Source organism: Phaseolus vulgaris, chromosome 11, assembly GCF_000499845.2.
Source record: "Phaseolus vulgaris cultivar G19833 chromosome 11, P. vulgaris v2.0, whole genome shotgun sequence".
Lineage (NCBI taxonomy): Eukaryota > Viridiplantae > Streptophyta > Magnoliopsida > Fabales > Fabaceae > Phaseolus > Phaseolus vulgaris.
The window spans coordinates 38,911,633-38,982,763 of record NC_023749.2 but is presented as its reverse complement, the minus strand read 5'-3'; the positions used below and the strand labels follow the sequence as shown (position 1 = coordinate 38,982,763).

At 48.4% G+C, this 71,131-nt stretch overlaps 2 protein-coding genes across 2 annotated transcripts; one reads left to right on the top strand and one right to left on the bottom strand.

The window, feature by feature from the left end:
* The first annotated feature begins 25,492 nt into the window (after positions 1-25,492).
* On the top strand, positions 25,493-26,797 carry LOC137807098 (uncharacterized). The gene has a single exon (XM_068607557.1). The coding sequence runs from the start codon at positions 25,493-25,495 to the stop codon at positions 26,795-26,797; it is 1,305 nt and encodes a 434-aa protein (XP_068463658.1).
* Positions 26,798-26,908: 111 nt separating this feature from the next.
* On the bottom strand, positions 26,909-38,992 carry LOC137807091 (uncharacterized). Its single transcript, XM_068607546.1, has 3 exons — positions 38,728-38,992; positions 37,192-38,282; positions 26,909-26,953 (listed from the first exon to the last, which is right to left on the bottom strand). Exons 1-3 carry the CDS (start codon positions 38,990-38,992, stop codon positions 26,909-26,911), a joined length of 1,401 nt encoding a protein of 466 aa, XP_068463647.1.
* Positions 38,993-71,131: the final 32,139 nt, after the last annotated feature.

The window sequence follows — 71,131 nt, the reverse complement described above, 5'->3', positions numbered from 1 at the left end:
AAAAGGTGCTATGAGAATAGCCTGAAAAATAAAAGATCAGTGAGCTATGTTACAACCACCCCGCCTCCCGGTGTGAAGCCCAGACCGCCGGTAACAGAGGAGGCCGCCGGAAGGGATGTAGAGATGATAGACGCAGAGTTGGGAGAGAGGAATGCTGGTCTGGAGGAGGAAGAGGCGCGGAATCGCCCCGAGGAAGCGAGGGAACTGGGAATCGCCAAGGCGGTGATCGCCAGAGAATCCAGGCCCAAACCTGTCGAGCAGTGGCTCGAGAAGGAGATCGGAGGGAAAGTTTTCAAGCTCGGAAGATCTCTGGAGGTCGATCTCCAGGACCAGATCGCCAAGGTGATTGAGCGGCATCTGGACGCGTTTGCTTGGTCCGCTTCGGACATGCCCGGGATCGATCCCGACTTCTTGTGCCATCATCTGGCGATGGACAACATGGTGAGACCGGTGCGACAAAGGAGAAGGAAATTCAACGAGGAAAGGAGGCAGGCGATCAGGGACGAAACACAGAAACTCCTCGCTGCAGGCCACATCAGGGAAGTCCAGTACCCTGAATGGTTGGCAAATGTCGTACTGGTGAAGAAGAGTAACGGGAAATGGCGCATGTGCGTCGATTTCACCGATCTGAACAAAGCTTGCCCGAAGGATTCGTATCCTTTACCAAGCATTGATGCCCTGGTTGATAGTGCTGCAGGGTGCAAGCTGCTGAGTTTCCTGGATGCCTTCTCGGGCTATAATCAGATCAAGATGCATCCCATGGATGAAGAAAAAACAGCCTTCATGACGGAGAGGTCGTGCTACTGCTATAAGGTGATGCCGTTTGGGCTGAAGAACGCGGGGGCCACGTACCAGAGGTTGATGGATCGAGTACTTGCACCGATGCTGGGAAGGAACGTGCAAGCCTACGTCGATGACATGGTCGTGACCTCGCAGGAGAAAAGCAAGCACGTTGCAGACTTGGAAGAATTGTTCACGACGATCGCCAAGTTCAAGTTAAAGCTCAACCCGGAGAAATGCATTTTCGGCGTGGAGGCTGGAAAGTTCTTGGGTTTTCTTTTAACTGAAAGGGGAATAGAGGCTAACCCGGACAAGTGTGCCGCCATCTTGGCGATGAGAAGCCCGGCTACAGTGAAAGAAGTCCAGCAGCTGACTGGTCGGATGGCAGCCCTATCTCGCTTCGTGTCCGCAAGCGGAGAAAAGGGACATCCCTATTTCCAATGTCTGCGGCGCAATAACAAGTTCGCTTGGACGAAAGAATGCGAGGAAGCTTTTGTCAAGCTAAAAGAGTATCTGGCGAGCCCGCCGGTTCTGTGCAAACCACTGGCGGGTACCCCTCTCAGGTTGTATTTCGCTGTAACTGAGAGGGCAGTGAGCGCGGTGCTCGTCCAGGATCAAGATCAGGCTCAGAAGCCTATTTATTTCGTGAGCAAAGTGTTGCAGGGCCCAGAAACGAGATATCAGGCCCTGGAGAAGGCTGCGCTGGCTGTGGTGTTTTCGGCGAGGAGGTTGCGCCACTACTTCCACAGTTTCACAATACTGGTGATGACTGATCTGCCCATCCAGAAGGTCTTGAAGAAACCTGACGTTGCAGGAAGAATGGTGAAGTGGGCAGTAGAGTTGTCAGAATTTGACATTAAATACGAGCCTGGAGGCCCGATCAAGGGGCAAATCTTCGCAGATTTTGTGGTCGAGCTCTCATCAGAGGCGACGCGGGTTGAAGGTGACGATTTCCGTTGGGTACTCTCGGTGGATGGATCGTCGAACCAGCAGGGTAGCGGTGCTGGAGTCATTTTGGAGGGACCCAACGACGTGCTGATCGAACAATCTTTGAGGTTTGCCTTTAAAGCCAGCAACAATCAAGCAGAGTATGAGGCGCTGATCGCCGGGATTTTGCTAGCCAAGGAAATGGGAGCTAGGGTGCTGATGGCTAAGAGTGATTCGCTGCTAGTCACCGGGCAAGTAACAGGCGAGTTCCAGGCTAAAGATCCACAAATGGCGGCTTACTTGGCGTATGTACAGGAATTGAAGAGTTCCTTTGCCTCTTTTGAAGTAGTGCATGTGCCCCGAGAGCAGAATGCCCGAGCTGACTTGCTGGCTAAGCTCGCCAGCTCAGGCAAGGGGGGTAGGCAGAGGACGGTGATTCAAGAAACTCTGAAGACGCCGAGGGCATTTGTAGCAGATCACCTGGTCCTTCAGATAAGCAAGTCGACGGAAAGAGCAGCGAGAAGCCACAAGTCTTTGACGCAAGAAACTCTGAGATCGCCGAGAGTTAGAGCTTGTCGAGGAGAGAAGGTGGACGTGATGCAGGTCTGCGCCGCCCATGAGCCAGACACTTGGATAACACAGTACAAGCGGTGCTTGGCAGATGGCCTCCTCCCGCTAGATCCAACAGAAGCTAGGAAGGTAAAGAAAAATTCCAGCAAGTATACGTTGATTGATGGCGATCTGTACAGGTTTGGGTTCACTCACCCACTCCTGGAATGTATACACGGCGAGAAGTGCACGAGAGTTATGGCAGAGCTCCACGAAGGTATATGTGGAAGCCACGTCGGGGGTCGAGCTCTGGCCGCGAGGACTCTCCGAGCAGGCTACTATTGGCCATCTATGAGAGAAGATTGTAAGAAATATGCCCAGTACTGCAAACAATGCCAGCAGCACGCCGATTGGCACAAGGCACCTCCCGAGGAGTTGAAGTCGATCTACAGCCCTTGGCCGTTTCATACTTGGGGAATCGACATCCTGGGACCTTTCCCACTGGCGATCAGGCAAATGAAGTACTAGGTGGTGGCGATTGAGTACTTCACCAAATGGATTGAAGCAGAACCAGTGGCCCAGATCACCGCGCACAAGATCGAAGGCTTTGTATGGAAGAACATCGTGTGCCGGTTTGGAGTGCCTAAGCGCCTGGTGTCAGATAATGGGACGCAGTTTGCAAGCCACCTGTTGAAGAAGCTTTGCGAAGGGGTGGGAATTCAACAAGTGTTTGCATCCGTCGAGCACCCTCAAACAAATGGCCAGGTGCAATCAGCTAATCGGGTGTTGTTGAGAGGTTTGAAGAGAAGGCTCGAGAAAGCCAAGGGAAGTTGGGCTGAAGAGGTACCCCGGATAGTTTGGGCGTACCACACCACCAAGCAGTCAGGAACCCACGAGACCCCGTTTAGTTTGGTCTACGGGTGTGACGCCATGATTCCAGTAGAGATCCAGGAGAGCTCGCCGAGATTCCAGAACTTTGTAGAGGAAGACTCGAATGAAGAGAGAAGGCTGAACCTGGATCTGCTGGATGAGGTCAGGGAAGAAGCGAGGCTGAAGGCTGAGGCGGTGAAGAGGAGGATCGAGCGAAGATACAACTCAAAGGTGGTGCCAAGGCAGTTTAGAGAAGGCGATCTGGTGATGAGGAAGGCCCACCAGTACGAGATGGAGAATAAACTATCACCCAAGTGGACTGGACCGTTCAGAATAACCAAGGCGCTCGAGAACGGAGCCTACCGCTTAGAGACGCTGGAGGGAGGGGCGATTCCTCGCACCTGGAACGCCACACACCTGAAGTTGTACTATAGTTAAGAGCTTTGTAAGTAAAGACAAACACAATGTTATATTACAATGTCTCTGTTAAAACAGTTTGAAGGGGGCGCTCTTTTTTCCCTAAGGAGGGTTTTTAATGAGGCCACCCAATAAAAGAAGAGTTTTCGAAGTATAAGGTGTTTTCAGATTGCATGTGTGCTATTTTCAAAAGTTTTGAAGAAAGACCTTGTCATTTGTACATGATTTAAGGCAAGAAAAGATATGTCGCGTGTTTTCTAAAAGGATTTAAGCCCTCATCGTTTTTCGGCGATTAGAGGCACCAGTTAAGTTTTAAAGTCCTCATCGTTTTTCGGCGATTAGAGGCACCAGTTAAGTTTTAAGTCCTCATCGTCTTTCGGCGATCGGAGGCACCAGATGAAAGACCTCCTCGCCGTCGAGCGAGTGCAGGCGAGAAAGAGGAAAAGTCCTCCATGTTTCTGGGAGCGAGAAGATGTAACTCCCGGGGCAACGTAGAGGCAAGTTCAAGACCTCCTCGCCGTCGAGCGAGTGAAGGCGAAAAAGAGGAAAAGTCCTCCGTGTTTCTGGGAGCGAGAAGATGTAACTCCCGGGGCAACGTAGAGGCAAGTTAAAGACCTCCTCGCCGTCGAGCGGGTGCAGGCGAGAAAGGTCCTCAGTGCATCCAGGGGGGAGGAGATGTACACCCTGGGCAAGTTGAGGCACCAGATAAAGTCCTTATCGCCGTTGTGCGAGCTAAGGCCATTTAAAGACCTCCTCGCCGTCGTGCGAGTGCAGGCGAGAAAGGTCCTCAGTGCATCCAGGGGGGAGGAGATGTACACCCTGGGCAAGTTGAGGCACCAGATAAAGACCTTCTCGCCGATGAGCGAGTTCAGGCGAGTTAAAGACCTTCTCGCTTATGTGCGAGTATAGGTAAGATAAAACCCTTCTCGTCTTGAACGAGTTCAGGTATGGCGAAGAGGGTGGAAGAAGCTTGAAAGGTGGCTAAGGTAGGTTCGAAGAGAACGCCTAGCCAGCCGGTCTTTAGCTCTGAAGTTCGGGGGGGGGGGGTAAAGGAAGATCCCAAAGGGCATTTCTGCCCCAGATAAAGAAATGACTGCCAAAGCATGAGGCTAGGAAAAGCTGGTGTTACCACGAGGTCGTGGCGATCGCGAAAAGTTCAAACACGGCGAGAAGGTTGAAAGACTTGTTTGATATAGCAGGTCGAGCGGGACGTTGTTTGAGCCAATGATTGAGTTACAGTTCGTTGCTTGGAAGCTTTTCTTATGATCAGGTTAGTGCCTCAAGAGTACAAGTTGTTTAAAGCGATTATTGCTTAAGTCTGAATCGGCTTGAAGCAGTTACGCCAAAGATCGTGTTTGCAAAATCGCTAAGTTAAACTCGGCAAAGTTAAACATACAAAGAAGGTGAAAGCGCTTAAAAGGAGTCAGAAGAAAGAATATCCAAGTTTCGCGATTGAAATAAGTAACTGTTCAAAACATATGTGCACGAGTTTTGTTACAAGATATATATAAGCAGAATTATAAAGTAGCAGATGAGGTGGAGTTGGTTGAGTCTTCGGCGGGAACGACCTTTCCATCTACTACTTCGTTGTTTATCGACACCATGCTGAGGTCGAGATCGGGGAATAGGCATGCGAATTGTTCCCGAGCGGCTTCAAATCCAGCAACCAGAATCTGAGCGGAGCTTAGCTTAAGTTCTTCAATTTGCCTTTGAAATTCTTCAACCTGTTGCTTGAGCTCCTTGTTCTGCTGCTCCAGCTCTTCGACCTGTTTTCGGAGTTGTTCGTTGGTCTCTTGAGCATGAAGAAGGTCATCAGCAACCTTCTTGGATTCCGCTTGAGCTTGGGTCAACTCGGCAGCCATCTTTCCTTTCTCCTTGATCGCCTCGGTGAGATCAGCCATGGCGTCATCCCTTGCTTTTTCTACTTGCCCAAGTAGTTTTTCGCGGTCAATCGACCTTTGCTCCAGTTTTTGTACCTTATCGGCACTAGCCTGAATGTGAGCCTCCAGGTTGCTCACCTTGGTGCGCAAAGGCACGATTTTGCTTTCTAGCTCAACTTTCTCTTGGGCAAGGTCATGAATTTTGCGGCGAAGGTCGGTGGCCTCTTGACGCGCCAATCTGAGCGTCACATTGGCAGATAACTTCTCCACCTCGAGCCTCATGGTGCAGTTGTCGGTCCTGAGGTTGAAGAGTTCATCTTGAAGCCTCCTGGTGGAGCTCTCCACAGCCCTCGTTATGATCGATGGGATATCCTCTGCTATGTTTTTCAGTTTAGCAGTCAGAGGTTCCCACATCCTCGTGACCTCGAGGGAAAGGTTTGCGGCTTGGAGAGGCGCCAGGGGGGCTTGTTGAGGGTTCTCGTCGCCACCTTCCTTAGCAATGTTTTCGGTGGTTGCTTCCTGGCGTGGCGACGCAATCGGGGATTCGGTGATTAGGATTGGAGAGGTGTGAGCGACCTCATCCCCGATTGGAACGATTCCTGCAGCTGAAGTGTTGGAAGGGGGGCCCCCTCCTGCTGATATATGTGGTGTAGAGGCGCTCGGGGGGTCCTCCAAGAAATTTGCCTCTGGGGCCTCAGTTGCAGGTGGCGCAGTGGCCAATGGAACTGCTTGGACTGGTGGTGAAGGGGCTTGTGGTGTTGGCGATGAGGGAGGAGGAGCAGGCGTTGATGGGGGTGGTGAGGTTGGAAGAGGGGGTTGAGCAGGTGGAGAAGATGGTGCCACCCTCTTCCTTTTCGTGACAAGGCCATCCTCTGTGACCTCGTCGTCCTCTTCTTCTTCTTGGACGACTTGGGGGGCTTTCCGCTTAGGCCTCTTAAGGACCAGCTTCTTGCGTTAGGTGGGCTCCTTGGGCGGTGATCGCCCATGAATGATGGCCTTCCCGACCGCCGAGTTGGGCACCGTCTGGGAACCGGTCGCCAACCCGTGGTTTCGGGCGAGCGCCTTTAAGTCGGCGAGCATGTTCTTACCCAACATGGTATCTGCATGAAACGAAAGTGCATGAGTTAGCTCAAAGGAGAAAAGGATAAGTGTGTGAGGCAATGAGACAGCAAAAACAGGCATATGCAAAAAAGATAAAACCAAAGTCTTGTGCGTGTCGCACAAGACGCCCAGAAACAGCATCAGAAGCAATATCAAAGACAAGAATGTAGCGTCCTAACCTATTTGGAATTCCAGCTGGTCCTCAAAGAACTCGAAGGAGATCAGGGTGGGGGTCAGGAATGTTATGTTGGCATCTGCCACCCTCTTCCAGAATAGGCAGAGGTCTCGGTCCAAAGCTCCCATGCTATCAGGACTTCTGGGCCTCCTGAAGCAGCTCTTGGACTCTTTTTTCCCCTTGTCCACCCAGTACAAGGGGAAGCCGTCGAGAAGGGAAGTGTCTTTATCATTTGCGCGTACTTGGATGAACTTCCCCTTCCAATCCTTGTACGACTGCTGGAAGATGGTGAAAATGGATCTCCCAGCAATAGCATTCAGGCTGACCCACAGGCGGTCTCCTGGGTGCTTGGCCTCAAACAGGAACAAAAACACGTCCACTGACGCGGGTAACCCCAGGTGGGCGCACGTTATTTCGAAGGCTCGGACAAGCGCCCAGCTGTTGGGGTGAAGCTGGGCGGCAGCGATGTTGAGCTCGGTTAAGAGTTCCCTCTCAAATCGAGTGAGAGGGAACCTGAGCCTGACCTTCTTGAAGAAAGTGGTGTAGACGAAGCAGAAGGGCCCGTCGGCGCTCACTTTGTCATCGGCACACACTGGCAGAGCGGCGGGGCAAGGCAGCACCATCATTCTCTCGTCGTGCTCCTTGTGAAACGATTGGTGGGCCTCGTCCCCATTGGTCAACCGCAGAACCGCTCCCGCAGTGTTCACCGACGAGGTCTCCTTTAGAAGGGTCGGGTTAGCCCATGGGTATAAAGTCTTGAAGTCTGGCAGAGGGATGGGGGCTCCTCCAGCGTTAGATGGAGTTGCCTGAGCCAGGGCAGTTTGGGAAGATGCAGGCCTCACAGCCTGCGAAGAGGGAGCACCACGAACTTGTGTTGAGTCGTGTGCTTGTGAAGGAGGGTTTCGCGCTGATGGAGGGGGGTTCGGGGTAATCTTGGTGCGAGTCATGGTAGCAACTGCAAAGGAAGAAGAAAGAGAAAAAAAAAAAAAATCAGGAGGGTTACAAAGGCTGACTCGATCATAGAAGGAAGATGAAAGACGAACGAATGTGAGTTCGTTGCGATGATCGACAAAGCCCTAAGTTACGCAGAAGGAGGAATGGAAAAACAGCCCACAACGTATGCACCAGACAGTTACAGGATGATGCAAATCGGTGAAAATGCAAGGAAACCCAGCAGATGAAGGAAAGTAGTTACCTTTCGATGATCAGGAGAACGTTGAAGGGAGGTGGTGATCTAGAGCGTCGAGGAACGTCGAGAGCTTTCGCAGAGGGAAATGAGAGCGTATGCAAGTGTGAAGAAGGTGATGGAACAGTAGGAGCGTAAGGGGTTTAAGGGTTTTCGAAATAAGTTTTGGAAGCGCTAACGGCAGATGAAGAGAGCCGTTGATGAAGCCACGTGTCGAGCGATTGGTGAAGGGTTTGGTGGAGCGTCAGAGCAGCAGAAAGTACGATCGCTTGGAATTCTGCGTCAGTGCCACGTAGATCAGTGTTGACGAGGGCTCTTTCAGTCTTTTCGCTAGACAAGTCTTCGCTTAAGACTGGGGGGCTTGTGTACCGCCCTGGTGGACGGGTGTGATGATGTGGCATCCTGCTACAGTGTAGGCGTGTTGACAAGGCGCCAGGTTGGCAGATAGGAAGGAAGTCGGGAGGCACGTGTGGTCGCCGATTGTTAAGTTGGCGTGTTCCGATTTCCAGTTTACCAAAATAGGCGATCGCCAGGTTGAAGATGAAGTCGCCAGATGTAGACTCAGGCGACCAAGCAGTTGGAGATCGCCAGAATAAGCATATCGCCGAAGACGAAGGAGAAGCAGATTATGAAGGCGGCCGGCGAGACCACAGGGAAGGTGTATGGAGGCCCTAACTCGCCAGTTTCAGTAGAGATCGCACTCCTAAGTTAGCTATGCACTGGGCAGTACCATGCATAAATAACTTAGCCAAAATAAGAGTAGAAGCAGCGCCAAGTCAGGGAGCCTCCAGATGATGGCACGTGTACAGTTGGATGCGAGCCACGTGTCCAAGTCTGTAACTGCCAGGAGAGAGAAAACCACCAGGTATATAAGAGTTCTTAACAGACTTTCTGAGGTACGCACGTTCAGTTCATACACTTTACGCTTGCGAGTGAGAGAGGATTTTCACGGTTCTCGTTCTTAGTATTTGGTGATACCGTCACTGACTTGAGCGTCGGAGTGCGATCGGCCGCAGCGGCGCCGTATCGTTTTCTTTGCAGGTTCTTGAGATAGATCCAGAGGAGGAACGGAGGTGAGAAGCGGCGCGCGCAACGATCCTTTGACGAGGCATTCTCCAGCGCTCCGGTCAACAGGCAGGATCAGCGTGCGACGTGGCAAAAAACGTAAGCATGCAAAATAAGTCGAACAACATTTAACGTGAAGGAAAAGTAAACCAGCGTTAAGGTTACAAACGGAGTTTATGACAAGTGCTAGATGAAATATATAACCCTACGCACACATCCTAATGTTGTACGAGAAGCGAGAAACATATCGCTCATCAGTGGCCCCCAGAGTTTGAGCAATATGACGAAGAAGCCTCGTCTCCGAACTGCAAAGCCCGAGTCAGAAGCGTCCTCTGATGATCGTTTATCTTTGAACCTACGTGAAAGAAAGGAGTAAAGTTTAGTAAGAGACATACGTGAAAGAAAGTATTTCCAAGCAAAATCATACAAGAGATCCAACAAGAAGTGGGAAGGTCATAAGAAAAGCCTCACACACATATATATCTTTCCAGAAGCTCGGCATTATACTCCAAGCTTATTAAAGCAGCCGCATCAAATCCTCCAACACTCGCCAGGATCTTGCAAGCTTCCTGATCCCTTGAAGACAGTTTCTTAAGGGATTTAGATGTCAAGGCCCTGGCGTCCTTTGTCCAGTACAAAGGAAAGCCGTCCAGAGCAGAAGGCACCAAGTTGGAACAGCATACCTTAAAGAACCTGCCTTTCCACCCTGTGAAGGCTTGCTGGAAAGGAGTCAAAAGAATCCTACCAGGGACATTGCTAAGAGTTACCCAAAGATTGTTTCTCTGCCTCTTCACCTCAAAGAAGTGAAGAAAAATGTCCACAGAAGGTGCACATCCAAGGAAGCCAAACAAAATGTCAAAGGCCTTCACGAAGGCCCAACTGTTAGGGTACAGTTGGGCTGGAGCGGTGTTCATCTTCGTTAACAGCTCCCTCTCGAACCTGGAAAAGGGAAGGCGTACGCCGACGCACTTAAAAACTACTTGGTAAAAATAGAAAAAGGGGACCCCATTATTGGATCGTTCATCCCCGCACACCAGCTCCCCCGTGGAACAAGGGAGCACGACGATGTCATCATCGTGCCTCTTTGCGAAGGCACGACGGTCATAGAAACACGCTTCCCCCACGTGTTCCCTCAGGGCCCTGGTAGAAAGCAAGCAAGAATACTCGTCAAGGAGTTCACTCGAAGCCCAGGGATAAAGATCCTTGTGACTCACTCGGGAGGAAGAAGGGTTGGTGGACATTTTAGTATATGCTGGCAGTGAGGAAACTGGAGGTCAAGGGTAACGCAATAGAAGGAAAGGCCGCAAAAAAAGAACGTGGAACAAGGAGTTCTTGGGAAGAAGATGAATAGTGCAAGGAAGATGCGAAAGAAGTAGAATCAGTAAGTTGAGATGCGGGGTTTTCAAAGATTCAAGCATCACGATTGAAGTGGTAAAGGGCGTTAAAGCAAGCGCCTTATGATTGGGCCACGTGTCGCGAGGTAAGAGTACGAATTAAAGAGCATCTGTCTCACTCAGAGAATATCACATCGTCATAGTCCTCGAGGGTACGTTGCGCTGGCGATGCAGAAATGTCACGTCAATCGATCGGAGGATGACACGTCATCAAAACGCCGCGAGGGCAGCGGGGGGCAAGCTTTAGTCTTTTCGCTGAAAGCAAGTTATCAGCTCAAGACTGGGGGGCTTGTGTACCGACCAGGTCATCGGGTGTGATGACGTGGACAAGAGAAAGGTAGGTTGTCAAAGAGTCAACATAGTCGCCGTATGCATAGTCGGTTATCGTCGAGACGTGTCACTATCCGAGAGAAAGACATCGCCTAAGCGGACGTCGCCTAAGTAAGACATCGCCTGAGTAAGACATCGCCCGAAGAGTCAACCCGCATGACGTAAGCATTTCACAGAAAGGGGGGCCCACATGATGGGATAACCCTAAGTTGGGTGGCGGCACTGTGGGTCCCTCCGCATAGAATAAACGATTAAGTCAAAAGGGCACGTGACTATGCCCACGTACTCATAAAAGATCTTCAAGGAAAGCTGCATGCATGACACGTGATTAATTAGGGCACCCAAATAGTATGATGGCGCGAGAAATACAGTGCCTAAGTTAGAGTCCAAGCGGCCGCAGGGTTATTCATTGCACTCCAGATAAGGGAAGTCCATGGGCCAGATACGCTAAGATCCTAGGGATAGCGGCACAAGGACCTTCTCCAAGGAACCCTAGATAATAGCAAGCAATGCAGAGGTAAACCCTAGTTTTCACCTATATAAAGGGCATGAAGAGCCCTAGTAAGGTACGTTTTCACAGTTGCATGAGTTTTAACCTAGTTCTCATAAAGTTACTCAGAACAGTAGTCCCTAGTTGTTCTTGACGGCACACCCAGCTATGAGCACAAGGCAATTAGGGGCACACAGTTTAGTCACACAGTTCCAGTTGTTGAGATTACTATACAGTTTCTAGTTACTTTGGTGTTTCTCGCTAGCTGACTTGATCGTCGGAGTGCAAACGGCCGCGAGGGCACCCCTTTGTTCTTCTTTTTCAGGTACTCATAGACAAGACAGAACGAAGGTGCTCTAGCTCATGAGGTCAAGCCACTCATAAAGACGACCCAGGTCAACCGACCGGAACACAATCCTTCTCTAGTCCTGATCCTACCGACAACTCGAACGTGGAGGAATCGCTTCGTAGCACTCTCTGCCCTGTCTATGCGACTGCGTCTTCTGCAGAACCACCCTCAGGACCTTCTCTTGGATCTCCAAAATTGCCTTGCAAAACACACAGACGGCGCCTCTGGCGGCCGTTTGCACTCCGACGATCAAGTTAGTCCACAGAACCACCAAAGATGAGAAAACTAGCAGTGTGTGTGAAAAACTCTTGCTCTTTGTTTTTTCTCCTCCCCTCACTCTCACCCTGATTCTCTCTTTTATGTCTCTTTCACTGCTTCTGGGCATAACAGAATTCTGTTATGCTTTTCTGGCATATGTCAGAACCCTGTTATGCTTTTTCAGAGAAAGCGTACCTTCAGAATCAGCAGTGGGAGCGTGAGAGTCTGTGCATGTCTGCGCGTCTCTGCGCTTGGCTGCGCCTGTCTGTACCTTTAGCGGTACGGAGTGCACTTTTGTCTGGACCGCACCCCTCTCAGATGGTGACACGTGGAGGCCTGCAACTCACATCTAACCACTCACGTGTCACTTACTGGAAGGGCTCTAGCGCTTCTCTTCGTGTGCCTAAGTTACGCCTTTGCAGAGTAACTTAGGATATTTCTCTCATCTGGGTAAGTCGCATACTCTTAGGAGAACGTCGGGTGTGGCTGGTCTAGGCACACTCACCAAACGTTGCTCTCTGCGTATACAGCTTACCCTTCACGAGGCCACGCATGTGATGGGTTGAGGGAATCACCAATCACTGACTGGTTTACTAGTTCCCTCAGGCCACTCTCGTGCATGATTCCCTGAGGTGTGCTCATGCGAGATCCATGCGTAACGCTCTCGCTGGGAACCTCAGTCCCAGTTTAACTGCGTGTAACACGAGACCCCGATGACAATACACCCGATGACTGATCAGTGTTTGTTTGCTTCTCGCGTTCAGCCTTGAGGCGTTAGTCTGAGAACTGGTCTGTTGATGGCCACTTGGCTGCTGACCACCGATCACCATTCTGGATGATCTGTCCCCCGACCTCTCTTCCGCCTGATCTGTCGGTGGTCACTTGGTCACTGACCACCGATCACCGCTCTTGGCGATCGTCTCCCTGACCTCTCTGCCACCTGGTCCACGTGTCACCCTGCGAGTGGTCCACGTGGTTCTCTGCTGCTGACGTCATCGACTACCGATGACCGATCGGATCAAGTCCCTTGAGCGTAACCTCAGGCTCGAGCAAGCAACTAGAGTGTGTTCTGGGGAAAATTTTGCCAAAAAACCGATCTCTCGCTTCGAACGTTCAAAACCCCTTTTAATGCCACCCTGCATTAAACACGTCTTAAAGTGCATTTAAGGCGCTTTAAGGCGCATTTAACACGTTTCCTTAAAACCATTAATGGAGGCATTTAAAGTGTTTTTAAAGCGTTTAAAGCGTTAACTGGAATAAAAACATACCTGATGAGGAAACATTTAATGTTTCCTCATTTACTATCTTTGCTAACTTCTCGCTGACTCACTATCTTTTCTCTGAATTGATTACTATCACACGTGGAGGGCCTCACGGCGGCGTATCCTAATCTTAGGGACACTTTGTTGCGTGAGTTCCCTCCTTCTCGAAGTGTCGCTGGCGCAGGGGGTGACATTCGGGGTGCCAACTCATAAATGTTCCTCAGGATTCAGCCACTCACCCTGGGAGTGTATCTACCTTCCTCTCGCATTACGCATCTGGGTCATCCCTGGGCATGACCCTTGATCCTGCCGGTTGACTCGAGTGCAAGAGTCTTGCCACGTCAAAGGTATCTCGTTCTGGATCGGCTTTGCACCACGCTAGCTTCCGTCCTTCACACCTCGATTCTCCTCAAGAACCTGAAAAAGACAGAGTGGCGCTGCTGCGACCGATCGCGCTCCGACGCTCAAGTCAGTGACGGAATCACCAAATACTAAGAGAGAAAATCTAAAACTCAAGGAACCGTGCAAATGCTCTCTCAGCGTACTCAAGTGTTCTCAAAGCGTAAAGAAGTGTTCTAAACGCGCGTACCTCAGAAGTTCGTTAGAGTTCCTTATATACCTGAGCACTTTCTCTCTCCTGACGGTTACACCTCTAGACACGTGGCTCGCATCCAGCTGTACACGTGTCACCATCTGGAGTCACCTTCTACTTGAGCGTCACCTCTACTCTTCAAGCTTCTCGACTAAGTTACCCATGCAAGGAGTAACTCGGTGCGTAGTTTCCTTGGAGCGCGACCCCTTAAGCGGCGAGTACGGGGTGTCACCATGTACACCTTCTCTGTGGTCTCGCCTGCTGCTATCACGATCTGCTTGACTTGCACATCGTGCATGTTCTGGTAAACTGTTCCCTTGCCTCGACCTCTGGCCAGGGAATGACCACCTGATAACCTCGTCCTTCGTACTCGTGCCCTTTGAAAGCCTAAAGCAAGCCTTCCTAATCCTTCGGCGATGTGCCCCTTTCGGCGGTTTCTGACCACTTGATCGCCTAAGCTCACATACGGCGACTATGACACAAGCCTGGTGACTGCCGGTTAGATATGCTAGAGATCGGAGAACGCCAACTTAACAATTGGCGACTACACAGACTTCCCGATGTACTTCCCTTCTGCCAGCCAGGTGTTCCGCTCAACACGCCTATATTATCGTTTGCTGCCACGTCATCACTTCCGACTACCTGGTCGGTACAACCCTCTCTTGGGTCGTAACTATCCCAGAGATCACCCTGAAGTGGCGTGGACTTCACGAGCCAGGAAACTCCCCACTGGTATTCGAACTATAGCCTTGAAGCCACCTCTATTGGTATTATAATTGCGGTCTTAAAGCCATCTTTCTCCTCTCTCTAATTTAGCCTCTGGCGATTTCGTCCCCTCCACAGTCTTTCCTACCCGTGGGTATCGGGGGGCGACGCCATCAGTGCCTTATACTGGCGATGCCTCATCTTAGCGACGCCTTCTCTTGGCGACGCCTCTTCTTCTTGGCGACGCCTCCTCTTGCGACGCCTCTTCTTCTTGGCGACGCCTCATCCTCCTTCCTCGGGCCCCTCATGGGGTCCCACCGTATATCTGACTTTGACTTTAGTCAACGCCTGGGGACGGGATGGTACACTATGTTTTTCCACACGAAGTGCAATATTTTATGGGTTGTGATCTGTGCCTCTAGCTCAGCCTCGATCGACTTCGTGAAATACTCTATGGCAACCACGAGGTACTTCATCTGCCGTACTGCCAATGGGAAAGGTCCCAGAATATCGATTCCCCAGGTATGAAATGGCCATAGGCTGTAGATCGATCTCAACTCTTCCGGGGGCGCCTTGTGCCAATCAGCATGTTGTTGGCATTGCTTGCACCGCTGGGCATACCTCGTGCAATCCTCCCTCATGGTTGGCCAGTAATACCCCGCGCGAATGGCCTTTGATGAGAGAGATGCACGTGCATTGTCATGATGTGGCTACCCCATATCCCTTCATGTAGCTTTGTCATGATGCACGTGCATTGTTTGCCGTCTACACATACTAGTATAGGATGGGTGAATCCATGCCTGAACAGCTTCCCATCGATCAGGGTGTACTTGCTCGAATTTTTCTTGATTTTTCGAGCTTCTGCAGTTTCTAACGGGAGTACTTCATCGGCCAAGTAGCACTGGTAGGCCGTCATCCAGGTTTCTCCTGGTTCCACCTGGTAAACTTGCGGCGTTATTTCCCCAGCAACTGGGTACTCCCCCATGACTTGGCCTGTAACTAGGAAAGTGTCACTCTTTGCCAACAACCCCTTCGCTCCCATCTCCTTAGCCAACAACATTCCAACGATCAGGGCCTCATAATCTGCCTGGTTGTTACTGGCCTTGAAAGAAAACCGTAGGGCCTGCTCAATCAGCAACCCATCGGGTCCTTCCAAGATGACACCAACCCCACTACCTTGTTGGTTTGAGGAACCATCCACAGAAAGCACCCATCTGAAACCTGCTCCTTCTTGGTGTGTTGCTGCCGAGGAGAGTTCTACCACAAAGTCAGCGTAAACTTGGCTCTTAATGGGCCTTCTAAGCTCATGCTGTACGTCAAACTCAGACAGTTCCATCGCCCATCGCACCATTCTGCCTGCCACATCTGTCTTTTGCAGGACCTTGCTAATTGGAAGGTCTGTCATTACTATCACGGTGAAGCTCTAAAAGTAGTGGCGAAGTCTTCTCGCTGAGAATAATACTGTCAGGGTTGCTTTTGTTGAACCAAGTGGTGTTCAAGCTTTGAAGAATCCAAATCCTTTGAAGGATGTTGAAGCCTCTGCTGTGCTTGATGTTGTTGTGTTGGTTTAGCCTAGTTCTGGGGTAGTTTGGATGTTGTAATCCACTCTTTGATTAAATCTAAAGCATAGGCATTCTCAATCTTTGTGAAAGTAGAATGTTTTCAAACTAAGTTAAAACAACCGATTGTTTTGTCGAAACAACCGATTGTTTATACTTAGGTGTTTTGAGAAAAAGATTGAAAACTGTTTTTAAAATGGTTGAACTGTTAAGTACTAAAACAACCGATTGATTCGAGGAAACAACCGATTGTTTGTTTTGGGACCATAACAGAAAAACTGTTTTATCTTTGACTGAGCTTTAAATGTTTTAACTGCTTACGCTCCAGTCATTAAATGCTTTGACCAATCTTTAAATGAAATTTAAGAGTTTGTTCAGATCTGATAACAAACTACTTTTTTGAATAAATTCAGAAAAACAGATTTAACAATCAATCTTTGATAAGTTTTTGCTATGAGTTTTTGAGTTTTTTAAAGAGCTGAGATTGCTAAGAGTTTGTGATTGATCAAAGTGTATGGAATAGGATTCTACTTGTATTGATTTCAGATTATCTTCGGTAACAAGTGTAATCCTTGTACTCTGTAAAGACAAGTTTCGTTTCTGTGTTTGCTAAGATTGGTTGTGTGTTCTTAAGGGGATCAAGATCAACAATCTTAGTGTAGGTGTGTTGACCAAGGAGAGTGTGTTTCTTGAGGTGTTCAAGGTGTGGTTGCTTAGTGGATTTCCTCAGGGTTTCTGAGAAGACTGGATGTAGCTCTAGGTTTGGAGTGAACCAGTATAAACAAATGTGTACAATCTCTCTATCTCTAACTCTTTAAATTCAGTTTTATTTTGTTGTTTGCTGGTATAAACAACCTATTGTTTCTGCGAAACAACCGATTGTTTTTCTAGTACTACAGCTTTTGCTTATTGTTTTGGCGAACTGAATTTCTGAATCAATTGTTTCCTGAGATAAATTTATTCTTGTTTTAAAAGTTTACGAAAATTCTCTTTAAACAATTCAACCCCCCTCTAGTTTAAAGCCATCTATTCTAACAGCTTTCTCTAAGGCCTGGTATCTCACCTCTGGCCCCTGCAATAAGTGCGCTGCTATAATAGCTAACGAAGTATATCGGCTTTTGCAGTAGGACTGAACTGATCGCCTTATCTGTGACTGCGAAGTATAGGCGGAGTGGGGTACCTAACTCTGGTTTGCACAATACTGGTGGATTGGCCTCACAAACGCCTCTTCGCACTCTCGGGTCCATACGAACCTGCTGTTTCTCTTCAGGCACTGGAAATAAGGGTGTCCCTTGTCTCCTCCTGCCGAAAAGAATCCGGACAGAGCGGCCATGCGCGTTGTTAATTGTTGTACTTCTTTCACTGAGATCAGGCTTCTCATAGCTATTATAGCAGCGCACTTCTCAAGATTTGCCTCTATCCCTCGTTCAGTGAGTAGAAATCCTAAGAACTTGCCTGCCTCAACCCCGAACACGCACTTCTCCGGGTTCAACTTCAACCTGTACTTCACTATCATGGTGAACAGCTCTTCCAGGTCTGCTATATGTTGCTCCTTCTGCTGGAAGGTGACCACCATGTCATCTAGGTATGCTTGGACATTTCGCTCTAACATGGGAGCTAGCACTCTGTGCATCAATCACTGGTAGGTGGCCCCTGCGTTCTTTAGCCCAAAGGGCATGACCTTATAGCAATAGCAAGACAGTTTCGTCATGAACGCAGTCTTGCATTCGTCCCTGGGGTGCATCATGATCTGGTTGTAACCAGGAAAGGCATCTAGGAAGCTGAGTAACTTGCATCCGGAGGTGCTGTGATATGATTCCACTAGCTAGATATGAATGATTCTTTGACATTCTATGGAATCAACTTGAGTTGGAGAATGAATAGGCATTTTTAATAGAATTGGATCAAGGTTCTATGTTTCAAGAACTCACCAAAACTTGCACCAAACACCAAACTCACATGGAAGATCCATCTATTGCCAATTGAACCGATTAAAAAGTGTATAAAAGCAAATGGACCGAATAGAAAACTTAAGAAAATAATTGAACCGAACATAAAGAGAAAAGGAAACAAAGCACCGAATAGAATGAAGCTAAGGCATGTTTAGTATTTCGTATAAGCATGAAGATGAAATGAAAAGATGGAGAAGAAAGGAACTTATGTGAATGAAGAGCTTGGTTGATGGTCACGCCACTTGGAGTGTGAAGGCTCCAAGATAAGTGAGCAAATGCCGCCACTTGAGAGAACCAAGGCACCCAAGATAAGACAAGGTAGAGGAGAAGACAAAGTTCTCACACAATTCTCTCTCAATTTGAGTAGAGTTTCTCTATATCAATTTCCAATCTGAATTTTACAAGAGCCCACACCTCTATTTATAGTGTGAGGGTGCTGGAAAATAGGTGGGAAATTTCAAATGAAACTCTTTTGAAATTCCCACCAAAAACAAGTCACATGGGAGGTGTGACCTTTTTCTACTATGACACCTCCTAAAAACTACACCTACACCTACTCTCTTCCTTCAATAATAAAAGCCTCCTTTATTTGATTCTCATCACGCTGTCCACCAAAGCATCAATATTGGGCAGCAGGTAAGAATCCTTTGGACAGGCCTTGTTGAGGTTCGTGAAATCAACACACATCCTCCACTTTTCGCTGGCCTTCTTTACTAGTGCCACATTGGCTAGCCATTCGGGGTACTGAATTTCCCTGATGTGGTCAGCCTTCAATAGCTTCTCTGTCTCTTCTCGTACGACCCGACACCTTTCTTTGTTGAATTTTCACCTTCTCTGGCGAACAGGTCGGACCTGGAGGTCCATGGTGAGACGGTGACACAGGAAGTCAGGGTCTATGCCGGGCATATCAGAGGCAGACCATGCGAAAGCGTCGAGGTGTCGTGCTATGACCTCAGCAACCCGATCCTGTGACTCTGGGCTTAAGGCCCGCCCAAGTTTGAATGTCTTCCCACCGATCTCTCTTTCTACCACGTCGCTAGCGAGCTCGGGTCGATTCTTCTGGGCGATCTCTACGCGGGTCACCCCGTCTTCTCTTGGGGGTCTGGTAGTGACAAAAAACACCCCTCTCTTCGTTGAGGTTGTTTTCGTAGCACTTCTTCGCCTCCTTTTGGTCAGATTTAATGGTGATGACTGCACCCTCAAGGGAAGGCAATTTCATCTTCATATGCCTCGTGGAGACAACTGCTCCTATCCTGTTTAAAGCTGGCCTACCTAACAGTATATTATAGGCCGAGAGAGCATTAATAACGAAATACCTAATGTTGGTAGTGCGCGAAGTCGTGCCATCAGTGAATGTCGTCCTCAACTCGATGTGCCCACGAACTTCCACCTGGTCCCCTGCAAAACCATACAAACATCTGGTGTAGGGCCTTAATTGGTCGGTGGACAGTTGTAACTGGTTGAAGGTCGTCAAAAACATCACGTCGGCTGAACTTCCTTGGTCCACAAGGATGCAGTGTACCTTCCTTCCTACTGTGACTGGTAAAATTACTACTGGGTCATTGTCATGGGGTATGACATCTTGGAGGCCGGCCTTGGTGAAAACTGTTGAAGATGGTTACTGCCCCTTCAAGACATGTGTTTGATGAAGACTTCTATGTACAATTCTTGTATATTTCTTTTTGCTTTAAGAATGTCTTAGGTAGTGTTTAGAGGTTGTTTAAGAGTAGGCTTTTTGCTGAGTAACTTACCTCTTAACCACTGACCATATGATAAGAGCAAACACAAAATTTCTTAAACTGTTTTTCACATGTTTTACAAAAAACACGTTTACTCCATAAAAATAAATCTGTTCTTTTCTAAATAAACAGATTCGTTTTTAAACTAATGCCTTGGCTAAGTCTTGTGAAAATTAGATTTTGTACATCAAGTATTTTGACTAAGTCTTCTACCTTTCAAAACGTCTGTGTTCTAATAGTTAAGCTTTTTTTGTTATCATTTTGAAAAATAAATCTATTAATCTATAAATGAATAGATTTTCTTTGACTCTGGTGCCATGTCTATCTTAAACGGTTTTCAGTTTTGTCCCTGCACCAGAATGGCTGACTAAGTCTCCTCACATAACAGATTCTCTAACTGCTTTTGAAAATAAATCTGTTCATTTTATTTTCAATATGTTCTTTTTATAACATCTTTAATTGTTTTTCAAAAATTTGTTATAAGTTGGGTTTCTATAAAAAGAAAACTTGTTTTCTGAGTTTAAACATCGATCATACAATTGAGAAAACAAGTTTTGCATCAGAGAATTAAGGTTTTACAAAGAATTAGCATCTGTTCTTGAAAGATTTCGAAAATCAAAAGTGTGCTTGTTCTTGTTTGGTTCAAAAGCTTGGTGAGAGGTGCTGCTACAGTTTTAGCGATCTGTTCTACTGGTTTAAGGCAGATTTCTGCATCCTCTATCAGGTGTATTCGTTTCACATTTCATTTTCTGTAAAAGTGTGGTTGCAAACTCTTCTTGATAGGGTTTCTTGAAGAGTGTGTATGCTGAAATAGGGTTTTTCAGCAAGTGTACCTAAGTTCTTGTAGGGCTCAAGAACAATGGGATTTGTGTTTGTTTGAATTGTGTTTTAGTGAATTTCACCTTGGTTTAGATGAATACTGGATGTAGCTCAGTTGAGTGAACCAGTATAATTGCCTTGTGTTCATTCTCCCTTAATCTCTGCACTTAAATTTCTGCATAACTGTTAATTTGTCAAGAAATAAATCTGTTCAATTAATAATAAATCTGTTCTTTATGGGCTTGTTACATACTGTTCTTAGTGTCTGGAAAAACTGTTTGATTCTGAAAAGAACATATATAATCTGTTAAAAGCCATGGACCAGATTGATTGTGATAGGTTTCTAAATCAATTGAACCTTAATGACTTGCTTAAAATTGAAGCTTGCTGTTTAGTGATTCACTGTTTTTCTTTCTAATATCAGTATAGGTATCTAGAAAATCAATCTGCATAATCTTATGATTAACCTGGCTGTATAAAAGTTTTTCAAACACAAACAGTGCATAAATAAATCTGTTCATTTCCAAATAAATCGATTTATTTTCTGTAAACTGTGATAAATACTGATTCTGCGAGAAACTTTTAAAATGTCAATTCACCCCCCCCCCCCCCCCCTCTTGAACTTTGGCACTATTAAACCCAACAATTGGTATCAAGAGCTAGGACTTGTATTTTAATCAAGTTTGCTTGCAATAATGTCTGAGTTTAAAGTGCTTTTTGCTGAGGGATCTGCTGTTAATAGACCACCTATGTTCAATGGAATGAATTATGCATTTTGGAAAGTTAGAATGCGAATTTTCATGGAATCTATTGATGCATTAATTTGGGAAGCTGTGGTCCATGGACCCTATGTGCCAATGTAGGTTGTCAAGGATGAAGAAGTGGGAAAGCCAAGATCTGAATGGAATGAGTCCGAAAGGAGGAAGGCTCAACATGATCTTGTGGCCAAGGACATCATAACCTCTGCATTAACAATGGATGAGTTCTTCAGGATATCCCAATGTAATTCACCTAAGGAGATGTGGGAAGTCTTAGAAGTCACTCATGAGGGTACTGATGATGTGAAGAGGTCAAGAAAGCATTCTCTTATCCAAGAATGTGAATTGTTTAGAATGCAACCCGAGGAGAGCATTGTTGATGTGCAGAAAATGTTCACTCATATTGTGAATCCCCTTACTGGTTTGGGAAAAGAATTTGACAGAGAGGAACTCAACATAAAGATATTGAAGTGCCTCAACAGAAGCTGGCAACTAAAGGTGACTGCCATATCAGAAAGCCGTGATCTGTCAAAGCTGGGAACTGCTGCACTCTTTGGAAAGCTAATGGAGCATGAGATGGAGCTCAAGAGACTCAAAGAGCAGGAAATAGTGGAAAGAAAATCCAAAGGACTTGCACTGAAAGCAAGCGAACAAAGTGAGATCAAGGAAGAAAAAGAAGATGTTGAAAATGATGATACAATCAGTCTTCTTACAAAGAGATTCAGCAAATTCTTGAAGAAGAAAAGCAGAGATAGGAACCAGCAGAAAAGAAGGTATCCTAAACCTAATGACTCAAATTTCTCTAACTATACTTGCTTTGGCTGTGGCAAAACAGCGCACATCAAAATGGACTGTCCAAACAATCAAGCAAAGGACAAATCTGTCAGCAAGAAAGTTGAAAGGAGCAAGGGGAAAAGAGCTTACATCTCATGGGAAGAAAATTAAGTATCTTCAACCAGCAACTCTTCAATTGAAAGTGAGGAAAACAATCTATGCTTCATGATGAAGGATGAGGAGTCAATCTCTGATTCAGTAAGTGAATTCTCTGTGGATTCTGATAACTATGATCAATTGCTTGCTGCTTTCAAGGAAACACATGATGAAGCAAATAGGCTAGCTGTAATATGCAGTAAGTTACAAAAGGTAAATAATGTGCTTGCACCTAAAGTAAAAACACTTGAGGAAGAACTGCATAAGGCCAAAACAGATTTGGTAAGCCTTGAACTAACATGCTTGCATGCCTCTATTAAAACCTGTGAAAATTGCAAAAAATTGGAAAAATAAGTGGAGTATTTGCTAAAAACCCTTTCTAATTTCACCAAGGGAAGAGAAAACCTTGAGTCTCTCCTTGGCTCACAAAATGCTGTTTTCAATAAAAATGGTCTTGGTTATACCCCTGGAAATGTAACCAATGTCAAAAAGCTTTCAAGTTTTTTTGTTCCAGCAAAATCAGGTTTTTCAGCTTTTAACAGTGGCAAAAAGGCATCTCATGTAACCTGTTTTTACTGCATGAAATCTGGTCATACCTCTAGGTCATGCATTGCTAGAAAGCATCTTGTTCCTAAGAATTTAGCAAAATGGCTACCAAAGAGAAGGTTTTAATCTGTGCTAGACCCTATACTAAAAAGGGTACCATTTGTATCATTTTTATTCTGTTTTGCAGATGAGCAACAAGAAAAATCAGTGGTACTTGGACAGTGGCTGCTCCAAGCATATGACTGGAGATCTTACAAAATTCACTAGCTTGAAGCTCAAAGCAGAGGGACATGTAACCTATGGTGATAATAACCGAGGAAGAATTTTGGGCAGAGGCAGTATTGGAACAGGGAATTCAACCACTATTGAGAATGTGCTTTATGTAGAAGGACTCAAGCATAGCCTTCTCAGCATCATCCAACTTTGTGACAAAGGATACAAGGTGAACTTTGAGTCAAAGGGCTGCACAATATCAAGTGACTCATCTGGTAAGGTACTGTTTACTGGTAAAAGAGTGAATAACATATATCTTTTGAATATCATGGAAACTAACTCTTCAAATGAGTGTTTGCTGTCTAGAAGTGATGAGTCTTGGCTGTGGCACAGGAGGTTAGCTCACATACACACTAATCACTTCATAAACTGAAATCTAAAGATCTAGTTTCTGGTTTACCTAACATTAAATTTCAGGATAACAGGCCCTGTGATGCTTGTGTGAAAGGTAAACAAATCAGATTCTCTTTCAATTTAAAAGATATTGTTTCTACAAAAAATCCATTGGATGTATTACATATGGACTTATTTGGACCATCTATAGTTGCTAGCTTAGTTGGAAATTTGTATGCTTTAGTTGTTGTGGATGATTACTCTAGATTTACATGGACTTTGTTTCTTGCACATAAAAATGATGCTTACATTGCTTTTAAGAAATTGGCAAAGGTTCTGCAAAATGAAAATGGTTGCTGCATTAAATCAATTCAAAGTGATCATGGGGGAGAGTTTCAGAATGCTAGATTTGAGAGGTTCTGTGAGAAGCATGGGATATCATACACCTTTTCAGCCCCTAGGACACCCCAAAAAAATGGTGTAGTTGAAAGGAAAAACAGATCATTAGAGGAACTAGCTAGAACCATGTTAAATGAATCTAAGCTCCCTAAGTATTTTTAGGTAGATGCAGTCTATACTGAAGCTTATGTGTTAAATAGAACCTTAGTTAGACCCATTCTTAAGAAAACTCCATATGAATTGTATAAGGGCAAGAAACCTAGTGTGAGACACCTTAGGGTATTTGGGTGTAAATGCTTTGTATTGAATAATGGTAAAGAAAATCTTGGTAAGTTTGATGTTAAATGTGATGAAGGTGTGCACATTGGTTATGCTTTGAATGGTCATGCATATTGTACCGATCAGGTCATCGGGTGTGATGATGTAGACAAGAGAAAGGGGGGTGGTCAAGAATTCAACATAGTCGCCGTTTGTGGAAGTGGCGTTCTGCAGTGTACATAGTCGGTTGTCGCCAGGTTGGTGTCGTCGCCGTGTTAGATAACGGAAGATGAGGTGGTCTGACATCCCCGCAAGAAGCACATCGCCGGATTTCCCAGTAAACTCAGTTGAAGCTGTTGGGGGTTCAGGCGAGGAAGTTCAAACGTGTAAGTTCAGTAAGGATGATTGTTACGTCAGCATGAGGCGTGCAGGTTAAATGAGTTGGAGTAAACAACTTGCTCATCAGCGACAGGATTCCCAGAGTGGACATTCTTTGGTGGCAAGGTTTCCTCAGCTGAATCATGCATGGCGTAATAAGGAGGGTGGCACTTGCGACGAGCGATATCAGAGAGATGGTGTACTATGTTGCATCCGATACTCGCCTTGTCGGGTGGTGTTCCAGAGCGTATTACGTGCTAGATTACTCCTTGAATAGGGGACTTGGCCGCGCGACTGGTTATTACACAGAAAAGACGCTCAAGTTACCCCGACCCAGATGACGACACGTGTAGGGTTGGATGCTACCTGTTACTCCAACCCAGATGATGACACATGTAGGGTTGGATGCTACATAGAAGTGACGCTCAAGTTACCCCCGCCCAGATGACGACACGTGTAGGGCTGGGAACTACCTAATATCCCAGCCCAGATGATGACACGTGCAGGGTTGGATGCGAGCCACGCATCCAAAGCGTAACTGCCTGGAGAAAGAAAAAACATAGGTATAAAGGTAAACTTAACAGAATTTGCAGAGGGACGTTGATTACGGCTCATTGTTTTTAGGGTTGAGAATATTTGAGTACGGCCCTAGAGCACTTAGTTTTCTCTCAGTTTTTGGGTGTTCTTGTTACTGACTTGAGCGTCGGAGCGCAACCGGCCGCAGAGGCGCCATACTGTGTTTTCGGGTTCTCAGAGAGACATTCTGTAGTGTGGACTTGAAGCACTCGTGGTGTTAAAGCTGGTGAAGGAAGACCGTGACGAGGCAACGTTCTTGCACTTGGTCAACCGGCAGGATCATCTGGCGCCCACCGTGGGGCCGTATAAAAGGTGATTCCCAACCACAGTTCGAGTTTGTTGAAGCTTTGGTGTTTTTGGAGTTTTCACCGTTTGTTTGGAGTTTCTATGGGTTGCTGAGTTTGCCGAGAAAGGATGAGGACAACGCGGTCCAGTCCAGTCGCGCCGTCAACCGAAGAAGACGCTGTGTTTATGACGCAGGTGATGGAGATGATGAGGACGTTGCAGGAGAACGTAGCTGCATCGCGTTCTGAGGAAGAGAGAATGCACGAGGCACTAGTGGCCTCATAGGCTAGGAATGAAAAGCTCAACAGGATCAACGAAGAGCTGCGTAAAGCTCTTCAGGGACGAGAGGAGCGTGCGATGGGGGACAGATCTGCACCCCCATCCCCACCGCGTAGCTTTCCCGTGCCATTTTCTCAGGAGATCATGGACACGGTGGTCCCTGCAAATACGGTAGCGGTGAAAGCATCTTTCACCGGGGTGGAGGACCCTGAGGCTCATCTCACGGAGTTTCACACTCAGATGATGCTCTTAGGAGGGTCAGACGCGGTCTACTACAAGGTGTTCATGAGCACTCTCAGTGGAACAACGCTGGACTGGTTCGTCAGTTTACCTACTAGCCACATTACCACGTTCCACCAGTTTTCCAAGATGTTTGTTGAGCAGTACATAGTGAACAAGGCACCGCCGTTGGTGTCTTACGACCTGTTCGATGTGAGGCAGTATCAGGGGGAGTCTCTGAAGGATTTTCCGAACAGATTCGGAGCTCAGATCGTCCGCCTGCCAGGTAAAGATGAAGAAATGTTTGTGCACGCCTTCAAAAAGGGTGTATTGCCTGGGTCTTTTAGTGAATCGCTGATCAGGAGCCACCCCGCCACGTTCGCTGAAATCCAGCGACGTGCCATGGCTCACATCGCCGTTGAGAACGAAGTCTCCGAGAAAAGAGGAAATGTGGCCCCAGCTAAGCCACACGCTCAGACGAGGATCCAGCCGCAGAGGGTGATGGAGGCCGCGGCAGGGACGAAGGGTCAAAGGATGCATCATCCTTATGATTTAAAGAAGAGTAAGGGGAAGGGGCTAGGGCGACCCAGAGAGCCCAATCGCCCGCCAAGGTATGAGTTCGTGATGGGGTTTGCTGACCTGATCGCCATCCCGAACATTGCTGCCAGGCTCAAAGTGCCTGAGAAGACAACAAATACGGTGTTGGGACCAAGCCCAGACGCGTGGTGCGAGTTCCACAAGAGCTTTGGCCACTCTATCAACTCGTATTTGGCTTTAAGATACCAACTCTCCGAGTTGGTCAAATGTGGGTTCTTGAAGGATTACTTGCTGGAGAAGCAAGCGGGCCAATCATCAGGCTCACAATCGGCGGGATGTGAGGGACAGCAGCACGAAGTGCCCATTCACGGAGAGATCCACACCATAGTTGGTGGATTCTTAGGTGGTGGGTGCACTGCATCGCAGCGAAATAAGTATGCAAAGTCTGTGATGTCAGTGGAGGTTTTTGAGGATCACTCACCCGACGTGGACATCACGTTCACCAAAGAAGACCTTAGGGATGTCGTGCCTCATGACAATGACCCTATTGTAATCTCGCTTGTTACGGCGGGAAGGACGGTCCATCGGGTGCTGGTCGATCAAGGAAGCTTAGCAGATGTGATATGAATCCAATAGCAAAGAAGAGATGATTCTTTGACATTCTATGGACTTAACTTGAGTTGGAGATAGCTTAGGGACGTATAATAGAACTGGATCAAGGTTCTACGTTTCAAGAACTCACCAAGACTTGCACCAAACACCAAACTCATATGGAGGAGCCACCTATTGTCAATTGAACCAAACAAATGGTGTAAAAATGCAATTGCACCGATTCAAACTCTTAAGAAAGCATAAGAACCGAAAAAAATATGAATTGGAACTTCAGAACTGAATCAAAACAGAAACAAATACAAACAGCCGAACATAAGTGCAAGAGAAGGAAGATGAACCAAACAAAGAAGCTAAAACATGTTTATGCTTTGTATGATAATGGAGATGAAAGAAAGAAGAACTTATGGAGATGGATGCTTTGGTTTGTTGTTCACGCCACTTAGAGGATGAAGACTCCAAGATGACTGAGCTAATGCCGCCACTTGAGGGAACCAAACACACTCAAGATAAGACAAGGTGAAGGAGAAGCAAGCTCTCACAAATTCTCTCTCAAATTGAGTAGAGTTTCACTAATACTAATGAGGAAGATGTGACTTCCTCTCTTAGTTTGGCACCTCCGTATTACGTCTACACCTCTCTACTAAACGCACACCCCCCTAAGTTTCCTAAACTAAAGACCTAAAGATGCTTTTACAAAAGAGGTTTCTTATGTTTCCCTCTAAGGACTTAGTTAACGTCCTTCGCCCAACTTTCACAACTGTTTAGAGAACAGTACCTGGCCAACAGAACTCCCGCCCCAGTCTCGTACGATCTTTTCGACGTCAAGCAGTTCCAAGGCGAAACCCTAAAAGAATACATAAGCCGCTTTGGGGCACAGGTAGTGAAAGTAGGTGTACCGTCCCGTATCCGGGCGTTGACTAAGTCAAGGTCAAAATCAACGCAGGGCGTCGCCTAGGTGGAGAGACGCCAAGTGCCAGCATCGCCAAGAGGAAGCGTCGCCAAGGCAAGGCGTCGCCAAGAGGAAGCGTCGCCAAGGCAAGGCGTCGCCTAGGTGAAGGCGTCGCCCAACCATGGCGTCGCCAAGATCAAATATCATTAAGCCAAGGCAATCACGGTGCGGCTCCCAGATACCCATGGGTAGGAAAGACCATGGAGGGGGCGACGCCGTAGGAAGGCCCCAAACCCTGGATAACCAGGGAACAGTAATAAAGAGGAGAGAAAGGTGGCTTCAAGGCCATAGTAACAACACCAGTGTAGGGCAGCCTGACTCGTGAAGTACCCCTACCGCCCCAGAGACGCCTTTGGGACAGATACGACTCAAGAGGAAGGTCACGCCCAGGGTAGCCGGGTGCAGGGTACAAGAGGAAGGCAGATACGCTCTCAAAGCGAGTGACTAGATGATTGGGGGCATGAGTTGACACCCAAAAAGTCACCCCTAGCGCAGTAGCACTCCCAGGTAGGAGGACTCACACGTAGAGACGTCCCCAAATGGGCAGAAACGCCCCCAGATGGGGTCATGGCGTCGTGAGGCCCTCCACGTGTACGACAGCTAGGTCAGAATAGAAACATCCTTTAGTCAGGTGCCAGGTAATTAAAGTCATTCAATACAGTTTCCGTTTCGAGCATTCAGGTCCTATACTGGCTCCAAGCGTTTCAACGTCTTAAATGCGTTACGTTTTCTAATTAAACGCTTTAATGAGTGCGTTACGCTTGTAATTAAAAGCGCTTTAAGGCGCTTTAAATGCTTGGGTAGTTTAAATAGCGCGGAGAATGTTGGGAACGGGGTTCGAACTTTTGGCAAATTTACCAGAGAACTCTCTAGTTGCTTGCTCGTGCCTTGAGGTTACGTACAAGGGACTGGGAAAAAGATCTTTGCCTGAGGGAGAAAACATACACACAACACACAGTTCTTTTTACCACCTTCAAAGTGCCATACGCGGTGCTTCGATACGGAGGTGCACAGTTTTTGGTGTTTCTTGCTGGCTTACTTGAGCGTCGGAGTGCAAACAGCCGCTGGGGCGCCCTTTTGTCCTTCTTTGCAGGAATCCACAGGTATCCAGTGGGAAGGAGTCCCTAGCTGACGGTTGAGGTCGCGCACGAAGACGTCCCGGTCAACCGGACGGAACATTTGGCGCCCACCGTGGGGCCGATATAAAACATCAGTCCCATCACAAGTTCGAGAAAATCTACCAAGTTACAGTAACGTTGAAGGAGGCTGAAGTGACAATGGCCCCCACCAGACGAGGTACAGCACGCGCAGCCCCAGCAGAACTATCCATGCAACAGGTCCTGGAGATAATGAGGGGGTTGCAGCAGGATATGGCTGAGTCGAAGCTGGAACAGGAACGTATGCAGGTGGATCTCGACGCCTCGCATGAGAGGAATGACGAGCTCCACCGTGTGAATGAAGAGTTGCGCCAGGGCCTGAGAAATAATCGGGCGCAACATGGACATGACGAGATGGAGAACCATTCCCCACCAAGGGAATTTTCTACTCCCTTCTCGCAGGAGATTCTAGATGCAGCGATCCCGAACACATTTGCGGGGCCCAAGGTGATCTTCACCGGGATGGAGGACCCAGAGACGCACCTTGCTGCATTTCACACACAGATGGTCCTGGTAGGCGGTTCTGACGCTGCCAAGTGCAAGCTCTTTATGAGCACCCTGACTGGGATGGCTATGGACTGGTTCATCAGCCTCCCGGACGGCCATATCACATCTTTCCGCCAATTGTCGCGATTGTTCAGGGAGCAATACTTGGCAAACAAAGCCCCGCCGCCGGTCTCCTACGATTTGTTCGACGTGAAGCAGTATCAGGGGGAGACCCTGAAGGAGTACATTAATCGCTTCGGGGCCCAGGTTGTGAAGGTTGGCACGACAGAGGAGCCAATGATCGTGTACGCATTCGTGAAGGGCGTATGCCCCGGTCTCGGGCAGTAGAACATATTGCTTTTGAAGGGGAGGTGTGCGTGAAACGCACCAGCGTCGTACCCTCACGCCCGAGAGGACCGGCACGAACTCAGCCCGCCCGAGTCAATGAGAACACGACGGGAAGAAAGAAGCCCGATGCGAGACGCCCCTATGAGGCCAGAAAGCCCCAGCCCCGGGGTCCGGCGGGGGGCGATCGCCCGGCCAGAGAACGAGCGAGACCAGCAAGGTATAACTTCGTGGTGGAGCTGAAGGATTTGATCGTCGTGCCTAACATAGCTGAGAGGCTGAGGCGACTGGCGAAGACTGACAAGGTGTTAGGGCCTCGCAAAGACTCTTGGTGCGAATTCCACGAGGCTTTCGGGCACCACATTGATAATTGCCTGTCGCTGGGCTACCAGCTAGATGAGCTGGTGAGGACTGGGTTTTTGAAGGATTATGTCGCGGAGCCCACGACGACTACCACCTTGTCGCCGCCGCAGGCGGAAGAACCAGGACACGAGATGCCTGTGCTTGGCGAGGTCCACACCATTGCTGGAGGTTTTTCCAGCGGAGGACCCACCGCCTCCCAGCGGAAGAAATACGCGAGGGGGGTCAATTCAGTCGAAGAGAGACTCTCGGGGGAGCCGTGGGAGTCGGATCTCGTGTTCACAAGAAGAGACCTCCGGGATGTGGTACCCCACGACAACGACCCCGTTGTCATCTCAGTCGTCACAGCCGGGAGGAGGGTGCACAGAGTGCTTGTCGACCAAGGAAGTTCGGCAGACATCATGTTTCTGTCGACCTTTAATAAGTTACGGTTGTCCCCTGATCTGTTTAGTCCCTACATGGGGTGCCTATATGGGTTTGGGGACAACCAGGTGGAAGTCCGGGGGTACCTGGAGTTGAGGACTACGTTCACGGACGGAGAGGCCTCCCGTACCGAAAGCATCCGGTACCTGGTCGTGAACGCCAACTCCGCCTACAATATTTTGCTGGGCAGGCCGGCGTTAAACCGTTTGAACGCGGTGTCCTCCACACGCCACATGAAGATGAAGCTGCCAGCCCTCAGTGGTAAGGTGATAGTCATCAGGTCAGACCAGGAGGAGGCAAGAAAATGCTATGAGAATAGCCTGAAAACGAAGAGAAGCGTTTTCATGGTATATGAACGTCCGCCATGCGCGGACACGACGATGATTGAGGCGACACCCGCGGGGTCGACGCCTATTGAGGCCATACCGGCGAGGGCGGCGTCCGAAGCAGATGCACCCATGGAGGAAGGTCCTAGCGACGTGGCGCCCGTGCAAGAGGCGGCGCCCGTTGAGGATGAGAGCAGAGAACAGCCAGCCACCAACGCCGTGGAAAGGGAGATTGGTGGCAAGACATTCAAGTTATGGAGTTTGCTGAGTCCGGTTGAGCAGGAAGGGGTGGCAGAAGTGATTTCGCGCCACCTGGATGCCTTCGCATGGTCCGCCTCGGATATGCCCGGTATCGACCCTGATTTCCTATGTCACCACCTCAGCATGGATGCCACGGTCCGCCCCGTGTGCCAGAGAAGGAGAAAGTTCAACGAAGAGAAACAGCAGGTGGTGAAGGACGAAACGTAGAAGCTGTTGAACGCTGGCCATATCAGGGAGATTCAATACCCTGAGTGGCTTGCCAATGTCATCTTGGTGAAAAAGGCGAATGGAAAATGGAGGATGTGCGTGGACTTCACGAACCTGAATAAGGCGTGCCCAAAGGACTCGTACCCGCTGCCCAGCATCGACGCCTTGGTAGACAGTGCGTCCGGCAGCAAGGTGCTGAGTTTCCTGGACGCCTTCTCAGGGTACAATCAGATCAAGATGCACCCCAGAGACGAGAACAAAACTGCATTCATGACTGAGACTTGCAGTTACTGCTATAAGGTGATGCCTTTCGGGCTGAAAAACGCGGGCGCCACGTACCAGAGGCTAATGGACAAGGTCCTGGCGCCCATGCTCGGGAGGAATGTGTTTTCGGGGTAGAGGCCGGTAAGTTCTTCGGTTTCATGCTCACGGAGAGGGGGATAGAGGCGAACCCCGACAAATGCGCGGCGATTATCGCCATGTGAAGCCCAGCGTCGGTAAAGGAGGTGCAACAGCTGACAGGACGGATGGCGGCGCTCTCAAGGTTTGTTTCCGCCGGGGGAGAGAAGGGGCATCCATATTTCCAGTGCCTCAAGAGAAACAGTCGCTTTGCGTGGACTGATGAGTGCGAAGCGGCTTTCATTAAGCTAAAGGAGTACCTGGCGACGCCACCGGTCCTCTGCAAACCAGTAATAGGCGTGCCCCTCCGGTTATACTTTACAGTAACGGAACGAGCTATCAGCTCAGTGCTGGTCCAGGAACAGGACCAGATTCAAATACCCATTTATTTTGTAAGCAAGGCCTTACAAGGCGCAGAAACCAGATACCAGGCGTTAGAGAAGGCAGCGCTGGCGGTGGTATTTTCAGCCAGGAGGCTCCGTCATTACTTCCACAGCTTCACGGTGGTAGTGATGACGAACCTCCCTATACAGAAGGTGCTGCAGAAGCCTGATGTGGCTGGGAGAATGGTACGCTGGGCGGTGGAACTGTCAGAATTCGACATCCAGTATGAGCCTAGAGGGTCCATCAAAGGGCAGGTATACGCAGATTTTATAGCGGAGCTGTCACCCGGAGGGGAGCAAGAGGTGGAGGTGGGCTCGCAGTGGTTGCTCTCGGTTGATGGCTCTTCCAACCAGCAAGGGAGTGGTGCGGGAATAGTCTTGGAGGGACCCAACGGCGTGCTGATTGAGCAGGCCCTGCGCTTCGCCTTCAAGGCAAGTAACAATCAGGCAGAATATGAAGCCCTGATAGCAGGAATGCTCCTGACCAAGGAGATGGGCGCGCAGAACCTCCTGGTGAAAAGCGACTCCCAGCTGATAACGGGGCATGTGTCGGGTGAGTTCCAGGAGAAGGACCCACAGATGGCGGCATATCTGAAATACGTCCAATTGTTGAAAGGAGCGTTCAACACTCTTGAGCTGATACATGTCCCCAGGGAGCAGAATGCCAGAGCTGACCTGCTTGCAAAGCTGGCCAGCTCAGGCAAAGGGGGGTAGACAGAGGACAGTGATCCAAGAGACTCTCAAAGCTCCGCGTAGATTCGTGGAAGACAACAGGGTGGACGTCCTCCAGATTTATACAACAAGGGGAAGGCCGAGGAGTCATTACTCTTTGACCCAGGATACGCAGAGGGCACCCCGCATCAGCACGTACGCGGATGCGCCCGAAGAAGAGCAGATGCAGGTATGCGTTTTGACCCAGGGAGACACCTGGATGACGCCCTACAAGCGATACCTGGCGGATAGGGCTCTCCTAGTAGAGCCTGAAAAGGGTAAAAAGGTCAAAAGGAACGCCGCAAGGTACACCCTGGTGGATGGGGTGTTGTTCGGGCACGGTTTCACTCACCCTATCCTAACATGCGTAAGTGGCGACGAGTGCACCAGGATAATGGCAGAGCTACACGAAGGCATCTGCGGGAGCCACGTAGGGGGAAGGTCCCTAGCCTCCAAAGTAATACGCGCAGGATTCTTCTGGCCAACAGTGAAAGAAGACTGCGCACGACACGCCCAGCGGTGCAGACAATGCCAAAAGCACGCCGACTGGCATAAGGCGCCTCCAGAAGAATTGCGGTCCATATACAGCCCGTGGCCTTCCCATACATGGGGAATTGACATCCTGGGCCCGTTCCCACTGGCAATCAGGCAGATGAAGTATTTGGTCGTCGCCATCGAATATAGAGGCAGAGCCCGTAGCACAGATCACTGCGCACAAGGTACAGCATTTTGTGTGGAAGAACATCGTGTGCCGCTTTGGCGTACCTAGGCGCTTGATATCTGATAACGGGACCCAGTTTGCCAGTCAGCAGTTGAGAAATCTGTGCGCTGATGTAGGAATCAAACAAGTGTTCGCATCGGTTGAACATCCCAGACCAACGGACAAGTGGAGTCGGCAAACAGAGTTTTGCTGAGGGGGTTAAAGAGGAGGTTAGAGAAAGCCAAAGGGGCGTGGGCGGAAGAGGTACCAAGGATCGTATGGGCATACCACACCACGTCCCAATCCTCTACTATGGAGACGCCTTTTAGTTTGGTGTACGGGTCGGACGCGATGATTCCAGTAGAAATACATGAAAGCTCACCACGTTTTCAAAACTTTGTGGTGGAGGAATCCAATGAAGAGAGGCGGGTAAACCTGGATCTGCTAGACGAGGCCATGGAAGAAGCAAGAATAAAAGCTGAAGCGATGAAGAGAAGAGTAGAGCGGCAATATAGCTCTAAGGTAAAGCCGCGACAGTTTCAGGTCGGCGACCTGGTGATGAGGAAAGCTCACCCATACGAGTTGGAGAATAAGCTGTCTCCCAAGTGGACCGGACCCTTCAGAGTTACTAAGGCTAAGGGCAACGGTTCGTACAACCTAGAGACTTTGGATGGAGGTCCTATTCCGCGCAGTTGGAATGCAGCCAGCTTAAAATTTTATTTCAGTTGACTTATGTAAGCAGTTATGTAACAATTTAGTTGAAGGGGACGCTCATTTCCCCCTCGGGGGTGTTTTAATGAGGTCACCCAAGTAAAAGGTAAAACCAGTTTGAGAAAAAGAAGTGCCTTGGTTTTCATCCTTTATCTTTCTCCGTTTGAAGTAATGTGATGTGTCGCCAAAAAAGACGGGCGTCGCCTAGGTCAAGGCGTCGCCAAGAGAAAAGGCGTCACCCAGGTGAGGGCGTCGCCCAGATGAAGGCGTCGCCCCGGTGAAGGCGTCGCCCAGATGAAGGCATGCGCCGTTGGAAGGACAGGATGAAAGAAAAGCGCGCGGTATGCGAAACATATGCAAAGTAGAGCGGCGTTTGCAAAAAATCAAGTATGATATAGAAAAGTTGTTGTTACAAGCAATGTTTGATACAATGAGCGTAGCACAAATGGAGCAAACACTACAGATCATGCAAAAACACGAACAAGCCATTTTTCAGTGGCCATCGGAGTCAGCACTGGAGGAAGGCGAAACCCCATTCCTAGCCCGCAGAGCTCGAGTAAGCCGTGTCCTCCTTTCTTGGTTTATTTTCGAGCTTGCACCAAGGGAGATAAATGTGTCAGAAACACCATGAAGCAAGACAGACATGGTTAGAAAACAACAAAGGCCGGAGTTTCTAGGGCAGCGACTCTTACATATGTACTTTTCGAGAGTCCCAGCGTTGAACTCCAAGCTGATCAAAGTGGCAGAGTCAAAACCTCCCGCCTCAGCAAGAATCCGGCAAGCTATTTGATCACTTGGAGCCAGCTTCTTGAAGGGTTTGGTTTTGAGGGCCCTTGCCTCTCTCACCAGTACAGCGGAAACCCATCCAGAGCGTCAGGAACAAGGTCAGTGCAGCAAATCTTGAAGAACCGGCCTTTCCCCCCGGTGAACGAGTTCTGGAAGGGCGTGAGGAGAACTCTACCGGGAACGTTACTGAGAGTTACCCAGAGGTTGTGTCTTTGCCTCTTCACCTCAAAGAAGTGAAGAAAGAGGTCAACCGAGGGCGCACAACCCAGAAACCCAAAGAGGATATCGAAGGCTTTGACAAAGGCCCAGCTGTTGGGGTATAACTGGGTCGGAGCGACATTGATCTCCGTCAGCAGTTCCTTCTCGAACCAGGAGAAGGGTAGGCGCACTCCGAAGGTCTTGAAAACCACCTGGTAAAGGTAAAAGAAGGGGACCCCTTCGTTGGCCCGTTCGTCTCCACATACTGGCTCCCCTAGAGTGCAAAGGAGCACAGCGATGTCGTCGTCATGCCTCCTCGCGAAGGCCCGGTGATCATAGGAACATGAATCCCCTTTATGTTCCCTTATGGCTTGGTAGCGAGTAAGCATGAACATTCGTCAAGAAGTTTGTTCGAAGCCCAAGGGTACAAGTCCTTGGGATTGACCCTGGGGGAAGCAGCATGAGAAGACATTCTTTAACAAGATCAGGGATTGTTGAGGGCGCCTGGACCGCTGGAAATACAAGAGTCGAGCGAGGGGAGCAAATGCTGGAACAACCCTTCGTGAAAAGAGAAAGGGTACAAGAAGAAAGGGTGCAAGAAGAAAGGGTGCAAGAAGAAAGGGTGCAAGAAAAGAGAGTGTAAGTAGGTTACGAAGAGTGCAGAAATGATGAGAATGGTTCCAGAGTTTGAAGAGTTAAATAAAGCGGTTAGAGCGCCAAACGAAGCAAGTATTGCAGTTAGGGCATTAAACAACGCGAATGGATGCACCGCACGATCGAGCCACGTGGCAGAAGATGAAGGGATGACCCTGGCACCGCTGGTTAAACTCAGAGAACGTCGTATCAATAGAATATCCAGTGGTACGATGCGCCGTCGAAAATGGGTCAGGGGCACAGCTGGAGTCAGGACTCAGTGGAATGACTGAATGTCCCATCAGCCATTCAAGAAGCGCCACGTGGATCAAGTCGAATGACTGAACGTCCCATCAGCCATACAAGAAACGCCACGTGGATGGCACGGACAAAACCTTGAGCTCTTCGCTGTCATCAAGCGTCGACCAAGGCAAGGACCAAAGTCAATGTCAAAGTAAAGATAACGCCCGAGGCGTCGCCCGGAAGGACGTGAAGGGCGACGCCAGCATGAGACGTCGCGGGCGTCGCCAACCCAAATATCAGCAGGGTCGCCTCCCCGATACCCACAGGTAGGAAAGACTGTGGAGGGAGACGAAATTGAAGGGGCAGAGTTAGTTGCTGGCGTCACCTCCCCGATACCCACATGTAGGAAATACTGTGGAGGGAGATAAGACCGCCAAACACTAGCGAATCGCTGGCAGGGTGTTCCCCGATACCTATGGGAAGGAAAGACCATAGAGGGAACGACCCCCCCCAGAGCACTCGACGTTTTAGACACCCGGGGACGATACGGCGTTGCTGTAGCAGGCGTCTCCTTAGGCGTGGGCGTCGGGTGCTAAGGATCAAGGAAAGAACCGTTTCGGTGTGAGAGACACCCCGTGGACGATACGATGTCACTAGGTAAGCCTCTCCATGGGCGTGAGGGTTGGCACGTGACCTTTCCCGGGCATACAAGGCCGTCCGACGAAGTGAAAGAAACGGGAAAAACACAAATAAAATAACCGAAGCGCCGAAGGCAAAGAATGAGAGTAAGAGCGCACAGTCAGGATTCTATATCGTGAAGGCACAAAAGCAATCGTACGAACACCCAGATTTGTAACAAGAATACAGATGGTTCAAAGAATTACAAGTTTAACAGAGAAAGTCAAAAGCAAAGGTAAAGTATAAAGGAATTAAGCTTGAAGGTAAAGGTGGCGGGTGAGAGACAGCGGTTCAGTCATCCAAGTCCATGGGCACAACCTTCCCGTCGACGACATGGTGTGTGGGGTCGCAGTTCGAAATATTGATGCCAGGGTTCTCGCAGGACGCATGGGTCAGAGCCTCTTGGAAGCCCTCTTCAAACGCCCCCGCCATCTCCCCAGTCAGTTCTTGGACCTCTCCCTCTAGTTCCGTAATCGTAGAGTCCTTGGATGTCAGTTGCTTCTCCAGAAATTCCTTCTCCACGCGGAGCTTGTTAGCTTCGGCTTGGAGAAGGCTCAAAGCTTCAACCTTCGCAGCCAAGGCGTCCTCTCTCTCACCTAGCTTCTGCCTCAAAGCAGCATCCAACTCTTCGAGTTTTCTTCGCTGCACTTCGGATGTAAGAGCCGCCTCCTGGAGGCCAATGTTCTGGATTTGGTAGGAGGTGAGCTGGGCTAGTTGAGCGGCATGCGCCTGTTCCAGTTCTCGCGCGTACGCCTCAGCTCCCTCCCTGCCCTCCTGGGCCAGTTTTAGCAGAGATTGGGAAGCTCCCTCCTTGAGTCCCCAGTTTTGTTTCTCCTCCTTCAACGCCCCCACCTCTTGTCTCAGCTTGCGGAGGGCCTCCCTCCCTTTGATGGCATTTCGAGCCTGAGTGCGCCACTTGATTGCCACCGCCAGGAATGCCCCCATATAATAAGGCATGCCTCCCCCCTTCTGAGGATCAGTCGGCGACATTCCTTCGGTGAAGCCCTGCGTCAACTCCCTATGAATGAGGCGAGGAATCCGGGGTTTGCGAGAAGTCGAGCCAGGGACTGATACGGGAGGGGCGGAGCCCGAGGCCTTAGCTGCGTCACGATGCGGAAATGGCGAAGGCGGGGGAACCAAGTCTATCCTTTCCTCTCGTTCCTCGAAGGCTGGTGGAGGTGGCGACGATGTAGCACTAGGAGGATCGTCCCTGAGAGAGTTCCCACCACCGGGGGGCGCGACGGGTGAGGCAGGAAGGCCCGTAGCCCTCCTCTTATGGGAAACCAGGGCAGTACCCGAGTCTTCGCTGTCAGAATCTACTATCAGCACCCTTTTTCCTTTGTTAAGGCATGCTGAGGCCGGGGTCGACGCCATGGCTAATGGAACCGCGGCAATAGGAGGAGGAGAAGCAGATGGTGGAAGAATCGGCAGGGAAGCGACGGTGGGCACGTCAGAGGCGACGGCGTCCCCACCCTCTTTAGTAGATTTTGCCTTATTCAACAATTTGGCAAGAGCAAGCCGTCTCGAGGAAGTCATCACTGAACCTACAGCAGCGAAAAATAGTAGAGTAAAGGTTAGTTCAGATAAAGCAGAAGGGAAATTCTATGGCCAGACACACGCAGATAACCGCAACAGCTAATGCATTATAAACAATTAAGGGCAGATACCAAAGTAGGTAGAAAGCCCATGGGCGTTGAATTCGTTCGCGATGAGTTTGGCGGTATCGAAGACTACCCCCAGTCCCGCCAAGGCTTTGCACACGTCCCGGTCGGAGGGGGTAAGCTCATCCAAAGCCAGGGCCTTCATGGTTATGGGCTTATCCGTCCAGTATAGGGGAAAGCCCTCTAGGATGGTAGGATCGCGCTTGGTCGCACGTACTTTGAAGAATTTCCCTTTCCATCCTTTGAACGAATTCTGGAAGAGCGTAAGGATGATGCGCCCGGCGATGCCAGAAAAGCTCATCCATAGGCTCTTCCCCTGTTTCTTTACCTCGAAAAAGTGAAGAAAAATGTCTACGGAAGAGGGGACGCCTAGATATCCGCAGAGAATCTGAAACCCCCTCACGAAAGCCCAGCTGTTGGGGTGGAGCTGGGCTGGGGCGGTGTTTATCTCTGTAAGCAGTTCTTTCTCGAAGGAAGTAAGGGGCAGACGCAGGCCCACTCTCTTGAGTACCATTTGATAAAGGAAGAAGAAGGGGCTTCCCCCAGTCTCTCTGGAGTCCACACAAACGGGCATCCCAGGTCGCACCCGGCATACCAGGACTTGGGAGTCGTGATTTTTGTGAAAGGCGTTGAAATTATAAAGCGCAGGGTCCCCCCTGTGAGCCTCCACGTCCTCAACAGAGTTTAGGAGGGAGCATTCGTCGAGAAGATCGTCGGGGGCCCAGTCGTATTCGCCCTTATAATAAGACTTAGGGAGCGGGGGAGGTGCGGCGGTCTTAGTTTTCGCCATCGATGCCAAAGCTGAAGATCAAAAGAGAAAGAAAGGGTTCAGAGAAAAGGGGTTGGGAGAAGAAAAGGGGAAAAAATGGAAGAATCCTAGGAGAGCCCTACCCACACGAGAGCAAAGGGGAACGAGAGGAACGAAAAAGCATACAAACGATATCCAAAGAAATGCAGTAATATGGACAGTCCCAGGCAGTTCATACAGTGAAGAGAATCGTCAAGGAGGGGGAAAACCGTACCTTTGGGGGCGGAAGGGCGTGGAGAGCGGAAGCACGAATGAGCAGGATTCGCGAGAGAAGGGATTTGGAGAAGATGAACAGTGAGGAAGGGCAGAGAAAGTGGATGTAACAGTGGTTGCAAGCGCGGGGTTTGGGGTAACTTAAACGTTACGAGAAGCGCGAGGGACAACGAATGATGACCGTGTGATGATGCCACGTGTTGCGGGATTAAGCGCTCAAGGGGAGCGCAAGAGGTTCTTAAAGATGACCGCACGATGAACCACGTGGCACACGATTAAGTGTAGCCCCAAAGGGCATTATTTTTCCCGCTTCAGAGGATGTCCAATCAGCCATTAAGGACACCACTGTGGTTCAGAAAGTGTCACGTCAGTAATTCGAAGAATTGTTGAGTCAGCAGGGAATGACACGTCGACAGGATGGCACGAGGACGGCGTGGGCGAGGCCTTAGTCTTTGCGCTGAAGACAAGTCTTCGGCTTAAGACTGGGGGGCTTGTGTACCGTCCCGTATACGGGCGTTGACTAAGACAAGGTCAAAGTCAACGCAGGGCGTCGCCTAGGTGGAGAGACGCCAAGTGCCAGCTTCGCCAAGAGGAAGCGTCGCCAAGGCAAGGCATCGCCTGGGTGAAGGCGTTGCCCAACCATGGCGTCGCCAAGATCAAATATCATTAAGCCAAGGCAATCACGGTGCGGCTCCCCGATACCCATGGGTAGGAAAGACCATGGAGGGGGCGACGCCGTAGGAAGGCCCCAAACCCTGGATAACCAGGGAACAGTAATAAAGAGGAGAGAAAGGTGGCTTCAAGGCCATAGTAACAACACCAGTGTATGGCAGCCTGACTCGTGAAGTACCCCTGCCGCCCAGAGACGCCTTTGGGACAGATACGACTCAAGAGGAAGGTCACGCCCAGGGTAGCCGGGTGCAGGGTACAAGAGGAAGGCAGATACGCTCTCAAAGCGAGTGACTAGATGATTGGGGGCATGAGTTGGCACCCAAAAAGTCACCCCTAGCACAGTAGCACTCCCAGGTAGGAGGACTCACACGTTGAGACGTCCCCAAATGGGCAGAAACGCCCCCAGATGGGGTCATGGCGTCGTGAGGCCCTCCACGTGTACGACAGCCAGGTCAGAATAGAAACATCCTTTAGTCAGGTGCCAGGTAATTAAAGTCATTCAATACAGTTTCCGTTTCGAGCATTCAGGTACTATAATGGCTCCCAAGCGTTTCAACGTCTTAAATGCGCTACGTTTTCTAATTAAACGCTTTAATGAGTGTGTTACGCTTGTAATTAAAAGCGCTTTAAGGCGCTTTAAATGCTTGGGTAGTTTAAATAGCGCGGAGAATGTTGGGAACGGGGTTCGAACTTTTGGCAAATTTACCAGAGAACTCTCTAGTTGCTTGCTCGTGCCTTGAGGTTACGTACAAGGGACTGGGAAAAAGATCTTTGCCTGAGGGAGAAAACATACACACAACACACAGTTCTTTTTACCACCTTCAGAGTGCCATACGCGGTGCTCCGATACGGAGGTGCACAATTTTTGGTGTTTCTTGCTGGCTGACTTGAGCGTCGGAGTGCAAACGGCCGCTAGGGCGCCCTTTTGTCCTTCTTTGCAGGAATCCACAGGTGTCAAGTGGGAAGGAGTCCCTAGCTGACGGTTGAGGTCGCGCACGAAGACGTCCCGGTCAACCGGACGGAACAACCTTCAAACAAAGAAATTACAAAAATAGAAAACAACCTTCCATTATTTCCTAATGCTTTGAATTGACTTCTTGTAAGCCTTTGAGGTGGGCTACCAACTCCTTGAGCGTCTAGCACTTGAGCCTCTTCCTCTTCTTTTCCTTGAGTATTTGCCTCGATTTGGTCTTGAACTTGATCTCCATCATACTCCCCGAGTTGGAGAGAATTCGACCACGAATTCTGGAGACCTACAGAAAAAGGAGTTAGATCACTGATATTAAATGTATGACTACCAACGTATGTATCAGGCATATCTAACTCATAAGAATTGTCATTTATCCTCTTGAGGACTTGGAAAGGTCCATCACCACGAGGCATTAGTTTGGACTTTCTTTGCACAAGACATCTCCAAGAATGGGAATAGGAGGAAGATCAAGAGGTGTTAAGGTGTTAAACCCTTAGAAAACCTAAAAAGGAGAATGTGAGGTGGTAGAATTTACTACACGGTTATATGCAAACTCAACATGGGGTAGTAAATTCTCCCACACTCTAGGATTCCCAGAAATGAAGCATCTCAATAGTTGTCCTAAAGTTCGATTGACCACTTCGGTTTGACCATCGGTTTTTGGGTGACAAGTGGTAGAAAATAAAAGCTTAGTACCAAGCTTACCCCTCTAGGTCTTCCAAAAGTGACTCAAGAACTTTGGATCTCTATCGGACACAATAGTTTTAGGAACCCCATGCAAATGAACCACTTCTTGAAAGAAGAGGTTTGCAATATGACATGCACCATCCACTTTGTGGCAAGGAATAAAGTGAGCCATCTTTGAAAAACGATCTACTACCACAAAAATAGAATCCTTTCCCTTTGATGTCTTGGGTAATCCTAAGATGAAATGCATAGATATGTCAACCCAAGGCATTGAAGGGATAGGGAGAGGAGTGTATAGACCATGGGGATGCATCCTAGATTTAGCCTTGCGGCAAGCTATGCATTTATCACACAAACTATGAACATGTTTATGCATATGAGGCCAATAGAAATGTTCATGCAACACATCCAAAGTTTTAGCAACCCCAAAGTGACCCATCAAACCTCCCTCATGTGCTTCTGTAACAAGAGATAATCTAATTGAGCATTGGGGAACACAAAGACGTTTTCCTTTGAAAAGAAAGCCATCTTGGATAAAATGGTCTTTGTGTCCTCCTTTAAGACACTCTTGATAGATAGGAGAAAAATCAAGGTCATCATGATAAAGATCCTTAATGTGATCAAAGCCAAGATATTGAGAACCCAAAAGAGTAATCAAGGCATATCGTCTAGAAAGTGCATCGGCCACAATGTTTATTTTGCCTTGCTTGTGTTTGATCACATAAGGAAATTGCTCAAGGAATTCCACCCACTTAGCATGTCTCTTGTTAAGTTTGTTTTGGCTTTTCAAATATTTAAGAGATTCATGATCACTATGAATCACAAACTCTTTAGGAAAAAGATAATGTTGCCAAGTAAACAAAGCCCTAACAAGTGCATATAACTCTTTATCATAAGTGGAATAGTTGAGATAACTTCCCTTCAATTTCTCACTAAAATAAGCTATGGGGTGGCCCTCTTGAAGGAGAACAGCCCCAATGCCTATGCTTGAAGCATCACACTCAATCTCAAAGGTTTTAGCAAAATTAGGAAGGGCTAAGATGGGAGCATTAGTCAATTTTTCCTTCAAAATATCAAAAGCTTTTTGTTGCGCTTCTCTCCATTGAAAAACCACATCCTTTTTTACTATATCATTGCGTGGTGCGGCAATTGTACCAAAGTTAGGTACAAATCTTCTATAAAAAGAAGCAAGTCCATGGAAACTTCGGACTTCATTCATGGATTTAGGTGTAGGCTAATTTTGAATGGCCACCACCTTAGCTTGATCCACATGGACCCCTTTGCTACTCACAACAAACCCTAGGAATTCTATATGATCAAGTGCAAACATACATTTAGCAAGGTTAGCATACAAATGTTCCTTCCTAAGGGTTTCTAAAACTTGCTTAACATGCAACCTATGGTCTTTCAAAGATAAGCTATATATGAGTATATCATCAAAATAAACAACAACAAACTTACCAATGAAAGGTCTCAAAACATGATGCATGAGGCGCATGAAAGTGCTTGGAGCATTAGTTAAGCCAAAGGCATAACTAACCACTCATATAAGCCAAAGTTGGTCTTAAAAGCCGTCTTCCATTCATCACCCGGTTTGATACGGATTTGATTGTAGCCGCTTTTAAGATCAATCTTTGTAAAGATTTTTGAACCATGCAATTCATCCAACAAATCATCAAGCCTAGGTATGGGATGCCTATACTTAATTGTAATGCTATTGATAGCCCTACAATCATAGGGCTCATCCATGTGCCATCTTTCTTAGGGACAAGGATAATAGGCATAGCACAAGGGCTCATGCTATCTTGGACCCAACCTTTTTCAATCAAAGCTTCTACTTGTTGGCGAATTTCCTTGGTTTCACTTGGATTGGTTCTATAGGCCAGACAATTTGGTAAGGAAGATCCTGGAATCAAATCAATTTGGTGGTCAATCCCTCTCAAAGGTGGAAGGCCTTTTGGAGGATCTTGAAACACATCATGAAACTACTTTACCAAATTTTCCAAGTCATGAGAACTATCAACAAGTGGTTCTAACTTAAGAGGTCTAGGGATAGCTAAGAAGATAGGATTGTGAGCCACTATTTCCCTTTGAACCTCATGCCTAGACACAAGAAGTGTAGGCTTAAGACTTTTTTTATCTTTTTCACTCTCCCTCTTTTTCTTCATAAGGATTTGGTCCTCATGGACTTCTCTTGGAGAGAGAGATTTTAAAGTAACCTTGTGACCATGGAAATCAAAAGAAAGTTTGTTGGTAAAGCCATCATGAAAAACTTTTCTATCATATTGCCAAGGCCTTCCCAAAAAACATGGGTTGCTTCCATGGGCACTATACCGGCCAGGACATAGGGTGTGATGACGTGTCTAGCACGTGACTACATGGGGCGTGTTTAGCAGAACACGTGGACTAAAGAAAGGCGAGTGGTCCAAAAGCTAGTATAGTCGCCGCTCGTGGAAGCGGCGTGCTACAACGTACGTGATCGGTTGTCGTCGAAATTGTATGACATCGACGTGTTAGACGATGGACGACCGGGTGGTCTGACATCGCCGCAAGAAGCACATCGCCGGATTTCCCAGCAGACTTAGTTAAGGCTGCTGGAAACTCAGAAGAGTAAGTCCAAACGTGTAAGTCCAATGAGATGATTGTTGCGCTAGCATGGGGCATGGGGGTCGAGTAGGCTGAAGGGAACAGCTTGCCCATCAGTGATAGGATTCCCAGAGTGGACATTCGCTGGTGGCAAGGTTCCCTCAGTTAGAACATGCGTGGTGTAGCAATAAGGAAGGTGACACTAACGACAAGCGATGTCATAGAGATGGTGCATTTTGCTGCACCCGATACTCGCCTTATCAAGTGGTGTACCAAAGTATATTGCGTGCTAGCTTACTCCTTGAGCCGAGGACTTAGCCGCGCAACTGGTTACTACGCAGAAATAACGCTCAAGTTGCCTCCAACCCAGATGACGACACGTGTAGGGTTGGATGTGGTATGAGAATGACGCTCGAGTTACCCTAGCTTAGATGATGACACGTGTAGGGCTGGACACTCCCTGCTATCCAAGCCCAGATGGCGACACGTGCAGGGCTGGATGCGAGCCACGCGTCCAAAAGCATAACGGCCTGGAGAGAGAAGAAACCTAGCTATAAAGGTAAACTTAACAGAATTTGCAGAGGTACGTTTTTCATTACGGCTCATTACTAGGGTTGTGTGCACTTTAGTACGGTTCTACAGAGCATATTTTCTCTGAGTTTTTGGGTGTTCTTGTTACTGACTTGAGCGTCGGAGCGCCACCGGCCGCAGAGGCGCCACTGTGTGTTTTTCAGGTTCCCAGAGAGACTTTCTGTGGTGTGGACTTGAAGGCCACGTGGTGTCAAGCTGGTGAGGAGGTTCGTGACGAGGCAACGCTTTTGCGCTAGGTCAACCGGCGGGATCAGCCACAACATCACATAATACCTCATCTTTGTATTTTCCAATGGAGAAATGGATGAGGACTTGTTTATTCACAACTATTTCTCCTACTTCACTAAGCCATTGCAATTTGTAGGGCTTTGTATGAGAGATAGTAGGCAATCCAAGTTTATCTACTACTCTTGTACTAGCCACATTAGCACAAATACCCCCATCCACTATTAAAGAACAAATGTTGTTTTGAATAAGACATCTTGTATGAAAAATATTTTCCCTTTGACTTTCATCAAAAGGTTGGGAAACTTGTCCAAGAAGTCTTCTCACAACTAACAAATCTCCTTCAAGTGGACTCTCACTCTCATTCTCACTAGACACCCTAGAAGGTGAAGAATGCCTAGGTGAATCCGAATCATGCTCACTCATGACAATGCCATTATGCACAAATATATTCCTTTTAGAAGGACAATTAGCCGCAATGTGACCATAACCCATACACTTAAAGCATTTCTTACTAGACGATTTAGTTGGGGATTTAGGCCTAGAAGTAGAAGGCTTAGATTCCTTTAGTTTGAAAGAAGAATCTTTGGAAGGAAATTTAGAAAAATACTTTTTGTTCCTCCAAGAATTGTTGTAGTAACCATCATTGGGAGCATTTTTGAAAGAATTTTTCTTAGCAAGTTGGGCTTCCACCTTCATTGCAAGATGAACTAAAGAACCCAATGATGAATACTCTTGTAACTCAACAACATCTTGAATATCCTTCCTTAGACCACTCACAAACCTAGCAATCATAGCTTCATCGCTTTCTTTCAAATCAACTTTAAGCAAAAGCGTTTCTAATTCCTTATAATAAGCATCCACACTTAGTGTGCCTTGTTGAAACCGTTGGAGTCTCAACATGAGGTCTTTCCTAAAGTGTGGTCGCACAAACCTACGGCGCATTTGATCCTTTAAAGAGTCCCAAGAGTCCACGGGAGGACCCTTGTGATAGATAATGTCCTTTACAACGCCATGCCACCATTTCATGGCATAATCACTAAATTCTAAGGTGGCTAGCTTATATTTGTGCTCATCTAGGATTTCATGGAGGTCAAAAATCTGTTCACACTTAGCCTCCCAATCTAGATACACATTAGGATCACTATCCCTGTACCGTCCCGTATTCGGGCGTTGACTAAGTCAAGGTCAAAGTCAACGACTGGAGAGTCAAAGTCAACGCAAGGCTTCGCCTAGGTGGAGAGACGCCAAGTGCCAGCATCGCCAAGAGGAAGCGTCGCTAGGACAAGGCGTCGCCTAGGTGATGGCGTCACCCAGACAGGGCGTCGCCAGATCAAACAGTACTAAAGCAAGGCAATCACGGTGTGGTTCCCCGATACCCATGGGTAGGAAAGACCATGGAGGGAGCAACGCCGTGGGGAGGCCTCAGGTCCCGATAACCCGGGGCAGTGATAAAGAGAAGGAAAAGGTGGCTTCAAGGCCATAGTAATAGTACCAGTGTAGGGCAGCCTGACTCGTGAAGTACTCCTGCCGCCCCAGAGACGCCTGTGGGACAGATACGACTCAAGAGGAAGGTCACGCCCAGGGTAACCGGGTGCAGGGTACAAGAGGAAGGCAGATACGCTCTCAAAGTAAGTGACTAGATAATTGGGGGCATGAGTTGGCACCCAAAAAGTCACCCCTAGCGCAGTAGCACTCCCAAGCAGGAGGACTCACACGTAGAAACGTCCCCAGATGGGCAGAAACGCCCCCAGATGGGGTCACGGCGTCGTGAGGACCTCCACGTGTACGACAGCCATGCCAGAATAGAAACACCCTTTAGTCAGGTGCCAGGTAATTAAAGTCATTCAATACAGTTTCCCTTTCGAGCATTCAGGTGTTATAATGGCTCCCAAGCGTTTCAACGTCTTAAATGCGCTACGTTTTCTAATTAAATACGCTGATTGAGTGCGTTACATTTGTAATTAAAGGCGCTTTAAGGCGCTTTAAATGCTTGGGTAGTTTAAATAGCGCGGAGAATGTTGGAAACAGGGTTCGAACTTTCTGCAAATTGACCAGAACTCTCTAGTTGCTTGCTCGTGCTTCAAGGTTACGAACAAGGGACTGGGGAATATTTTTGCTTGAGAGAGAGAACACAGACACACAATACACAGTTATTTCTTACCACCTTCAGAGTGCCATACGCGGTGCTCAGAGACGGAGGTGAACAGTTTTGGTGTTTCTTGCTGGCTGACTTGAGCGTCGGAGTGCAAACGGCCGCTAGGGCGCCTCTTTTTCCTCTTTTTTGCAGGAATCCACAGGTAATCAGTGGGAAGGAGTCCCTAGCTGACGGTTGAGGTCGCGCACGAAGACGTCCCGGTCAACCGGACGGAACATTTGGCGCCCACCGTGTGGCCGATATAAAACATCAGTCCCATCACAAGTTCGAGGAAATCTACTAAGTCGCAGTAACGTTGGAGGAGGTTGGAGTGACAATGGCCCCCACCAGACGAAGTACAGCACGCGCAGCCCCAGCAGAACTATCCATGCAACAGGTCCTGGAGATAATGAGGGGGCTACAGCAGGACATGGCGGAGTCGAAAATGGAACAGGAACGCATGCAGGCAGATCTCGATGCCACGCATGAGCGAAATGAAGAGCTCCACCGTGTAAATGAGGAGTTGCGCCAGGGCCTGAGAAATGATCGGAGGCGGCCTGGACATGACGAGATGGAGAACCATTCCCCACCAAGGGAGTTCTCCACCCCTTTCTCGCAGGAGATCCTAGATGCAGTAATCCCGAACACGTTCGCGGGGCCCAAGGTGATCTTCACCGGGATGGAGGACCCAGAGACGCACCTTGCTGCATTTCACACACAGATGTTCCTGGTAGGCGGTTCTGACGCTGCCAAGTGCAAGCTCTTTATGAGCACCCTGACCAGGATGGCTATGGACTGGTTCATCAGCCTTCCAGATGGTCATATCACATCTTTCCGCCAATTGTCACGATTGTTCAGGGAACAATACTTAGCAAACAAGGCCCCGCCGCCGGTCTCTTACGACCTGTTTGATGTGAAGCAGTATCAAGGGGAGACCCTGAAGGAGTATATCAATCGCTTCGGGGCCCAGGTCGTGAAGGTTGGTACGACAGAGGAGCCTATGATCGTGTACGCATTTGTGAAAGGCGTATGCCCCGGTCCTTTTGGAGAATCCATCATCCGCAACCGCCCTAGGACTTTCCCTGAACTACGGCGTAGGGCGGTAGAACATATTGCTTCTGAAGGGGAGGTGTGTGTGAAGCGCACCAGCGTCGTGCCCTCACGCCCGAGGGGACCGGCGCGAGTTCAACCCGTCAGGGTCAATGAGACCACGACGGGAAGAAAGAAGCCAGAGGCGAGACGCCCCTACGAGGCCAGAAAGCCCCAGCCCCGGGGTCCAGCAAGAGGCGATCGCCCGGCCAGAGAAAGAGCGAGACCGGCGAGGTACAACTTCGTGGTGGAGTTGAAGGATTTGATCGCCGTGCCTAACATAGCTGAGAGGCTGAGGCGACCGGCGAAGACCGACAAGGTGTTAGGGCCTCGTAAAGACTCTTGGTGCGAATTCCACGAGGCTTTCGGGCACCACATTTATAATTGCCTGTCGTTGGGCTACCAGCTAGATGAGCTGGTGAGGACTGGGTTTCTGAAGGATTATGTCGCGGAGCCCACGACGACTACCGCCTTGTCGCTGCCGCAGGCGGATGAACCAGCACACGAGATGCCTGTGCTTGGTGAGGTCCACACCATTGCTGGAGGTTTTTTTGGCGGGGACCCACCGCCTCCCAGCAGAAGAAATACGCGAGGGGGGTAAATTCAATCGAAGAGAGGCTCTCAGGGGAGCCATGGGAGTCGGATATCGTGTTCACGAGAAGAGACCTCCGAGATGTGGTACCCCACGACAACGACCCCGTTGTCATCTCAGTCGTCACAGCCGGAAGGAAGGTGCACAGAGTGCTTGTCGACCAAGGAAGTTCGGCAGACGTCATGTTTCTGTAAACCTTTAATAAGTTACGGCTGTCCCCCGATCTGTTGAGTCCCTATACGGGGTGCCTGTATGGGTTCGGGGATAACCAGGTGGAAGTCCGGGGGTACCTGGAGTTGAGGACTACGTTCACAGACAGAGAGGTCTCCCTTACCGAAAGCATCCGGTACCTGGTTGTGAACGCCAACTCTGCCTACAATATTTTGCTGGGCAGACCGACATTAAACCGTCTGAACGCGGTGTCCTCCACACGCCACATGAAGATGAAGCTGCCGGACCTCAATGGCCAGGTGATAGTCATCAGGTCAGACCAGGAGCAGGCAAGGAAATGCTATGAGAACAGCCTGAAAACGAAGAGAGGCGTGTTCATGGTGTATGAACGTCCGCCGAGCGCAGATACGACGATGATTGAGGCGACGCCCGCTGGGTTGACGCCTAAAGAGGCCGTAGCGGAGAAGGCGATGCCCGAAGCAGATGCGCCTATGGAGGAAGGCCCTGACGACGCGGCGCCCGTGGAAGAGGCGGCGCCCGTGGAAGATGATAGCAGGGAACAGCCCGCGGCTAACGCCGTAGAAAGGGAGATTGGCGGCAAGACTTTCAGGTTAGGAAGTTCGCTGAGCCCAGAAGAACAGGAAGGGGTGGCAGAAGTGATTTCACGCCACCTGGATGCCTTCACATGGTCCGCCTTGGATATGCCAGGCATCGATCCCGATTTCCTGTGTCACCACCTCAGCATGGACGCCACGGTCCGTCCCGTGCGTCAGAGAAGGAGAAAGTTCAATGAGGAACGACAGCAGGTGGTGAGAGACGAAACGCAGAAGCTGTTGAGTGCTGGCCACATCAGGGAGATTCAATACCCTGAGTGGCTTGCCAACGTCGTCTTGGTGAAAAAGGCGAACGGAAAGTGGAGAATGTGTGTTGACTTCACGGACCTGAACAAGGCATGCCCAAAGGACTCGTATCCGCTGCCCAGCATCGACGCCTTGGTAGACAGTGCGCAAGGTGCTGAGTTTCCTGGACGCCTTCTCAGGGTACAACCAAATCAAGATGCACCCAAGAGACGAGAGCAAGACTGCATTCATAACTAAGACATGCAGTTACTGCTATAAGGTGATGCCCTTCGGGTTGAAAAATGCGGGCGCCACGTACCAGAGGCTAATGGACAAGGTCCTGGCGCCAATGCTTGGGAGGAATGTGTACGCCTATGTAGATGACATGGTGGTGGCGTCGCAGAATAGGGTGCAGCACATGGCAGACCTGGAGGAGCTGTTCAACATAATATCCAAGTACCGCCTCAAGTTGAACCCCGAGAAGTGTGTTTTCGGGGTGGAGGCCGGTAAGTTCTTGGGTTTCCTGCTCACCGAGAGGGGGATAGAGGCGAACCCCGACAAATGCGCGGCTATTATCGCCATGCGGAGCCCGACGTCGGTGAAGGAGGTGCAACAGCTGACAGGGCGGATGGCGGCACTCTCGAGATTTGTTTCCGCCGGAGGAGAGAAGGGGCACCCGTACTTCCAGTGCCTCAAGAGAAACAGTCGCTTTGCATGGACTGATGAATGCGAAGCGGCTTTCATTAAGCTGAAGGAGTACCTGGCGACGCCACCGGTCCTCAGCAAGCCGGTAGCGGGCGTGCCCCTCCGGTTATATTTTACTGTAACGGAGCGGGCCATCAGTTCCGTGTTGGTCCAAGAGCAGGACCAGAGTCAGAAGCCCATCTACTTCGTAAGCAAGGCCTTACAGGGGGCTGAGACGAGGTACCAAGCACTAGAGAAGGCGGCGCTGGCGGTAGTGTTCTCTGCTAGGAGGCTCCGTCATTACTTCCACAGCTTTCCGGTGGTGGTGATGACCAACCTCCCTATACAGAAAGTGCTGCAGAAGCCTGATGTGGCAGGAAGAATGGTACGCTGGGCGGTGGAACTGTCAGAATTCGACATCCAATACGAGCCTAGAGGATCCATCAAAGGGCAGGTGTACGCAGATTTCGTAGCGGAACTTTCGCCCGGAGGTGAGCAAGAGGTGGAAGCGAGTTCGCAGTGGCTGCTCTCGGTTGATGGCTCTTCAAATCAACAAGAGAGCGGTGCGGGAATTTGTCTTGGAGGGACCCGACGGCATACTGATCGAGCAGGCCCTGCGCTTTGCTTTCAAGGCAAGCAACAATCAGGCAGAATATGAAGCCCTGATAGCGGGAATGCTCCTAGCCAAGGAGATGGGGGCACAGAACCTTCTGGTGAAGAGCGACTCCCAGCTGATTACGGGGCAGGTGTCGGGTGAGTTTCAGGCGAAGGACCCACAGATGGCGGCGTACCTGAAATACGTCCAGTTGCTGAAAGGAGCATTTAACGCTCTTGAGCTGATACATGTCCCGAGAGAGCAGAATGCCAGAGCTGACCTGCTTGCAAAACTGGCCAGCTCAGGCAAGGGGGGTAGACAGAGGACAGTGATCCAGGAGACTCTCAAAGCTCCGCGTAGATTCGTGGAAGACAACAGGGTGGACGTCCTCCAGATATATACATCCAGGGGAAAACCAAGGAGTCATTGCTCTTTGACCCAGGATACGCAGAGGGCGCCCCGCATCAGCACATACGCGGACGCGCCCGAAGAAGGGCAGATGCAGGTATGCGTTCTGACCAGGGGAGACACCTGGATGACGCCCTACAAGCGATACCTGGCGGATGGGGCTCTCCCAGTGAAGCCTGAAGAAGGTAAAAAAGTCAAAAGAAATGCGGCAAGGTATACTTTGGTGGATGGGGTGCTCTTCAGGCACGGTTTCACCCACCCTATCCTAACATGCGTCAGTGGCGATGAGTGCACCAGGATAATGGCGGAACTACACGAAGGCATCTGCGGGAGCCACGTAGGGGGAAGATCATTAGCCTCCAACGTAATACGCGCAGGTTTCTTCTGGCCAACAGTGAAAGAGGACTGCGCACGGCACGCCCAGCGGTGTAAGCAATGCCAAAAGCACGCCGACTGGCACAAGGCGCCGCCAGAAGAGTTGCGGTCCATATACAGCCCGTGGCCTTTCCATACATGGGGAATCGACATCCTGGGCCCCTTCCCATTGACGATCAGGCAGATGAAGTATTTGATCGTCGCCATCGAATACTTCACCAAATGGATAGAGGCAGAGCCCGTGGCACAAATCACAGCGCACAAAGTACAACATTTTGTATGGAAGAACATTGTGTGCCGTTTTGGAGTACCCAGGCGGTTGATATCCGACAATGGAACTCAATTCGCCAGTCAACAGTTGAGAAACCTATGTGCTGAGGTAGGCATTAAACAGGTGTTTGCATCAGTTGAGCACCCCCAGACTAATGGGCAGGTAGAATCGACAAACAGAGTTCTTCTGAGAGGGTTAAAAAGGAGGATAGAAAAAGCCAAAGGGGCGTGGGCAGAGCAGGTACCAAGGATCATATGGGCCTATCACACCACGCCCCAATCCTCTACTATGGAGACGCCTTTCAGTTTGGTTTACGGGTCGGACGCGATGATCCCGGTAGAAATACATGAGAGCTCGCCACGTTTTCAAAACTTTGTGGCGGAGGAATCCAACGAAGAGAGACGGGTAAACCTGGATCTGCTAGACGAGGCCAGGGAAGAAGCTAGAATAAAGGCTGAAGCGACGAAGAGAAGAGTAGAGCGGCAATATAGCTCTAAGGTGAAGCCGCGACAGTTTCAGGTCGGCGACCTAGTGATGAGGAAAGCTCACCCATACGAGTTGGAGAATAAGCTGTCTCCCAAGTGGACCGGACCCTTCAGAGTTACTGAGGCTAAGGGCAACGGTTCGTACAACCTGGAGACTTTAGATGGAGGCCCTATCCCGCGCAGTTGGAATGCAGCCAACTTAAAATTTTATTTCAGTTGACTTATGTAACCAGTTATGTAACAATTTAGTTGAAGGGGACGCTCTTTTTCCCTCTCGGGGGTCGTGGAAGATACGGGAAGGGCCTTGAGCTCTAAACCCTAAACCCTAAACGCTAATAAAGGTAAAACCAATTTGAGAAAAAGAAGTGCCTTGGTTTTTAGCCTGTATCTTTTTCCGTTTGAAGTAAGGAAAGGCGTCGCCAAGAGAAGGCGCCGCCAAGAAATAGGGCGTCGCCAAGAAAGAAAGCGTCGCCAAAGAAAAAAGGTGTCGCCAAGAAAGAAGGTGCCGCCTAGGTCAAGGCGTCGCCAAGAAAGAGGGCGTCGCCTGGTTGGAGGCGGGCGCCGCCGATGAGTAAGGCGAAGGAAAGCGCGCAATATGCGAATGTATGCAGAGTAAAATGACGTTGCCAAAAACCAATTGATATAGAAAAAGTTGGTGTTACAAGCAATGATCAATACAATTGAAGTAGCCCAAATGGGGCGAATATTACAACTCGTGCAAATCACAAAAGAGCCACTTTTCAGTGGTCGTCAGAATCAGCACTGGAGGAAGGCGAAGCCCCTTTCCCAGCCCGCAGAACTCGGGTAAGTCGTGTCCTCCTTTCTCGGTTTATTTTCGAACCTGCACCAAGAGAGATAAATGTGTCAGAGATGCCATGAGGCAAGACATGCACGTACAGAAAACAACAAGGGCCGGAGTTTCTAGGGCAGCGACTCTTACCTATGTACCTTTCGAGAGTCCCAGCGTTGGACTCCAGGCTGATCAAAGTGGCAGAGTCAAAACCTCCCGCCTCAGCAAGAATCTGGCAAGCTATTTGATCACTTGGAGCCAGATTCTTGAAGGGTTTGGTTTTGAGGGCCCTCGTCTCTCTCACCCAATACAGCGGAAACCCATCCAGAGCGTCGGGAACCAGGTCAGTACGGCAGATCTTGAAGAACCGACCTTTCCACCCGGAGAACGAGCTTTGGAAGGGTGCGAAGAGAACTCTCCCGGGGACATTACTGAGAATTACCCAGAGGTTGTGTCTCTGCCTCTTCACCTCAAAGAAATGAAGAAAGAGGTCAACCGAGGGCGCACAACCCAGAAACCCCAAGAGAATGTCGAAGGCTTTGATAAAGGCCCAGCTGTTGGGGTATAACTGAGCCGGAGCAACATTGATCTCCGACAGCAGTTCCTTCTCAAACCGGGAAAAGGGTAGGCGCACTCCGATGGTCTTGAACACCGCCTGGTAAAAGTAAAAGAAAGGGACCCCTTCGTTGGCCCGTTCGTCTCCACATACTGGCTCCCCTAGAGTGCAAGGGAGCACAGCGATGTCGTCGTCGTGCCTCCTCGCGAAGGCCCGGTGGTCGTAAGAACACGACTCCCCTTTGTGTTCCCGTATGGCCCTGGTAGAGAGTAGGCATGAACACTCATCAAGAAGTTCACTCGAAGCCCAGGGGTACAAATCCTTGGGACGGACCCTGGACGAAGCAGCATGAGAAGACATTCTTTAACAAGATCAGGGGGTTCAAGGGTGCGGGACTGCCGGAAATGCAAGAGTCGAGCGAGGGGAGAGATTGCTGGAATAACCCCTCGTGAGAAAGGAAGGGCACAAGAAGGAAGGGTGCAAGAAGAGAGAACGTAAGTAGGTTATGAAGAGTGGGAAAATGATGAGGATAGTTTCAGAGTTTGAAGAGTTAAATAAAGCGGTTAGAGCGCCAAACTACGCGAATGGATGCACCGCACGATTGATCCACGTGGCACAAGATGAAAAGATGACCCTGGCACCACTGGTGAATGTCTGAGAGCGTCATATCAATAGAGTATCCAGTGGTACTACGCGCCGTCGAAAGTAGGTCAGGGGCACAACAGGAGTCAGCAGTGAAATGACTGAATGTCCCATCAGCCACACAGAAAGCGCCACGTGGATCAAGTTGAATGACTGAAAGTCCCATCAGCCACACAGAAAGCGCCACGTGGATCAGGTTGAATGACTGAACGTCTCATCAGCTATACAGGGAGCGCCTCGTGGAAGATACGGGAAGGGCCTTGAGCTCTTCGCTGCCCCCAGGCATGGACCAAGTTCAAGGTCAAGGTCGATGTCAAGTTAGGGGCGACGCCCGAGGCGTCGCCTGGGATGACATAAAGGACGACGCCGGCATGAGACGTCGCGGGCGTCGCCGACCCAAATATCAGCAGGGTCGCCTCCCCGATACCCACAGGTAGGAAAGACTATGGAGGGAGACGAAAGTGAAGGAGGCAGAGTTAGTTGCTGGCATTATCTCCCCGATACCCACGGGTAGGAAAGACTGTGGAGGGAGATAAGATCGCCAAACGCCAGCGAATTGCTGGCAGGGTGTTCCCCGATACCTATGGGAAGGAAAGACCATAGAGGGAACGAACCCCCCCAAAGCACTCGACGTTTTAGACACCCGGGGACGATACGGCACTGCTGTAGCAGGCCTCTCCTTAGGCGTGGGCGCCGGGGGCTAAGAATCAGAAAGAGAACCGTTTCGGTGTTAGAAGTACCTCGTGGATGATACGACGTCACTAGGTGAGCCTCTCCACGGGCGTGAGGCTTGGCGCGCGACCTTTCCCGGTCATACAAAGCCGCCCAACGAAGCGAAAGAAGCAAGTATAATGCAAACAAAGCAACCGAAGCATAAGAAGGCAAAAGATGTGAATAAGATCGCACAAGCAGAATCGTATATGGCAAAAACACAAAAGCAATCATACGAACACCTAAATTTGTAGCAAGAGTACGGATGGTTCAAAGAGTTACGAGTTTAAACAGAGAAAGTCAGAAACAAGCGTAAAGAATAAAGGAATTAAGCTCGAAGGTGAAGGTGGCAGGTGCGGGATAGCGGCTCAGTCATCCAGGTCCATAGGCACGACCTTCCCGTCAACGACATGGTGTGTGGGGTCGCAGTTTGAAATGTTGAAGCCAGGGTTCTCGCAGGACGCTTGGGTCAGAACCTCTTGGAAACCCTCTTCAAACGCCCCTGCCATCTCCCCAGTCAATTCTTGGACCTCTCCCTCTAGTTCAGTAATCCTAGAGTCCTTGGATGCCAGTTGCTTCTCCAGAAATTCCTTCTCCACGCGGAGCTTGTTAGCCTCGGTTTGGAGAAGGTTCAAGGCTTCAACCTTCGCAGCCAAGGCTCCCTCGCTCTCTCCTAGCTTCTGCCTCCGGGTAGCATCCAGCTCTTCAAGTTTTCTTCGCTGCACTTCGGATGTAAGAGCCGCCTCCTGAAGGCCAATGTTCTAGATTTGGTAGGAGGTGAGCTGGGCTAGTTGAGTTACATGCGCCAGTTCCAGTTCTCGCGCGTACGCCTCAGCTCCCTCCCTGCCCTCATGGGCCAGTTTTAACAGAGATTGGGAAGCTTCCTCCTTGAGTCCCCAGTTCTGTTTCTCCTCCTTCAACGCCCCCACCTCTTGTCTAAGCTTGCGGAGGGCCTCCCTCCCTTTGATAGCATTTCGCGCCTGAGTGCGCCACTTGATCGCCACCGCCAGGAATGCCCCCATATAATAAGGCATGCCTCCTCCCTTTTGAGGATCAGTCGGCGACATACCTTCGGTAAAGCCCTGCGTCAACTCCTTATGAATGGGGCGAGGAATCCGGGGTTTGCGAGAAGTCGAGCCAGGGACTGATACGGGAGGGGCGGAGCCCGAGGCCTCAGCAGTGTCAAGATGGGGCAACGGCGAAGGCGGGGGAACCAATTCAATCCTTTCCTCTCGTTCCTCGTGGGCTGGCGGAGGTGGCGGTGAGGTGGCACTAGGAGGATCATCCCTGAGAGAGTTCCCATCACCAGGGGGCACGGCAGGTGAGGCAGGGAGACCCGTAGCCCTCCTCTTATGGGCAACCAGGGCAGCACCCGAATCTTCGTTGTCAGAATCCACTATCAACACCCTTTTCCCTTTGTTAGAGCGCGCTGAGGCAGGGGTTGACGCCATGGCCAATGGAACTGCAACAATGGGAGGAGGATAAGCAGATGGTGGAGGGATCGGCAGGGTAGCGACGGTGGGTACGTCGGAGGCGACGACGTCCCCCCTTCTTTGGTGGACTTTGCCTTCTTTAAAAATTTGGCAAGAGCCAGCCGCCTCGAGGAAGTCATCACTGAACCTGCGACAGCGGAAAATAGTAGAGTAAAGGTTGGTTCAGATGAAGCAAAAGGGAAATTCTATGGCCAATCACACGCAGATAACCACAACAGTTAATGTATCATAAACAATCAAGGGCAGATACCAAAGTAGGTGGAAAGCCCATGAGCGTTGAACTCGTTCGCGATGAGTTTGGCGGTATCGAAGACCACCCCTAGTCCCGCCAAGGCTTTGCACACATCCCGGTCGGAGGGGGTAAGTTCATCCAAAGCCAAGGCCTTCATGGTTATGGGCTTGTCCGTCCAGTATAGGGGAAAGCCCTCCAGGATGGTAGGATCGCGCTTGGTCGCACGTACCTTGAAGAATTTCCTCTTCCATCCTTTGAACGAATTTTGGAAGAGCGTAAGAATGATGCGCCCGGCGATGCCAGAGAAGCTCATCCATAAGCTCTTCCCCTGTTTCTTCACCTCGAAAAAGTGAAGGAAAACGTCTATAGAAGAGGGAACCCTTAGATAGCCACAGAGAATTTGGAACACCCTCACGAAAGCCCAACTGTTGGGGTGGAGCTGGCCGGGAGCAGTGTTTATTTCTGTAAGCAGCTCTTTTTCGAAAGAAGTAAGGGGCAGACGCAGGCCCACCCTCTTGAGCACCATTTGATAGAGGAAGAAGAAGGGAGTTTGATGGCATTTCATGTGTTCTTCTTGAATCAAAGTAGTAAAATGGATGCGGAAGCAATGGGTGAGTGAAACAAAGCCCTCCTAGGATTTGTGATGGCTTTGAAGGTGCATGATGAGTATGGATTAGAGAGGTTCGGCCAGCTCTATGAAGAAAGGTGAAGGGAGTGAAGTTTATAGCCTAGATTTCTAGGAGAAGTAAAGCTAGTGCACAAAATGGGCAGCATAACAATACTCAAATAAACTTGTCCAATACAATGAAATAGCCTCCCTATTTATAGGCTAGGTGGACGTAAATGTTAAGCCACCTTTCTAAAGAAAATAAAACCAAAAATTAATTCTAAATCTAAGGTGCCATGACCGGCCATACTACCCTAGATTCTAGAAGGTTTCCATCAAAAATGCTTCCTACACTATCCTATCTACTAAGTACCCCCAATGGGCCTTTATGCAAACATATACAAAGCCTTTTCTCTTCCATCCGTGGCCTCATTTGCTTGTGTTTGAATATGTTTGGCCATTGATCTTGTAAGGGGTCCTAGACGGTCTAGCTCCATGGATAGCCTCCCTCCTTCACGGTCTAGACGCTCACCTTCACGTCCTAGACGCTTACTTTCACGTCCTAGACGCTCACCTTGGTCTTGGTCTTGGTCTAGACGCTCTCCTTGGCTTGTGCCTTGGCTTCCTTGGGTAGGTGTGCTTGGCCCTCCTCCATCATCCCCTCCCCCTTGGAAAGGATTTGTCCTCAAATCCAGCTCGTCATCGTCATTGGTTCCTACAAATGGAGAAAGATCAATTACATTAAAAGTGTCATGTACTCCATATTCAAGAGGTAGGTCCAATTTATAAGCATTGTTGTTGACTCGCTTGAGAACTTGGAAAGGTCCATCACCTCGGGGACTTAGTTTGGACTTCCTTTGAGTTGGAAATCTATCTTTGCGAAGGTGAAGCCAAACTAAGTCTCCTTCCTCAAAAATTATTTCTCTCTTCCCTTTGTTGTTGTATTTTGTGTACTTCTCATTTTGTTGTTGTATTTGAATTTTAATCTTCTCATGCATTTTCTTGATAAAATCCGCTTTGATTACTCCTTCCTTATGCACAAAATCTTGTGGATTAGGAAGGGGTATCAAATCCATGGGCGTGAGAGGATTAAAACCATATACTACCTCAAAAGGAGAAGCATTAGTAGTCTTGTGAACTACTCTATTGTAAGCAAATTCAATGTGGGGAAGGTACTCATCCCAAGATTTGTGGCTTCCCTTAATGATAGCCCTAAGCATAGTTCCAAGAGATCTATTGACTACTTCGGTTTGACCATCCGTTTGAGGATGACAAGAAGTTGAAAATTGTAGTCTTGTTCCAAGTTTACCCCAAAGAGTTTTCCAAAAGTGGCTTATAAACTTGGGATCTCGATCGGACACTATACTTCTAGGGAGACCATGGAGTCTCACCACTTCTCTAAAGAAGAGTTTAGAAATATTTTGAGCATCATCCACTTTGTGGCATGGAATAAAGTGGGACATTTTGCTAAAACGGTCCACTACCACAAAGATAGAGTCATGGCCTCTTGCAGTCCTAGGAAGTCCTAAAATGAAATCCATGCTAATGTCTTCCCAATGAGCATTTGCAATCGGCAAAGGGGTGTAGAGTCCATGCGGCATTGTTCTAGACTTTGCTTTTAAACATGAGATACATCTAGAACAATGTCGTTGGACATCTTTCCTCATGTGTGGCCAACAAAATTTTGCTTTTAAAAGATCTAGAGTTTTATCAACTCCAAAATGGCCCATGAGTCCCCCTTCATGTGATTCTTTGACAAGGAGTTTTCTATGTGTTCCTTGGGGAATACAAAGTTTTCCTTCTTTAAAAAGATATCCCTCGGACACATAGTAACCTCCTTGCGCTCTATGTAGACATTGGGCATAGATGGATGAGAGTTCTTGATCTTCTTGGTAAAGCTCTCTTATGTGGTCAAATCCAAGAATTTGGGCACCTAGTTTTGAAAAGAGAGTGTGCCGTCTTGAAAGAGCATCGGCCACTATATTGGTGCTTCCTTTCTTGTATTTGATTACATAAGGAAATTGTTCAAGAAATTCCATCCATTTAGCATGTCTCTTGTTGAGCTTGTGTTGGCCCTTTAAATATTTTAAAGACTCGTGATCACTATGGATAACAAATTCTTTGGACACAAGGTAGTGTTCCCAAGTCTTTAGGGCTCGCACAAGAGCATAGAGCTCTTTGTCATAGGTGGGGTAGTTGAGGGTGGCACCATGGAGTTTTTCACTAAAATAAGCAATGGGGTGTCCACCTTGCAACAAAACCGCACCTATGCCTACCCCCGATGCATCACACTCTATCTCAAAAGTTTTGGAAAAATTTGGAAGAGATAGAATGGGTGCATTGGTGAGTTGAGCCTTGAGCCTTTGAAAGGCTTGCTCATGCTTTTCATTCCAACAAAATGCAACATCTTTTTTCACAAGTTCATTCAAAGGAGAAGCTAGACTAGAAAAATTAGGGACAAACCTTCTATAGAAGCTAGCTAACCCATGAAAACTTCTTACATCACTTACATTTTGTGGAGTTGGCCACTCGCGGATGGCTTTGATTTTCTCGGGATCTACATGCACCCCCTTTTTGTTAACTATGAAACCTAAGAAAACTACACTATCTACACAAAAGGTACACTTATCCCTATTGGCAAAAAGACTATTTTTCCTAAGAACTAGAAGAACTTCCCTAAGGTGACTTAGATGGTCTTCTAGGCTTTTACTATAGACTAAGATATCATCAAAGTAAACTACTACATATTTTCCTATACAATCCCTCAAGGTGTGATTCATAAGCCTCATGAATGTGCTTGGAGCATTAGTAAGCCCAAAGGGCATCACCAACCACTCGTATAGTCCAAATTTGGTCTTAAAAGCGGTTTTCCACTCATCACCCTCCTTGATTCGAATTTGGTGATATCCACTTTTAAGGTCAATTTTGGAGAATAGAGTTGACCCATGCAATTCATCAAGCATATCATCAAGCCTTGGGATTGGATGCCTATACTTGATGGTGATGTTGTTGATTGCTCTACAATCACAACACATACGCCATTTTCCATCTTTTTTTGGCACCAACAAGACAGGTACAGCACAAGGGCTTAGGCTCTTTTGAACCCAACCCTTCTCCAACAAGTCTTGAACTTGTGATTCTATCTCCTTTGTTTCCTCGGGGTTGGTTCTATAAGCAGGCCTATTTGGTAGGCTTGCCCCCGGTATAAAGTCAATTTGATGTTCTATCCCCCTAAGCGGAGGAAGCCCAATGGGTCCTTCTTGGGAGAATAGATCCTCAAATTCACTCAAAAGGTTTTCTACTTGAGGAGGTAAAACCATGAGTTCACTACTTGTGGCAGTGCATGTAAGTGCTCCTTTACAAAAGATAAGGCTTGGTTGTTCAACAAGAAGCAAGTTTTCAAAAACATTTTCAAGAGGTTTTTCTTGTTGACCAACCTTGTGGGAAGGAACACTTTTCTCCCACGCCTTTCTATCCCTAAGGATTTTCTCTTTTTCTAGCTCTCTTTTTTTTTTTTTGCTTTCCTCATCCCTCTTTTGTTTCATTTGTATTTGGTCTTTCACCACTTGAGAATGTGGTAAAGGACTAAGTACAAACTTCTTATATTTATGGGTGAAGGAAATCTCGTTAGTGAGACCATCATGCAAGGTTTTCTTGTCAAATTGCCATGGCCTCCCTAATAAGATATGGCAAGCTTCCATAGGCACTACATCACATAAAACTTTGTCTTTGTAGTTCCCTATGGAAAACTTGATTTCCACTTGCTTGTCTACATGTAGTTCCCCATTTTCATTAAGCCATTGAAGTTTGTAAGGTTTTGGGTGAGGAACTACTTGTAGCTTAAGCTTTTCAACCATCCTAGCACTACAACAATTACAACTAGATCCACTATCCACAATGAGAGAACATATATTTTCTAAAACATTGCATCTTGTATGAAAGATGTTCTCCCTTTGTGTTTCCATGGATGTGCTAGGGTGATTGTTGAGGGTTCTCCTAATCATAAGCAATTCTCCCTCTAGTGGAGCTACCCTCTCATCCTCTCCCCCTTCCTCTTTCTCACTAGGCTCATCCTCGCCACTAGTGTACTCGTCTACACCTTTTAAAAACAAAGTCCTTTGGTTTGGACATTGTGCTTGCACATGCCCCCTACCATAGCACTTAAAACACTTGACATCTCTAGCTCGGATGGGTGGGGTTGAGGTTTCTTTGGTGAAGGGCTTGGTAGGCTCTTTTGGTTTTTCCTTGGATGTACTACCCTCCCTTCTAAACTCTTTCTTGGGATAAAAGCTAGAATAGGGGCTCACCTTTTGACTTGAGGTTTTGCGCAAGTTTTGTTGCTCAACTTTAATGCAAAGTTGAACCAAATCATTCAAGTCTTGATAAGATAAGAGCTCTACTCTATCTCTTATCTCAAGTGATAGGCCACTAAGGAACCTAGCAATGGTGGTTTCCTCTTCCTCTCTAATAGAGGCTCTCATCATATAGAGCTCCATCTTTTGTCTATACTCCTCTACGCTCATATTTCTTTGTTGGAGTCTTTGGAGCTTGTCCATCAACTCCCTATGGTAGTAAGAGGGTATATGTCGACGTCTTAGGGCTCCCCTAAGGTCATTCCAATATGTAATGGAAGGTTCCCTATGAAGACGTCTATCTCTTTCAAGAGAGGTCCACCAATACATGGCATTCCCTTGGAAACTAAGGGTGGCTAAGGGTACTTTTCGTTCCTCACTTACCCTATGGCAAGCAAAAAGTTGCTCTACCTTCATCTCCCAATCTAGATATACTTCTACATTTTCCTTACCATGAAAATGAGGTAGGTCTACTCTTGTTTCCCTTGGCACCTCTTGTTCCCTTTGCCTAGTTCTTCTAGGGGGTGGTTGGTAATAATCATTGATTCTACGGCTTCCCTCCCCTAGAGATTCAATACTTTGCGAATGGGATGCATGAGTTTTTTTTTATTTTTGTGATTTTTGTGACTTCTCTTCTTGAGCTTTAGCCAACTCATTGATTTTGTTCTCATTCTCCAATTGTCTAAAAGAGATCAATTGTACCGCTTGGGATACTTCTTTTAAAAGAGTTTTCAAAGATTTTACTTCACTTTCTATAGACTTTGGAGAGTGAGAAGAAGAAGACATGGCTAAAACTTTGTGTATATAGGTGTTTTACTTGGAGAAAGTTTAGGAAAGTTAGAGAAGGGAGTTTTCCAGGTAAGGGAGGTGAGTCACAATGGACTACTTAAGTACCAAGCCTTTTCCTTGCCAAAAACTTTTCCTCCAATGACTTCACACAAAATTTTCTCTTAGTAGAACACTTAGAACACAAGAAGTTGAGAAATCAAAAAGCAAGAAAACTATGTAAGCTAGATATGCAGCAAACTAGTCGGTATAGCACAAATTTAAACAATACTAAACATGCAAAACGTTTCTACCAAAACAAAAGAAATACAAGTTCAAACAAGCAACAAATTACTAAGCAAAAATGACTATGCTATTCGGCCCTAGGTGAGGCTTCTTGGACACTTTGAGCCCTTGAAGACACACTCACCGTCTAAAACGTAATTTAAAAGAGGTAATTAACAATAAACCAAGTTGTAAAGGAGATAAGAAAACCCCCTTTGTTGTTCCTCTTTTTGGTTAGTGCACTTTCTTTGTTGTCTTGATTGTTGATCTTCTAGGTGTTTGTAGTGTTTGTTTCAAGAAGCTTGTTTCGGCCTTAGCTTGACTCCTCCTTAGAAAGTTGGCTTTAATTCTCCAATTTCCAGCACCTATTCACAAAGGCTTAACCTTAAACCAAGTCAATTTCCATGCACATAAGCACCAAGAGAGAATTAATTTCCAGCACCCACAAAAGAGAGGTCAAGAAACAAAAGCAAGAAACAAATTTAATTGAAAGAAAACAGTACCACCAAAAGGATTTATAATATGACAACTTAGAAAGAGATTCAAGAAATTAAAGCAAATAATTAAAGGTACTCAATAAAAGTTGGCACACAAAAGGAATTCCTAAAGAAAAGCACTAGATTAGATGACCAAATAAAAAAAACAGCACCACTGGAAAATGTTGTGGGCCAGAAAACAGTTTTGTTCCCCGATTTATGCTGAGCTGTAATTGTAAAATTTGTTTCTGAAATTTGGATACAAGAAAATTCAGGATCTTAGCTAAATTTTGGCTTTGGAATCACCTAAAACGCATGCACCATTTTTTTTTAATAATTTTTGCAAATTTGGTTTGCAGTTAGGCCAGCTGTAACGCTCAAGATTCGCACTCTGATTTTGTGAGATTTATCATTTTTTTTCTGTTGCTCCTTTTTACCTCATTCTTTTTTTGTCTTTTCTATAACACCTTAAACTTGCATTTTCCAGAAATTCAGAATTTTCCTATGGGTAGAAAAATTTTGTTAAACAAAACAGCCCAGAACAGAGAGGTGTTACAGGGGAAATCTGGAAAACTGGAAGAAAACAGCAAGATAACCAAAATTAACACAATGGAAATGTGAGAATGGAAATTGTGTATGAACTAAGACACAATTATGAACTCAAACTAAAAATAAAAAGCACCAAAGGATCAAAATAACAGCAGATTAAAGCAATATAAAGAGACCCAAAACAAGAAACAATCAAGCCAAAAAAATAGGACTACTAAGAATTGATGACAATATGGATGAACATGACTTGACAAAACATGTATAGATTCAAAAAATTAAAGACTCAAAGCATAATATGAAGCAAAATAATGAAAGCAATAAAGACTCAAAGCCTAAAACAAAATAGCAACACAAAGGTGTATGGAATCCTATCACAAATTGCACAAGAACTTGTTCAAGATCAAATGAACAAGAGTGCTTGGGTTGGATCTTCCACAAAGCACACCAAGAACAAATTAAAATATAAAAACAGCAAGACAAGTAAGGAATTGAAATGACAAAGATGAAATAAAGAAGAACTGAAATTAAAAAGACAAGCTACTCATCTTGAAGAACCAAAAGCTCATGATACCAAATGATGGCATTTCATGTGTTCTTCTTGAATCAAAGTAGTAAAATGGATGCGGAAGCAATGGGTGAGTGAAACAAAGCCCTCCTAGGAGTTGTGATGGCTTTGAAGGTGCATGATGAGTATGGATTAGAGAGGTTCGGCCAGCTCTATGAAGAAAGGTGAAGGGAGTGAAGTTTATAGCCTAGATTTCTAGGAGAAGTAAAGCTAGTGCACAAAATGGGCAGCATAACAATACTCAAATAAACTTGTCCAATACAATGAAATAGCCTCCCTATTTATAGGCTAGGTGGACGTAAATGTTAAGCCACCTCTCTAAAGAAAATAAAACCAAAAATTAATTCTAAATCTAAGGTGCCATGACCGGCCATACTACCCTAGATTCTAGAAGGTTTCCATCAAAAATGCTTCCTACACTATCCTATCTACTAAGTACCCCCAATGGGCCTTTATGCAAACATATACAAAGCCTTCTCTCTTCCATCCGTGGCCTCATTTGCTTGTGTTTGAATATGTTTGGCCATTGATCTTGTAAGGGGTCCTAGACGGTCTAGCTCCATGGATAGCCTCCCTCCTTCACGGTCTAGACGCTCACCTTCACGTCCTAGACGCTTACTTTCACGTCCTAGACGCTCACCTTGGTCTTGGTCTTGGTCTAGACGCTCTCCTTGGCTTGTGCCTTGGCTTCCTTGGGTAGGTGTGCTTGGCCCTCCTCCATCAGAGTTCCCCCAGTCTCTCTAGAGTCCGCACAAACGGGCATCCCAGGTTGCGCCCGGCATACCAGGACTTGAGAGTCGTGACTTTTGTGAAAGGCATTGAAGTTATAAAGCGCAGGGTCCCCCCTGTGAGGCCTCCACATCCTCAACAGAGTTTTGGAGGGAGCATTCGTCCAGAAGTTCGTCGGGAGCCCAGTCGTATTCGCCCCTATAATAAGACTTAGGGGGCGGGGGAGGCGCGGTGGTCTTAGTTTTCGCCATCGCTGCCAAAGCTGAAGATCAAAAGAGAAAGAAAGGGTTCAGAGGAAAAGGGTTGGGAGAAGAAAAGGGGAAAAATGGAAGAACCCTAGAAAAACCCTACCCACACGACAGAAAAGAGGAACGAGGGGAACGAAGAAGCGCACAAACGATATCCAAAGAAATGCAGTAATGTGGACAGTCCCAGGCAGTTCATACAGTGAAGAGAATCATCAAGGAGGGGGAAAACCATACCTTTGGGGCCGAAGGGCGTGGAGAGCGGAAGCGCGAATGAGCAGGGGTCGCGAGAGAAGGGATTCAGGGAAGATGAACAGTGAGAAGGGATTCAGAGAAAGTGGATGTAACAGTAGTGGCAAGCGCGGGGTTTGGGTAACTTAAACGTTACGAGAAGCGCGAGGGACAACAAATGATAACCGTGTGATGATGCCATGTGTTGCAAGATGAAGCGCTCAAGGGTAGCGCAAGAGGTTCTTAAAAAGGACCGCAAGATGAGCCACGTGGCACGCGATCAAGCGCAGCCCCAAAGGACATTATTTTTCCCATTTCAGGGGATGTCCAATCAGCCATTAAGAGTACCCCTGTGGTTCAGAAAGCGTCACATCAATAATTCGAAGAAATTGCTGAGTCAGCAGAGAATGACACGTCATCAAGAGGGCACGTGGACGGCGTGGGCGAGGCTTTAGTCTTTACGCTGAAGGCAAGTCTTCGGCTTAAGACTGGGGGTCTTGTGTACCGTCCCGTACCCAGGCGTTGACTAAGTCAAGGTCAAAGTCAACGGCTGGAGAGTCAAAGTCCACGCAAGGCGTCGCCTAGGTGGAGAGACGCCAAGAGGAAGTGTCGCCAAGGCAAGGCGTCGCCTAGTGAAGGCGTCGCCCCCCCAGGGCGTCGCCAGATCAAACAGCCCAGAGGAAGCATCGCCAAGGCAAGGCGTCGCCTAGGTGAAGGCGACGCCCAACCGGGGCTTCGCCAGATCAAACAGTGCTAAAGCAAGGCCATCATGGTGTGGTTCCCCGATACCCATGGGTAGGAAAGACCATGGAGGGAACGACGCCGTGGGAAGGCCTCAGGTCCCGATAACCCGGGGCAGTGATAAAGAGAAGGAAAAGGTGGCTTCAAGGCCATAGTGAAAGCATCAGTGTAGGGCAGCCTGACTCGCGAGGTACCCCTGTCGCCCCAGAGACGCCCTCGGGACAGATACGATCCAAAAGGAAGGTCACGCCCAGGGCAACCTGGTGCAGGATACGAGAGGAAGGCAGATACGCTCTCAAAGTAAGTGACTAGATACTTGGGTGCATGAGTTGGCACCCAAAAAGTCACCCCTAGCGCAGTAGCACTCCCAAGCAGGAGGACTCACACGTAGAGACGTCCCCAGATGGGGTCATGGCGTCGTGTACGACAGCCATGCCAGAATGGAAACACCCTTCAGTCAGGTGCCAGGTAATTAAAAGTCATTCAATATAGTTTCCCTTTCGAGCATTCAGGTACTATAATGTCTCCCGAGCGTTTCAACGTCTTAAATGCACTACGTTTTCTAATTAAGCGCTTTAATGAGTGCATTACGTTTGTAATTAAAAGCGCTTTAAGGCGCTTTAAGGCGCTTTAAATGCTTGGGCAGTTTAAATAGCGCGGAGAATGTTGGAAAAAGGGTTCGAACTTTCTGCAAATTTACGAGAGCTCTCTAGTTCCTTGCTCGTGCTTCATTAGTTACGAATAAGGGACTGGAGAAGATAGTTGCCTGAGAGAGAGAGAACACAGATACACAGTACACAGTTATTTCTTACCACCTTCAGAGCGCCATACGCGGTGCTCAGAGACGGAGGTGAATAGTTTTGGTGTTTCTTGCTGGCTGACTTCAGCGTCGGAGTGCAAACGGCCGCTAGGGCGCCTCTTTGTCCTCTCTTTTTTTGCAGGAATCCACAGGCAATCCGTGGGAAGGAGTCCCTAGCTGACGGTTGAGGTCGCGCACGAAGACGTCCCGGTCAACCGGACGGAACATCCGACAACGGAACCCAGTTCGCCAGTCAACAGTTGAGAAACCTATGTGCTGAGGTGGGCATTAAACAGGTGTTTGCATCAGTTGAGCACCCCCAGACTAATGGGCAGGTAGAATCGGCAAACAGAGTTCTGCTGAGGGGGTTAAAAAGAAGGTTAGAGAAAGCCAAAGGGGCGTGGGCGGAAGAGGTACCAAGGATCGTATGGGTATATCACACCACGCCCCAATCCTCTACTATGGAGACGCCTTTCAGTTTGGTTTACGGGTCGGACGCGATGATCCCGGTAGAAATACATGAGAGCTCGCCACGTTTTCAAAACTTTGTGGCGGAGGAATCCAATAAAGAGAGGCGGGTGAACCTGGATCTACTAGATGAGGCCAGAGACGAAGCCAGAATCAAAGCGGAAGCAGTAAAGAGAAGAGTATAGCGACAATACAACTCTAAGGTAAAGCCGCGGCAGTTTCAGATTGGCGACCTAGTGATGAGGAAAGCTCACCCATACGAGTTAGAGAATAAACTGTCTCCTAAGTGGACCGGACCCTTCAAAATTACTGAGGCTAAGGGCAACAGTTCATACAACCTAGAGACCTTGGAGGGAGGTCCTATCCCGCGCAGTTGGAATGCAGCCAACTTAAAATTTTATTTCAGTTGACTTATGTAACCAGTTATGTAACAATTTAGTTGAAGGGGACGCTCTTTTTCCCTCTCGGGGGTTTTTTAATGAGGTCACCCTAATAAAAGGTAAAACTAGTTTGAGAAAAAGAAGTGCCTTGGTTTTTAGCCTGTATCTTTCTCCGTTTGAAGTAAGGTAAGGCGTCGCCAAGAGAAGGCGTCGCCGTGAAAGAAGGCGTCGCCAAGAAAGAAGGCGTCGCCAAGAAAGAAGGCGTCGCCAAGAAAGAAGGCGTCGCCAAGAAAGAAGGCGTCGCCAAGAAAGAAGGCGTCGCCAAGAAAGAAGGCGTCGCCTAGGTCAAGGCGTCGTCAAGAAAGAAGGCGTCGCCTGGATGGAGGCGGGCGACGTTGGTGAGCATGGCGAAGGAAAGCGCACAATATGCGAAATGTATGCAGAGTAAAGTGACGTTTCAAAAATCAATTATGATATAGGAAAAGTTGGTGTTACAAGCAATGTTCAATACAATGGAAGTAACCCAAATGGGGCGAATATTACAACTCATGCAAGTCACAAAAGAGCCACTTTTCAGTGGTCGTCAGAATCAGCACTGGAGGAAGGCGAAGCCCCTTTCCCAGCCCGCAGAACTCGGGTAAGTCGTGTCCTCCTTTCTCGGTTTATTTTCGAACCTGCACCAAGAGAGATAAATGTGTCAGAGATGCCATGAGGCAAGACATGCACGTACAGAAAACAACAAGGGCCGGAGTTTCTAGGGCAGCGACTCTTACCTATGTACCTTTCGAGAGTCCCAGCGTTGGACTCCAGGCTGATCAAAGTGGCAGAGTCAAAACCTCCCGCCTCAGCAAGAATCCGGCAAGCTATTTGATCACTTGGAGCCAGCTTCTTGAAGGGTTTGTTTTTTAGGGCCCTCGCTGTCTCACCCAGTACAGCGGAAACCCATCCAGAGCGTCGGGAACAAGGTCAGTACAGCAGATCTTGAAGAACCGGCCTTTCCACCCGGAGAACGAGCTTTGGAAGGGTGTGAAGAGAACTCTCCCGGGTACATTACTGAGAGTTACCCATGGGTTGTGTCTCTGCCTCTTCACCTCAAAGAAGTGAAGAAAGAGGTCAACCGAGGGTGCACAACCCAGAAACCCGAAGAGAATGTCGAAGGCTTTGACAAAGGCCCAGCTGTTGGGGTATAACTGGGCCGGAGCAACGTTGATCTCCGACAGCAGTTCCTTCTCGAACCAGGAGAAGCGTAGGCGCACTCCGATGGTCTTGAACACCACCTGGTAAAAGTAAAAGAAAGGGACCCCTTCATTGGCCCGTTCGTCTCCACATACTGGCTCCCCTAGAGTGCAAGGGAGCACAGCGATGTCGTCGTCATGCCTCCTCGCGAAGGCCCGGTGGTCATAAGAACACGAATCCCCTTTGTGCTCCCTTATGGCCCTGGTAGCGAGTAAGCATGAACACTCATCAAGAAGTTCACTCGAAGCCCAAGGGTACAAGTCCTTGGGACTGACTCTGGACGAAGCAGCATGAGAGGACATTCTTTAACAAGATCAGGGATTGTCAAGGGTGTAGGGACTGCCGGAAATGCAAGAGTCGAGCGAATGCTGGAACAACCCTTCGTGAGAAAAGAAAGGGTGTAAGAAGGAAGGGTGCAAGAAGAGAGAACGTAAGTAGGCTATGAAGAGTGGGAAAATGATGAGGATAGTTTCAGAGTTTGAAGAGTTAAATAAAGCGGTTAGAGCGCCAAACGACGCGAATGGATGCACCGCACGATTGATCCACGTGGCAGAAGATGAAAAGATGACCCTGGCACCGCAGGTTAAAATCAGAGAGTGTCGTATCAACAGAGTATCCAGTGGTACGATGCGCCGTCGAAAGTGGGTCAGGGGCACAGCAGGAGTCAGGACTCAGTAGAATGACTGAATGTCCCATCATCCATACAAGCAGCGCCACGTGGATCGAGTTGAATGACGGAACGTCCCGTCAACTATACAAGAACAGCCACGTGGATGGCACGGACAAAACCTTGAGCTCTTCGCTGCCCCCAGGCATCGACCAAGCCCAAGGTCAAAGTCAATGTCAAGATAGGGACGACGCCCAAGGCGACACTAGCATGAGACGCCCGAGGCGTCGCCTGGAATGACATAAAGGGCGACGCCAGCATGAGACGTCGCGGGCGTCGCCAACCCAAATATCTGCAGGGTCGCCTCCCCGATACCCACAGGTAGGAAAGACTGTGGAGGGAGACGAAATTGAAGGGGGCAGAGTTAGTTGCTGGCGTCATCTCCCCGATACCCACGGGTAGGAAAGACTGTGGGGGGAGATAAGACCGCCAAACGCCAGCGAATTGCTGGCAGGGTGTTCCCCTATATCTGTGGGAAGGAAAGACCATAGAGGGAACGACCCCTCCCCAGAGCACTCGACGTTTTAGACACCCGGGGACGATACGGCGCTGCTGTAGCAGGCCTCTTCTTAGGCGTGGGCGCCGGGGGCTAAGGATCAAGGAGAGAACCGTTTCAGTGTTAAAGACACCCAGTGGACGTTACGGCGTCACTAGGTGAGCCTCTCCATGGGCGTGAGGGTTGGCACGCGACCTTTCCCGGGCATACAAGGCCGCCCAACGAAGCGAAAGAAGCGAGTATAATACAAACAAAACAACCGAAGCACGCGAAGGTAAAGAACGATGATAAGATCACACAAGCAGAATTTTATATCGCG

What these genes read in the sequence shown, in the direction of transcription:
- LOC137807098 (XM_068607557.1), top strand. Translation starts at nt 25,493, where the DNA reads ATGGGGGACAGATCTGCACCCCCATCCCCACCGCGTAGCTTTCCCGTG.
- LOC137807091 (XM_068607546.1), bottom strand. Translation starts at nt 38,992, where the DNA reads ATGCCGGGTGCGACCTGGGATGCCCGTTTGTGTGGACTCCAGAGAGAC. An exon ending in TTTTTCTTCACTTTTTCGAG is followed by an intron (nt 38,283 to 38,727) that starts GTAAAGAAACAG and finishes TCGCTGCTGTAG; the next exon opens with GTTCAGTGATGACTTCCTCG. An exon ending in TTACGGAACTAGAGGGAGAG is followed by an intron (nt 26,954 to 37,191) that starts GTCCAAGAACTG and finishes AATTGACAATAG; the next exon opens with GTGGCTCCTCCATATGAGTT.